Source organism: Arachis stenosperma, chromosome 10, assembly GCF_014773155.1.
Source record: "Arachis stenosperma cultivar V10309 chromosome 10, arast.V10309.gnm1.PFL2, whole genome shotgun sequence".
In the NCBI taxonomy this organism is placed as follows: domain Eukaryota; kingdom Viridiplantae; phylum Streptophyta; class Magnoliopsida; order Fabales; family Fabaceae; genus Arachis; species Arachis stenosperma.
The window spans coordinates 5502253-5574341 of record NC_080386.1 but is presented as its reverse complement, the minus strand read 5'-3'; the positions used below and the strand labels follow the sequence as shown (position 1 = coordinate 5574341).

Below are 72089 nucleotides of genomic sequence, written 5' to 3'. Positions count from 1 at the left end.
TATATAAATCATCTTTGTATTTATTTTTCTGTGCGTATATAATATTTAATTAACATATTAAGACATATATAAATATTTTATTAATACATATATAATATAAAGTAATTTACAAATTATTTTATTGAATATTATAAATTAGAGTGATTTATAAATTATTATTAATTCGTATATAATGTATAATTAAATTTAATGAATTTAATTAGAATAACCAATAAATTATTTATTTTATTTCAGATTTTATAAATGAATAAATTAATTAACTAATATAAAAAATTATAATTAATGTAGTAAAATTAATTAAGTAATATATATTATAATAAATTATATTAATATTTAAATATCTAATCAAATCAATTAGCTGATATAATTAAGTCATGGTAATAAATTATATTGAATGAATTAAAATAATTAAATCGAAAAACACTCTTCGGAGCATGCCACGTCAGCTCTATCATTAAGTGCAGATATCCGATTTTTATATAATAGAATAGATAGAATAGATATTATTTAATTAATTTAAATATCTATTTTTATGTATTAATTATTTAAAACATTAAACAAATTATTTTTTTATTTTTTTTAAATTAAATAACAAATAATATATAAAAAATATTTAATTGCACTGCTCTAATATTAAGTTTAAGTGGTCATAATTGCTTAGAACTAGTATGCCTTTTTTGATTTAAAATAAAAATTATTATTTATACGACAAAATTAATCGTTATATATTTATATATAAATATATATTATTTAATTTATTTTTAATTATATTTATATTTTAATATATATTTTATATTAATAATTAAAAATATATATAATTAATTTTAATATATAACTAATATAATTAATTTAAAATATAATATTATAATTCGCCAACTAATAAACATAAATAGGCTTAACACAATTCTAAAGGTTAACTCTACACTTTGAAATTAAAAATTAAGACAACCTCTTTATGTTCGAACATTAAAAATTAATATAATTAATTTAAATTAGTTGAATAATCAGTTTATTATGTTTAAATAAATATCAAAATTTAAATCATATATTGCATATGCAGCAACCACTCTAATTTTTTAAATAAAATTTAAATTAGATTAATCTTTTTATGATAGTTATATTTTTTAATACTAATTCGATATATTTAATCTTTTAAAGATTATATAAATGCACTCTTAATCTTTCATAAACTATTTTTACTATTAAATTAATAAAATAAACTAACGTTAAGAAAACAAAAAAAAAACCGTTAGAATTTATTTTGTTTAGTAATTATTAATTATTGTAACAATTAATAAATATTAAATAACATAAATTATAGCTATTTTTAACCGATTTTCTTTTGTTATCAAATATTTTCAAAAAATGAAGTAAAGTAAAGAATACAGTTATCACAAGAGGAAGGATCAATCACAGTGAAAAATGCAAATCCAACCGTCCGTCAAGTAGTGAATTGAGATCGGATAATCTGTATGCACTACAAGTCTACAACAAATTCTGATCGCTGGAGGTCTCGTCGGAGATATCGCTGCTCAGCTTGGCACTAACGTCTCCCTTGCTCTTCGTCGCCGTCAGTTTAGGTAGGTATCGTCCTCCCTCTCAGCCTTTTACTGTATTTCCGTGAAGTGTGAAACTGTGAATAAGTATTTGATGAGTTTGGAAAACTCAAATTAAATTGATGATGATCAAACATTATTAATATTTTAATTTCAAAATTATTAATTTGAGCTTTAATTTCATATTTGCTAATTAATAATTTTGATTATTTGCAGATTTTGTTTTAGGGCCAAAAAGAAAAAAAAAATTAGCAAGCCCAATGTAAATATAATATTTAGCCTTGGTCTAAAATTGTTTAAGGTGTTATGGCTGAATTGTCATTATACTTGTTGGGCCAAATTTAAATATTAGCCCAGATTATTTTTAAAGAAGAGATCCACTAGCTTGGTTCAAATTGAAAAATGAGAAAGAGAAAAACTTGCATGCTTAGTTCGGTCACTCTCTTCCTCTCATCATAAGATGGATTTCAAATTAAATTCAATTCACATTAATTGCATTGGAATCATGAGAGAGAAATAGCAATTGATTTGATTGCCATCATTAATGATACACGCTACTCAGCAAAGGGAAGAAACAAACTCAATTAATTTCATTGTCTTTCCTAATTCAAAGTCTTTCAATTTCTCTCTCTTCTCTCTCTACTCTCTCTTCACTTTCGGTCACTTCACAGGAAATATGGAAGCTTTTGCAAAATATCAGAGTGAAGAAGAAGAAGCTAGAAGCAAGCTAGAAGCCATTGTGATGATGGCATCAAGAAAAAGAAAATCTGAAGTATGTTGGGGCTAAGATCTTTACCACAAAAGGCAAGATGTGGTGAAGTAATCTTAAGCTCTCCATACCCTAAAATGGAAGAAGATCATTTCGGTCAGAGGAAGAAGATCCTTGGAGGCATGGCTCGTCTCTGCTTTTGATCAACCACCACAGGAGGTAGCTACAGTAGCTACGTGATGGAGGAGGCAGAAGTTAGAGCAGATGGAGCTGTCATAGTCAAGAACTCATTAAAGGCTAGGAATCCTTCTTGGAGTGTAAGTCAAGATGGATGGCTCGGATTGGTGAAGCTTGGTGTGAAGGGAAGACACAGAGGTAATTGCATGTCGGGTTTTACATTCGGTTATCTCTCCTCTCTCTCTCTGGCCGAACTGGTTTTTGCATGAAGAAGAAGAAGTTTTGCTTGGTTCAAGAGTTTCAACCTTGGAGGCTTCCCTTTCTATAAATAAGGGAGAACAGATAGGGCTTGAAGTAAGGAAAAGAGTAAAAGTACAGTGTTCCTATAGCTACTCCAGCTAATAGAAGTTATTCTCCTTCAATGTTCTTTATTTTGTATTTTTCTGTTTAATTTTGTCTGTATTGAGTCTCATGTAAAAAGGCAAACAGTGAGGTTTGTAAGAAAAAGCCATAGAGCGAAAAAAGGCAGAGTGCACAAAATTAAAAGAAAAAGCCATAGATGTCCTTAGAGGTCCTTTGTACATCTGTGTTGTATTTCATGATTCTGTGAGAATCCCCTTGACTAAGTCAAGTTCAAGATTGGGGTTAGATTCTAGACTTGTTCCGGATAGAAAGGGTAGTTCCTAGGGAGAATTGGTGTATGTAATTATGATGATTATAGTGAAATTCCATCATTGTTGTGATGGAGACTGGATGTAGGCTGCATTGCACTTAGCAGCTGAACCAGGATACATCTTGGTGTGATTTTCTCTCTCTTCTACTCCATTTTCTATTTTTGTTGTATAGGAGACAAAACTGAAAATATCTCTTGACTGGTTACGAGACAAAAAGAAAAAGTCTCTTGACTAGGCACGAGACAAAAACAAGAAATATCTCCTCAAGTTTCCTAAAAGGACAGCAAGTGTTATTAAGTGAAAAAGGGGCTAAGATTCAATCCTCCCTTCTCTTAGCCACTGATAAACCATCAATTGGTATCAAAGCCTGGTCTCAAAGAGATTAAGCTTTGCAGCTTGGAGAAAAGATCTAGATGGCAGAGAACAATGGCTCAAATCTGGTGTCCTACAATCTGACAAAAGGACAGTCAAGCAACAGACCTCCTCTTTTCAATGGAAAAAACTACACCTATTGGAAGGAGAGAATGAAGATTTTTGTGCAAGCAGTAGATTACAGACTTTGGAAGATCATCCTAGAGGGTCCTCAATTTCCAACAACCACAAGTGCAGAAGGAGTAGTCTCTCTTAAAGCTGAAGCCAGTTGGACTGAAGAAGACAGAAAGAAGGTGGAGCTCAATGCCAAGGCTATCAACTTGCTCAACTGTGCAATCAGTTTTGAGGAATACCGACGGGTATCACGATGCACAACGGCAAAGGAAATCTGGGACAAACTTCAAGTCACTCATGAAGGAACCACCATAGTGAAGAAGACCAGGATAGACATGTTGAACAGAGAATATGAAATATTCTCAATAAAGGAAGGAGAATCAATAGATGAAATGTTTGAAAGATTCAACATCATCATTGTTGGCTTGGATGCTATGGGAATAAAGTATCCTGAATCTGTGCTTGTGAGGAGAGTGTTGAGATGTCTCACAAAAGAGTCAAAAACTAAGGCATTAATCATATCTGAGAGTAGTGGTCTTGATTCCATGACATATGCTGACTTGAGAGGAAATTTACTTGCTTTTGAAAACATTTATTTGAAAAAAGATTCAAAAAAGAAAGGAATAACTTTTACATCTGTTACTAACCCCCTGGATGATGAATCCAGTGATAATTCCTCTGAAAATGAATTTGTGTTGTTTGTCAAAAAATTCAGAAAAATGGTGAAGCTCAAAAGCAAGGGAAGCAGCTCAAGAAAATAAAAGAAAAATTTCAGCAAGGTAACATGTTACAATTGCAAGGAGACTGGGCATTTCAAATCTGATTGCCCTAAGTTAAAGAAGGAAGAGAAGCCAAAAAAGGGAAAGAAAAAGGGATTGATGGCTTCTTGGGAGGACTTGGAAAATGATTCAGAAGATGATGAAGAATCAAAAACCAAGTCTCAACCATGTCTCATGACAGATCACATTGAATAGGTAGTCTTTCATAATCCTGACACTGAAGATCTTCATCTTATGATAGACCACCTTTCTAAAAAAATTAGATGTTTCTTGCTTGATAACCAAGATCTTGAATCACAAATCACTATTTTTAAAGATGAAAATGGTTTTCTCAAAGATAAACTAAGGGAGGCTGAAACTGCTGTTGAACTTGTTGAAGAAAACAAGCAGTTAAAAGCTCAACTTAGAATCTGTGAAAGCAATCATTCTGTGATGGCATATGTAAACTGTTTTAAAGAAAATAAAGAGTTGCTTAAAAAGGTCAAAAGCCTTGAAGATGACTTAGCCAAGTTCACTCAAAGTTTTGAAAATTTAAATCAAATTTTGGCTAGTCAAAGACCTCTTTATGATAAAGCTAGTTTAGATTTTTATAAAACTTTGAAATCTGTTGAGAAACCTTCTTTTGTAAATATAGCCTCATCTTCTAATGACACAAGGTTTTAAAGCCCAACAAGCTTTAACAAAACAGCAACTCCAAAGTTTTGTAGATTATGCATCCGGAATGGTCACTTTCCTATTCAATGTTTTTTGTTAAAAGAATGATTGGAAACAAAGTGTGTACATTTGTTTGTGATTACAATGGCTTGGGACAAAGGAGATCGTTTAACGTTAAAGGATAAAAAAATATTTGGATACCTAAGGTCACTTGAACTCATTTTGTAGGTATGCCTAGCATCCAAGCGAAAAGACAATATGTGGTACATGGATAGCGGATGCTCTAGGCATCTGACCGGAAAGGCAATCTTCTTCATTAAGCTTGATGAATATGATGGATGGTTTGTCACTTTCGGTGATGATGGTAAAGGAAAAATAGTGGCCATTGAAAAAATTGGTAAAAGTTTTTCTTCTCTTAAAAATGATGTTCTTCTTGTTGATGGTTTGAAACACAATTTATTAAGTGTTAGCCAATTATGTGATCTTGGATATGAAGTTGTTTTTAGAAAATTGATGTGCTTAGTTATTTGTGAAAAATCTGGGGATATTTTGTTTGAGGCTAAAAGGTGCAATAATGTGTATGGATTGACTCTTGAGGATTTGAAAGATAAAAAAGTGACATGGTTTACCTCTCTTGAATATAAAAAATGGCTTTGGCATAAGAAATTGGGTCATGCTAGCATGTACCAAATTTCTAAGCTAGCCAAGAAAAACTTGGTTAGAGGAATTCCAAATATTAAATTTGATAAGGATCTTACTTGTAATGCTTGCCAATTAGGCAAACAAGTAAAATCCTCTTTTAAACCAAAAGATGAAATTTCGACCAAGAGGCCATTAGAGATGTTACACATTGATCTTTTTGGTCCAACAAAAACTCAAAGTTTAGGAGGTAAACACTATGGTTTGGTGGTGGTGGATGATTATTCTAGATTCGGTTGGGTACTTTTTCTTGCTCATAAAAATGATGCTTTTCATGCTTTTTCAACCCTTTGCAAAATAATTCAAAATGAAAAAGATTTAAAAATTACCCATTTGAGAAGTGATCACGGAAAGGAATTTGAAAACCAAGACTTTGAAAAATTTTGTGATGACTTTGAAATTGCTCATAACTTTTCATGCCCTAGAACCCGTCAACAAAATGGGATTGTTGAAAGAAGGAATAGAAGCCTTCAAGAGATGACCAGGGCTATGCTATGTGAAAATGAGATTCCTATGGGCTGAAGCTGTAAATACAGCTTGTTACATTTTGGATAGGACCATCATTAGAAAAGAGTTAAAGAAAACTCCTTATGAACTATAGAAAGGAACCCCTCCTAATCTTAAGTATTTCCATGTTTTTGGATGCAAATGCTTTGTACTTAACAACAAAAAAAATCTTGGTAAATTTGATCCAAAATCCTATGAGGGGATGTTTGTTGGATATTCCATCACTAGCAAGGCTTATAGAATTTACCTCAAAGAACATAGAACCATAGAGGAATCCATACATGTATATTTTTGTGATTCTAACTCAATTCCCAGTGCTGTGATAGAAGATGATATAGATTGTGAAAATGCTGTCAACAAGAAAGCCAGTGAAGAAAGTCCCAAGTCTGTTCAAAATGAAGAATCTGTCCGTCCAGTTTTGTCTCATCAAGATGGAGAGACATTTCTGTTTTGTCTCTTCAGCTAGCAAGAGAATCTGGAACAGAACAACCCACTGAAACTCATCAAAGCTCAACATCACTCCGGAAACCAAGAGAATGGAAGTCCATGAGGGGTTATCCTTATGACTTTATCATTGGTGATCCCTCACAAGGTGTAACAACAAGATCCTCAACCAAAAATCAATCCGAACCAAGAAATCTTGCTTTTTTGTCACAAATGGAGCCTAATAATGTGAAGCAAGCTCTTGAAGATCCTTCTTGAGTCAAAGCCATGCAAGAAGAGCTAGTTCAATTTGACAAGAATGAGGTTTGGACATTAGTACTTTATCCGAATGGTAAGAAGGTAACGGATACTAAGTGGGTTTTCAAAAATAAATTGGAAGAGGATGGTAAAGTTGTTCGTAACAAGGCTAGATTAGTGGCCCAAGGTTACGATCAAGAAGAGGGTATAGATTTTGATGAGTCTTTTGCTCCGGTAGCAAGAATGGAAGCAATTGGTTGCTTTTTGTCTATGCTGCCCATAAGGGTTTTAAAATATTGCAAATGGATGTCAAATGTGCTTTCCTTAATGAATTTATTGATAGAGAAGTGTTTGTGGCACAACCCCCCGGTTTTGAAGATAAAGAATTTCTAAACCATGTCTTTAAACTTTCAAAGGCCCTTTATTGTCTTAGGCAAGCTCTAAGAGCTTGGTATGAAAGGCTTAGTACCTTCTTGTTGGAAAATCAATTTCAAAGGGGTACCACCGATATTACTTTATTTATTAAAGCATCTAATGATGATATTCTCCTAGTTCAAGTTTATGTGGATGACATTGTGTTTGGGTTGGCCAATGAATCCTTGTGTGAAAGGTTTGGAAAACTCATGACTAGTGAGTTTGAAATGAGCTTAATGGGAAAGTTAACATTCTTTCTTGGCCTCCAAATTAAACAAACTCCTAGTGGCACTTTTATTCACCAAGGAAAGTATGCTAAAGAATTAATAAAGAAATTTGGCCTAGAAAATTCAAAACCAATGGAAACACCAATGTATCCAAACACTAAACTTGAAAAGGATGATGATGGCAAAGATGTGGATGAAACACGGTATAGAGGAATGATCGGTTCGCCTTCCTCTAGACCGGATATTGTTCAAGATTTTAATCTCACCCAAAAGAATCCTATTTTTTGGCCGTTAAACGCATCATTAGATACATTAAGGGAACTAGTGATTATGATTTATGGATCCAAAATCTGATGATTTTTGTGCAGTGGGGTATTGTGATGCAGATTATGCGGGAGATAGGGTGGATAAAAGGAGCACATCCGACATGTGTTGCCTCCTTGGAAGCTCACTCAACATGTGATCAAGCAAAAAACAAGCTACAGTGACTCTATCCACAGTTGAAGCTGAATATATTTCTGCATCTGCATGTTGTTCACAATTAATTTAGTTGAAAACTCAGTTGGAATATTACAAATTAAAAATCAATAGTATACCCTTATTTTGTGACAATATGAGTGCTATAAACATTTCTAAGAACTCTGTTCTGCACTCAAGAACCAAGCACATTGAAATCAAATATCATTTTATTAGAGAGCATGTGCAAAAGGGTACTATTGATATTCAATTTGTAAAATCTGAAGAACAACTTGATGACATTTTTACAAAACCCCAGTGTGAAGATAGATTCTGCTCTTTGAGAAATAGTTTGGGAATGATAGAATTAAATTCTGTTGATAATTTGTGAATTTTTTGATTCTGTTTGGTTTTGTCTCGTAGGAAAGCAGGAGACAAATTTCAGGTTATGATGAACGGGCCATGATACAAGGGGAGACTGAACCGAAGTTAATTATCCTAGGCCCCACCAAATCTCTTTGACCTTACTTTGACCCATTTTTGAGTTTCTCATTTTTTAATCATACTTTTGGGTAGCTGTCATATCAAATCTTGTAGGAAGGAGTTGTTGTAAAATCAAATCTTTATCCTTTCCTCATCCCTTGATTCTAAGAGCTAAACTTTCAGTTTTAATTTTAAAATCTTTTCTTTGTTAATAACTGTGCCCCTTAATGGGTAATAACTCCCTCAATCCTCTCTCCACTCAGCATTAAATGCTTCCATAACCTCCTTCCTCTCATCACTTTCTTCGGCGCCCTTTTCATCTTCCCTCTCCATTCACCATTTTTCATATTATGAAAAAGAAAGTTGCTCCAAGAAAAAGTGACCGAATCCTCCTCACCAAAAAATCTCCATTTTCTTTCACCCCTCAAACTCATACTCATATTCACATTCACTCTATATCTTCCTCATCCCCTTCCTCCCAATCCACCGAAACCATGAGAAGAAAGGTTATTGCCCAAAGAACTTCATCTCGAAAGAAAGGAAAGGACAAGCAACCAATAATGGAAGAAGAAGAGTTGTCACAATCCTCCATTCCCCATTCACCACCAAAGAAGGCAACCCCACATGCATCGGGTCGAAGCTCTCAGCATGCCAAAGGTTACGTGTTACGTAATACAAGGGAACCACCGAACCTGGAATCATTGGATTTCAAGAATAAACACAACAAAGGTCATTCACATGCACTTTGACCCTGCAAGGTTTAACTCTTGCGTGTCCTTTGAGTTTCACAATGAAGTCTTGAAGAAACGTCATCTATGTACTTCCCAAATAGTACACTTGGAAACCCTGGCTGCAAAAGGCGTTAACTTTGTCACACTCTTTGACAACATGAAATGGACTCCACTATTCAATATTCAGAAACCAGTGTATCCTGCCTTAGTTCGCAAATTCTATGTGAATATGAGGCTTATTGATGGTGCAATTCATTCCTATGTCAAGCGAGTGCACATGACTTTAAGCAGAGAAACAATAAGCAGTGTCCTGGGATATGTTGACGAGGGAGCAGCCGCTTACATGACAGAAAAATGGAATTCACAAGTTGGGATCACCTACCAGACTGCTTTGATTCAAACCTGTGAGAACCTTTCTGTCTGGATGGCATGGTTCCAACCCACATGGCTCTTGGCCCTGAAAGAGCTATCCTTCACAGAATCATCACTCACATCCTGATGCCACTGATAAACCCCATTTTTAGGGTTTATCTTGTATTGAATTTAGAGTATTTTGATAACCTTTTCTCGCATTTAACCTATGAATTGGCATGGTTTTGTAATCTCTCCCGTATTTGTGCTTAAGTGTAAAAACATGCTTTCTAAGCCTTATTTTGATGAATTCTAATTCATCCTTAATTCCATAAGATGCCTTGATGTGTTTGCTAGTAATCTCAGGTTGAAATAGGCTAGGCATGGATCAATGGAGCAAGGAAGGAAGCATGCAAGTGGAGAGAAGCACAAAAAGCCAAAGAATTAATCTCGGCCAAGCACGCGCACGCGCACAAGGCGCTCGCGCGCACATTGCGGAATAAGCCAGGGACGCGCACGCGTACCGTGCGCGCACGCGTCGTAGTCTGCACGTGATTTTGTTATTGCAACACGTGCCGGGCGATTTTGGAAGGTTTCAGCAACCAACTTTGGCGCCAAATTGCATATAAGAACCAAGGATTGAAGGGGATTAACACACATTCACATCCATAGACTCATTTTTACATCTTTTTGTAGATATTTTTAGTTAGTTACATTTGTAGAGAGAGAGACTCCAACCTCTCTCTAGGATTCATCTTCATTTTCTCACTTCTCAACCATTCCTTGTGAGATCTATTACAAACACTCAATTTACTTTGTTCATGTTGTAGATCCTCTTCTCTAATCTCATAGTGTTTGTAATTGTTCAATTCTCATAGACCTTAGGTTTAACTTTGTTGTTTTGGATTCTATTAATTCATTGAAGATCTCATTTTCATTGTTGTTCATTGTTGATTGTTGTTAATCTCTTGTGTTGAATTACTTTGATTCTAAACCTTTTCTCAATTTTACTATGTCCTTCATTCTTGCTCTCCAAATGTTTGAGAAAATGCCAACTTTAGATATGGAGTAGCATTCCCTCACTTGGCCTAGTGGTTGAGTCTTTGGAGACACTTGAATAATGGATGTCAATTGTTGGTTAATAATTGAGAATTGCTAATTGACCTAGAGTGCACTCAAGCTAGACTTCCCTAGGGTAAGACTAGGACTTGTGACTCAAGTTAGTTACTTTTACTTGACTTCCTCTATGATTAGGGGTTAACTAAGTGAAGCAACACTCCTTTGTTATCACGCTTGAAGGAAGTTATAGTGATGGAACTTCCAATGTTCAACCTTGGCCAAGGCTTTTGATATTGATTGATTGTTGTTTTCTTTTATTAGCACTTTTATGCCACACTCTTCAAGCCACGAAAGATCACTTAACCAATAGCATGCATCCTTGTAGCATTCCTAGGGAAGAACGACTCGGGACTAATACTCTCGGTTATAAATTGTAGAATTGTTTGATTATGGATTTTGTGTCGGTTTAGACTATACTACGATTGACTACTTGATAATTTCTATACCGGCAAAAAATTCATTTATCAAAATGGCGCCGTTGCCGGGGAATGCACATGAGTGCCATGTTTTTTGTTAATGTAAATATGTGAATATTGTGAATATGCTTGTCTTTTGTTTGTTTGTTAGTTTTCATTAGTTTTAGATCTCTATTAGTTTTGTTCCTATTTGCCACTATGAATTCTCATCCTTGTGGTTTTAGATATGACTATGACTATGTTGTAGGCGATGAAAACTTGAATGATGGCTCACATTATGGGAGAGATGAATTCTTAGGAAAGGAGCCATATCCATATGAGCAATCATCATGGCAACCTTCCCCTTCAAGTTACTATGATGGTAATCCTTCCTATAATGCATATCATTCCTATGGATATGATGATTCTTATCATGGTTATACCACTCAACCACCATCATTCTATACACCATATTCTCAACCCACATCTTATTTCCACCAATTGCCTACATATGATCCAAATCTATATTCCCCCTATGCATACCCTTGTGACGATTATGAACAAGCAACCCTTGGATCACCACCACTCCAACGTCTTCACCCTTCAAACCAAGTTCCCATGGATGATACACTTGGTATCATTCTTCAAGAGCAAGAAGAGCTCCAAACCGCACTCACTTGTTTCACCTCTACTCTCCAAGAATTTATGTCCCGTATAATCCCACCTTCTACCAACAACCAAGATTCCCTCCCACCGCCAAGCTTTGATGAACCTCCTTTCCAACCATATCATGATTTTTCCTTTCCGCCACAAACCTCCACGGAAAAAAATCCATGTCCATCAATCCAAGAGCCATATGATCCTACTTATGTTAGTGAAGAGGAACAAGAGTCAAAGGATCCTCTCAAGGAAGAAATGGATCGGCTTCAAGCAACCATCCGTCAAAAGATGGATTTTTGGGATTCATATCACAAGCAAAATGAGCTCACGGATGATTGTGAAAAAGCAACCAAAGAGGGTGGTATGAGGGAGACTTTAGAGTCTCAAGTTGAGCACAAGGAAATGGAGTGTGTGTTGCAACAAGTGGAGGAAATGAAGATTGTTGAAGATAAAGAAGTGGAAGAAGACCTAGAGGAGGTTGAACAAGAAGGAAGTTCCATCAACGAAAATAACTCTACATCAAGTGACAATGGTGATCTTGTTGAAGCTTCTCCCATCGAATGTGAAACCAATGTTGAGGAGGGTGCGCAACCTCCAACACATGACTTGAATCAATGATAAAGGTTTGGAGGAAGTTAGCAAAACAAGAAGAATTTAAAGAAAGTTATCAAAAGATGGAAATCATCATGGAGGAGCCAAAGGAAGTGGAACCTACAATGTCAAGACCATTGGATATTTTCCTTGCTAAGTCGCCATCCCAATTACAAATTGAGTGGGTAATCATCTCATCCTTTAATTTTCTTGGCCCATATCAATATGCGTTGTTAGAAACGGATGGTCAACTTAGAACTCTTTGTGGGCTAGAGAGTAAGAACGGATTAGATGTTGGTAGACAATTTAAATCAAGGTGCATAAAGGATGGAAGATCAAACTTAGAGTTTCAAAGGTGGAGTGAAGCCAAATTCAATGGAACTAGGATGATGAGTATGAGTTACAAAGAGAATTCAATAAGTTTGTCACCCTATTGGAAGCATGAAGATCAAGAAAAAAAGGGGTTGACAAATAAAGTATGGGATCCCGGAAATACATAGACCACTATCAACTTAGGGGCCTTGTTACGTGCTTAGGCCCCTTGAAGGCCTTGTACGTTTAAATTGGGATCCGGAGGCTATTGGAAGTGCAAACACTGGGGGGATTCGAAGAAGAGTTCAAGCATAAGCCTCCCTAGCAAGGACTCCATCAAAATGTCCAACTTAAGGACTTAAACTAAAAGTGCTAGGTGGGGAGACACCCCACCATGGTACACTCTTTCCACTCTCCTTCAATTCTGTTTAATAAGTGATTTGAGTTACCATTGTAGGTAGGTCTTCATTTCATAATTAGTTGTTTGTGTACATTAATTGCTAGCATATTAACATGTATGTGTGCTTAGTAGAAATGGAAAATCTCAAAACAACATGCATTTTAGAAAGTGTGTGGTTTTTGACTAAATAAGGAGTTGTAGGCACCATGGGGAATATTTTGGGCAATTTAGAGCTTTTAGGCAATCTCCTGTTCAAAAAAAAAAAAAAAAACCGCGCGCGCACGTTGTACGCGCACGCGTCCATGAGCGGATGCATCATCACCCATATTCCAGAGAGTTGGGCCTCTCCTAGGCCAGCGTTGTGCCTCAAGCCCAATTCATTCTACGCTGACGCGCACTGCGTGCGTGCGCGTCCATACAGCTATAGGGAAATGCACGCGTACGCACACCTGCTGCGTACGCGTCGAGCTGCTGCTGCAACTTCTGGGCCAATACCCAAAGAGTCGCGCTGGATCTGGGCCAACTTCAAGCCCCCAGCCCAACTCAACTCGCGCGGACGCGTACATGCCGCGTGCGCGTCCATGTGCCAAGAGAAGGAAAGGACGCGAGCGCACATATCGCGCTTGCGCGCCGTATGATAAGCTGCCAATGCACGCGGACGCGCACATGCCGCGTGCGCGCAGGTCTAGTAGCACAACCTCCAGGCCATTTCCCAGAGAGTTAGGCCTGATATGGGCCAACCTTAAGCCTCCAGCCCAACTCTTCGCACGCGTGCGCGCACGGTAAGCACACGCGTCTTTGCCTATTTTCATCATCCATGCCTTAGCGCACGATACGCACACGCGTCGGCTCCTGGATACGCCAATGCGCGCGCCCGCGCAACGTGCGCGTCCGCGTCGACATGAATACATGAAACCCTTAGACGCGAGGGACGCTGCGCAGTCGCGCACCCCCAACCTCTTCTCACCCCCATCCTCTCCTTCCTTCAATTCTGCCCACCATCCTCATCACCGCCGGCGGCTGCGCTGCCGTCACCACCCACCCCCTACCTTTCCCTCTCACCCCTCCTCTTCTCTCTGTCACCACCTCCCCCATCTCAGATTCCCCTCTCACTCTTCCCTCCGCCGCTGACAGCGACTGCCGGCCACCACCATCACACTGCCGGTCTTTCCCTCTCTCACCATCCACTCCCATTCGCCCTCTCTCTCTCTCTCATCCACTCGCCGCCACTCACTCTCTCCCTCTGCTCTCTTGCAAAACCGCAGCTGCCGCCATCTTCACCGCCACCGTCCACGGCGGCGCCTCTTATTGATTCTGCTGCCCCTGCCCCAATCCTAATTCCCCTTTCCATTCTCGGTTCTTCCCCGCTCCCAGGTTCCTGCTCTAATTTCTGTTCTCTTTAATTGTTCATTTCTGTTAGTTACTGTAATTTTCTGTTAGTTAGTCTGAATTCAAATGTTGTATGTTAGGATTAGTTAGAAATAATTGCGGTTAGGTAGCTAGGACTGGATAGAGGATTCTAGGCCTGATAAGTGCTCTGTTTGTGTTTATTTTCTGTTTGTTTGCTTGTCTGATAAGTGCCACTTTTGAGTTGCTCTGTGTGCAATCTGTGTTGCCTGGATGCTATCTTATTGATGCTGTGATTAATTGACATCGTAATCATGCTGTTTGCACTATTTTGCTATCCGGGAATGTCCACTTTTAAGCCGAGATGCTGCCAATTTTCAAGAAAATTAATTTCATTTTGGTCTTTATTATAATTTTGGGCTAATTCTCGTTACTTTCGACTTCCGGGATTTGCATTAAACATTTTGAACTTGATTTCTATGACTAGCCACAACCCCTCTCTTATTGAGCCTAAATATCATCATACCACTAATTCACTTTTCTAACTTACTAATTTCTTTAACCATTTAACTGCCACTCACATTTAACCCTCTTTAACCATTCTTTCAAAAGTATGATGATAGTATTGCTTAATGAATTAGAGCTGTGACTTTATTGGACATTGCATTCTTCGTTTACTTGTTCGCTTATGCTTACTTGTTTACCAATTTACCTTTCAAGTTCAGTTCACATCATGATTGTTTATTGGCCAAGTGATATCCTGAACATGCTTTCTTTGCTCCGTGCTAAATGCTTAATTGCCCATATTCTATTCTATTTTTTTCAGGATGTCGGATAAAGGGAAAGGAAAAGCATCATCTTCCAAAAAGAGGAAGAAAACACCAAACCCCACTTTTGCTTCACTGCTTGCCTATGCTCAAAACCCTCTAAATGACATAGATAAAGCAAACCAATTACTACCGGCTCAGGATACGGTCAAATTTCCCAATCTACTGTGAACTCAGATTCCCAAGCTACAATTCAAAGAATCTGAATACTGAGAAGAAGCTGGTTATTCCATCAGATTTGACCGACATCATCCACCAGCGTATTGACCGGATGGGTTTGGCTTTTCTGGATAGGGAACTGAGCCGGGTGAACCGATCTTGGGTGCAGGAGTTCTACTGCAATTTCTTCCGCCATACCCTTGATTCGGTACTTGTTAGGGGGATTGAGGTACCCATCACAGAGCAGGCCATAGAGGATGCCCTTACTTGCCGGCCTAAGACCAGTGACACTGATGCATTCACGCAGGCCGAGATAGACCTTCATTGCATGACCTTTGATTTTGAGGCATTGAGAGCAGTGGTAGCCACTCCGGATGCTCCTTGGGTTATGGATGCCGATAACACGGCACCCAAGGGGATGCACTTTAGTTATCTGAGCCGAGAGGCCAAGACTTGGCAGCAGATCTTTGCTCATTACGTCATGCCTACGACTCACTTCACAGAGATCCCAGTTGCTATGTTGATCTTGATCAGCTGTGTGATGGAGGTGGCCCGGGCCTTGAGCTGCCCCCTCTACCAGAGTCTTCCGGTTCCGATGAGGAGACCCATGAGGAGGAGCATGCAGATTTATAGACTGGGTATTCATGCGGATGAGCCAGCACATATGGAGGCACCACCTCAACACAGGAGTCTCAGCCGGTACCACAGCCACAGCCAGAGCTATCGGTGTACCTATCCCTGATCCTCAGGATTAGCATCGAGGACGATGCTTGATCTTAAGTGTGGGGAGGTAGCCGGTGGCATCATTAGATACCGGTGAACATTTTGGCCACTTTTCTAGCTATCTTACTTTGCATACCCTTTGTATATTGATGTATTTTGAGTTTATTTTGGATACTTTTACTGCTTATTTTGGATTTTAGATACTTTGATGCTTATGGATATCCTTAGATGTTTTAGATGATAGATTTCATACTTTTAGTTGGATTTTTCTTTATACATTTTGCATATCTTTCTTTTAAGTTTGTGGTGTGATTAGAAATCATACTTTGAATTGCAAAAACTTAGTCACTTTTTGCATAAGAAATTGGTTTTAAGTAAAAGGAAAGGGTAAACTAAGGAAATTTTTGGATTTTTTTTAATCACAATAATGCTTAGTCAAATATTGAGATTTTTCAAGAAATTTAATTATAGGGCATTAACCCAATTGATTGAAAGAAAATTTTTGGTGAAACTTGCTTGAATTTATACTTTGTGAAGCATGTATTGAATTGAGAACACAAGCTTGTGAGACTTGAGCCTATTGATGTGGTTACATTTTATAACCACTTATTTTCTATTCTTGTGTGAAATTGCTCTCTTTCTATGATTGTGATCCTTGATTTGCTTGATTCTATATGTCAATTTATTTCTTGTATTCATGCATTTGTATGATTGAGGCCATTATTTCATTAGCCACTTACCCAACTAGCCTACCTTTTACTCTCCATTGTTAGCCAATTTTGAGCCTATGCTTAACCAACTTATTCTCATTTTAGCACATACAAGCCCAAGGCGAAAAACCAATGAAAAGTCCTTGTTTGGATCTTTGATTAACCTAGGCTAGTGAGAGTGTTTATTATTCAAAGTTGGTGAGGCTTGGGAACATTGGATGGGATAAAAAGGGTAGTACACTTTCATGTTTAGGAATTGGGTACATACTCATGTATTGATTAAATGTATAGACCTTATGCATTGATGTTCTTGCATATAGTTTGAAAGAAAAAAAAGAAAAAAAAAAGAAAAAAAAAGAAAAGAAATGAAAAAAATGTATATAGAAAAAGAAAGAAAAATGAAAAGGAAAGAAAAATAATAAAAGGGGACAAAATGCCCCAAAGTGAAGTCAATAAAAAAAAGGGAATCAATGCATAGGTGTTATGAATCAATTAAGAATGCATGAGTATGTAAGAAAAAGTGAAGAATGGGTAGTTAGAATAGTTTGAACTTGTATAGGTCATTATATAGTTAGGTGGGGAAGTCTATGCTAATCAAAGATTCAAATCCTAGTCCACTTAACCATAAATGATCCTACCTTGACCCTAACCCCATTACAACCTAAATGAAAGACCTCATGATGAATGAATGCATGCATTGAATAAGTGTTAATTGTTAGAAGAAAATCAAATTTTGGAAAGTATGATTAGAAGAGAATTGAGTGAATTAACCCTTAAACACTTGAGTGAATAGAGCGGATACACATCCGGTGAGGGTTCAAAAGTTCAATTACATGGGTTCACTCATATTATTTATATTCTTGCAAGTTTGAACTCTTTTTAATAATTCAATACAATTGTGGTTTAGACTTAATTCCTATTGCCTAGCTCTTGTGCTTACACATGCTCTCTTGGGAATTGAATTGTTTGAACTAAGCATTTCCATTTGCTTTAGATAATTGCATTTAGATAAGTTCATATAGTTTAGTGCATTCAAATAAATGTCATAACCCTTAGTTCCTTCTTATTTTAGCATGAGGACATGCTAAGGCTTAAGTGTGGGGAGGTTGATAAACCCCATTTTTAGGGTTTATCTTGTATTAAATTTAGAGTATTTTGGTAACCTTTTCTCGTATTTAACCTATGAATTGGCATGGTTTTGTAATCTCTCCCGTATTTGTGCTTAAGTGTAAAAACATGCTTTCTAAGCCTTATTTTGATGAATTCTAATTCATCCTTGATTCCATAAGATGCCTTGATGTGTTTGCTAGTAATCTCAGGTTGAAATAGGCTAGGCATGAATCAAAGGAGCAAGGAAGGAAGCATGCAAGTGGAGAGAAGCACAAAAAGCCAAAGAATTAATCTCAGCCAAGCACGCGCACGCGCACAAGGCGCTCGCACGCACATTGCGGAATAAGCTAGGGACGCGCACGCGTACCGTGCGCGCACGCGTCGTAGTCCGCACGTGATTTTGTTATTGCAACACGTGCCGGGCGATTTTGGAAGGTTTCAGCAACCAACTTTGGCGCCAAATTGCATATAAGAACCAAGGATTGAAGGGGATTAACACACATTCACATCCATAGACTCATTTTTACATCTTTTTGTAGATATTTTTAGTTAGTTACATTTGTAGAGAGAGAGACTCCAACCTCTCTCTAGGATTCATCTTCATTTTCTCACTTCTCAACCATTCCTTGGTGAGATCTATTACAACACTCAATTTACTTTGTTCATGTTGTAGATCCTCTTCTCTAATCTCAATTAGTATTTGTAATTGTTCAATTCTCATAGACCTTAGGTTTAACTTTGTTGTTTTGGATTCTATTAATTCATTGAAGATCTCATTTTCATTGTTGTTCATTGTTGATTGTTGTTAATCTCTTGTGTTGAATTACTTTGATTCTAAACCTTTTCTCAATTTTACTATGTCCTTCATTCTTGCTCTCCAAATGTTTGAGAAAATGCCAACTTTAGATATGGAGTAGCATTCCCTCACTTGGCCTAGTGGTTGAGTCTTTGGAGACACTTGAATAATGGATGTCAATTGTTGGTTAATAATTGAGAATTGCTAATTGATCTAGAGTGCACTCAAGCTAGACTTCCCTAGGGTAAGACTAGGACTTGTGACTCAAGTTAGTTACTTTTACTTGACTTTCCTCTATGATTAGGGGTTAACTAAGTGAAGCAACACTCCTTTGTTATCACGCTTGAAGGAAGTTATAGTGATGGAACTTCCAATGTTCAACCTTGGCCAAGGCTTTTGATATTGATTGATTGTTGTTTTCTTTTATTAGCACTTTTATGCCACACTCTTCAAGCCACGAAAGATCACTTAACCAATAGCATGCATCCTTGTAGCATTTGTAGAACCTATGCACAATTACTCAAGAGGGGGGGTGAATTGAGTATTGCAATAACAATGAATCTTTTTCCGAAAGTTAAAGACAATATACAAAAGTGTTATTGTACTAGTATTTTTCCAAGAGCTTAACTCAATTGCTAAGCATTTATAAGGAGCTTTTACTTTCCAATAGACACCAACTCAAATAAATTGATCAAGCTTTTCACCAATCGGACTTAAGCCACTCCTTAAGTACTTACGAAGCTACTTTTCGATCACAATTTATTTGCTCAAAGGTAAAAGACAATAATGTTGAAGAGATGAGTTTGGAGAAATGCAAACGCTATTTAGAGTGGTTCGGCACAATCCTTGTCCTACGTCCACTTTCTTTCTCAATCGCAATTGAGAAGTTCCACTATAGCCAAGCTTCAAGGTGCTCGCGCAAAACCTTTACAATTCGAGTCCTTAGTTTCTAACACCTCACGGTATATGATCACCACTCGTATACTAACCCACTCCACTTAGAGATACCTTCTCTAAGATTTGCCTTGAGTACTTAGTATACCTCTTTGGTATCCTCACCGACTATAGTGTTTATAACTCTTGACTCAACCTTGGAGATCACACTCCAATTTACAAGGTGTACAAGAAAACAATTCTCAAAGAATTGTTGAGATGAAATGGGTACTCTCTAGAAGAGTGTATGATTACAAGTTTAGCACTATTGAACCAATTGATATTGCTCTCTCAAATTGTGTATTATAACACCTTAAAAATGTGTAGAATGAAAGAATATGAACAAGATGGTTTGCAAATGCTCAAAGATGTGAAATAAGGCTTCAATCCATCCATTTATAGATTCCCCAAACCTTAGAAACGTTAGGGAATTAATGAGATGGAGCCTTTATGTCAAAACTAGCCGTTTTTTATGTTTTTGAATTATTTGCATCGATGCATAACACTTTGCATCGATGCAAATGTGTCTTTGACGCTGAAATTTGAATTTTCAGCTAGGTTGCATCGATGCAAACATCTTTGCATCGATGCAACAAGTCGTTGCATGCTTTGTATCGATGCAAGACGAGTGTGCATCGATGCAAACCTTAAAGAATGGCTTAAAATCACTTCAAAATGCTTAGGATTGATCTCAAACTTGTTGGAGTCAATTCCTATGCTTTTGTACCTTTGAAAACAAGTTTTTAAACCATTTGGCTAGCATCGAATTGCAAGATGTGCATCAAAACATTTTGTGAGTGTGTGTTGAGAGATTTAGCAATTGGTTCTTAACAAGAAGTTACCTAAGTCCTAAGACACTATACTTGTCTTCAAATGTTGTGGACTTGAGTTTCTTGTTGTTGTTGTGTTGCTTTCAACTCTTCATTCCTCAACGTTGAATGTTGGTTGATCTTTCAACATGCTTGTTCATTCAAGTTGTTTGTTGGTTTGTCTTTCATGTCGTTTGTTGGTTTGTCATTCATCAAAACCTATGAATACAAACTTCACATACAAGCAACATGATTTACAATTTCCCCCTTTTTGATAATGACAAACTAATTTTGAGGATATGTATTTATAAATGATTTTGAAAGCAACAATAATGCACTTTGTTTTATAGAAAGCTTTGGAGAAGACTTCACAAAAGAAAAATTTGCAGAAGTTCCCCCTAAATATGTGCATTTGTTCCCTTAAAGGGCGTTTATCAAGGAAAACGATTTAACTATCAAAGTTTTTTGCTTAGCGAAAGTCTTTTTGAAATCATTGTTTCGCAAACTTTTTTTCTTCTTTTCAAATCCTCAAAAAAAAGTTCAAAACTTCAAATATCCTCAAACTTTTCTTCCCCCTTTTGACATTATCAAAAAGAAAGGAGTTTGAAATGTGTTATAGAAGCATGCATAAAACAATGAATTTTTAAGTTCAATTTCTCTATTAATCTCAAGAATGAGATATTCCCCCTTTCAAAAAGAATTTGATTTCCTCTTTTTATATTTAACAAGCATGCATAATTCCCCCTAAAGAAGTGAAATATATCAAAGCATGCACATTAACTTAAAATAGGGGTACCAAGCCTATTTTGAGTTATTCACTAAATAAGCATACAAGCATTAATCATTAAACAGATATCAAAGTATTTAAACCATAATAGAAATCCTTAGCTTACTAGGAGCTAGTTTAACAATTTATATGATCAAATAAACATAAAGCAATAAAAAGTGACTTGATGAAGAGGAGACAATCAATCTTGGTCTTCATTATCATCACTATCCTCTTCATACGGTAGGTGGATGCCGAAATGCTCATATAAGTCATCAATATGAGTTGTGAGGTTGAAGATGATGAAAAAGTGGGGCTTTGTTGCTCAAAAATGCCAAATTCACGTGTTTTTGTGCAATTTGGTCGTGTTTGCATCGATGCAATAGGTTTTGCATCGATGCACATAGCACGTCGTGTGCTTTGCATCGATGCAAAGCTTGGTTGCATCGATGCAAAATGCACCATTTTGCCCAAAATCACCAAATTTTCATCCTTTGGTGGTTCTTTCTTCAATCCTTTGAGTTCCATCATGTATATACTCACTTAAACCATTATAAACTTCAATTTGTTGATCCTCCATTGTTTATAATCTTCAAATTCTTCAGTCTACCTCAAGATTAATCACTCATTCATCAACTCATAAACCTACAAAACAATGGCTAATTGGATATCTCCAATGCTTAAGTTAGTAAGAGATACAAAAATAGCAATATAAATACAATGAATTCAAACAAATCATATTAGATTAGAATCCAAGATACCAAGTTCATTTCGGATGTTAAAAAAACTTCTTTACATAAAGGTTTAGTGAAGATGTCCGCTAGTTGTTTACTAGTTTCGACAAATTCAATAACCACATCACCCTTTTCAACATGGTCTCTTATGAAGTGATGTCTAATCTCAATATGCTTGGTTCTTGAATGTTGAACCGGATTCTTGGTTAAATTTATTGCACTAGTATTATCACATTTGATAGGAATGTGATCAAGCATGAGTCCATAGTCCATAAGTTGTTGTTTCATCCATAAAATTTGGGCGCAACAACTACCGGCGGCTACATACTCGGCTTCGGCGGTAGACAAGGCTACACTTACTTGTTTCTTACTATGCCATGAAACAAGAGAGTTTCCTAGCAAGTGACAAGTGCCGCTAGTGCTTTTCCTATCCAATTTGCAACCGGCAAAATCGGAATCGGAATAACCAATCAAATCACAAGTGGATCCTTTCGGATACCACAATCCAACATTTAATGTTCCTATGAGATACTTCATAATCCTTTTTACCGCACTTAAGTGAGATTCCTTAGGATTAGCTTGGTATCTCGCACACATGCATACACTAAACATGATATCTGGCCTACTTGCCGTTAGATAAAGTAATGATCCTATCATGCCTCTATACTTCTTTATATCTATGCTTTTACCTTGTTCATCTTTATCAAGGTAGCAAGTAGTGCTCATTGGTGTGTCCATTGCCTTAGCATTGTCCATTCCAAATCTTTTGAGCAGTTCCTTGCAATATTTGGTTTGGCTAACGAAAGTTCCTTCTTTTCCTTGTTTGATTTGCAAACCAAGGAAGAAGTTGAGTTCGCCCATCATGGACATTTCAAATTCACTTTGCATGAGGTTTGAGAAAAACTTGCAAAGTGATTCGTTAGTTGAACCAAATATTATGTCATCGACATAAACTTGTATCAAAAGGATATTTTTGTTTTCTATCAAGATAAATAAAGTTGTATCAACCTTCCCTCTTCTAAAACCCTTTTCTATTAAAAACTTGCTCAAACGTTCATACCAAGCTCTTGGAGCTTGTTTAAGACCATAAAGAGCTTTCTTGAGTTTAAAAACATGATTAGGATTTTCATAATCCTCAAAACCGGGAGGTTGTTCAACATATACTTCTTCTTTAATGAAACCATTAAGAAAGGCACTCTTAACATCCATTTGATAAAGTTTGAAGTTATAAGAGGATGCAAAAGCAAGTAACATTCTAATTGCTTCTAATCTAGCTACGGGAGCATAAGTTTCGTCATAATCAATGCCTTCCTCTTGATTATAACCTTTAGCTACTAATCTAGCTTTGTTTCTAACAATTGTACCATTTTCATCAAGTTTATTTCTAAAAACCCATTTGTTCCTACAATTGTTTGATTACTTGGTTTAGGCACCAATTCCCAAACGTCATTTCGTTTGAATTGGTTAAGCTCCTCTTGCATTGCCATAGCCCAATGTTCATCATCAATTGCGGACTCAATGGTAGATGGTTCAATTTGAGAAACAAAAGCACTATATGCAAATAATTTCTAAAAGTGGATCGAGTTGTTACCCCTTTCGAAACATCACCAATGACGTTGTCTAGAGGATGATCCTTTGAAGTACGCCAATCCTTTGGAAGTGCATTTATTTGTGCTTGTGATGGTTCAATTTCTTCAACTTGAACACTATCCTTTGTTGAGCTTGTAGAGGCTTCATTTAAACTTTTTTCTTTGTCTTCACCATTCAAATTTAGTGAATCAAAGTTTTCTACATTTTCATCAAAATCTTTTCTAGCACAATAACGGTTAGTTTCATCAAAAGCGACATGAATACTTTCTTCCATAGTCATGATGCGTTTATTATATACTCTAAAAGCTTTGCTAGTTAAAGAATAGCCTAAGAAGATTCCTTCATCAGCCTTAGCATCAAATTTGCCTAAGTTATCTTTTTCATTATTTAGAATAAAGCATTTACAACCAAAGACGTGAAGGTGGGAAATATTTGGCTTTCTTCCTTTGTACAATTCGTACGGTGTTTTCTTAAGAATAGGTCGAATGATAATCCTATTCATAACATAACACGCGGTACTAACCGCATCCGCCCAAAAGTACTTAGGAATATTAGCCTCATTGAGCATAGTTCTCGCCATTTCTTCTAAATGACGATTTTTCCTTTCAACCACACCATTTTGTTGTGGTGTTCTAGGAGAGGAAAAATTATGCTCAATGCCATTTTCTTCACAAAAAGTTTCAAAAAGATTGTTTTCAAATTCTCCACCATGATCACTTCTAATAGATGATATATGCAAATTCTTTTCATTTTGAATAACTTTGGCTAATCTTTTGAATGCTCGAAATGCATCACTCTTGTTTGCTAGGAACAAGGTCCATGTAAATCGAGAGTAATCATCAACAATAACTAAAGCATAGTAATTGGCACCAAAGCTCATAGTCCTAGAAGGACCAAATAAATCCATGTGCAAAAGTTGTAATGGCCTTGTTGTTGAAACAATGTTTTTGGATTTAAAAGAGGCCTTTACTTGTTTTCCCTTTTGACATGCGTCGCAAAGGACGTCTTTTTCAAAACGTAGCTTTGGTAAGCCAATTACTAACTCTTTAGAGACCAACTTGTTAAGATGGTCCATGTTAGCATGAGCTACTCTACGATGCCATAACCAAGTTTCATCATTTTTACTAACAAGGCATTTCACATCATTTGAGGAGACTTCATTTAGATTAATCATGTATACATTGTCAACACGGTGCCCAATTAGCACAATTTCATTAGTGTCTTGCCTTTTATCAAACAACATTTTGAATCAAAGGTGACTAAGTTTCCTTTGTCACAAAGTTGGCTAACACTAATGAGATTATGTTTGAGACCTTTGACAAGTATAACATTATCTATGGAGGTAGAAGGATTTTTACCAACTTTTCCAACGCCGATTACTTTGCCGGTGTTGTTGTCTCCATAGATCACGTTTCCTCCGTTTGTAGGCTCTATTGCGGTGAATTTTGATTCATCGCCGGTCATGTGTTTGGAGCATCCACTATCAACATACCAATTTGTATCCTTAGCTCCAACACGTACCTACAAAATAATTAAAATTGGGATTTAGGTACCCAAGTGAATTTGGGTCCTTGATGGTTAGTATGAGCATAATGCCCATAAGGTGCCCATCTCGTATCTTGACTATGAAAGTTTATATGTTTAATTCTAGTAAAGCATACGGGTGCTATATGACCTACTTTATTACAATAATGACATATGACATTTGGATTATGCATCCTATGCATGTTTCTAAATGGTTGCCTAGGTTGTTTCCTAAATGCAACATCTTTTGATCTATATGCATTGTGATTATAATTTCTAAATGAAGCATGTTGAGGAGGATGTTTAAAGGCTTCATTCCTTTTAGGCATGCTTACCTTTTGGGCTTGCGGTTGCCTAATAGGAGTTTTAGCATTTTTAAATTTTCCTTTTTCAAAACCCAAACCTTCCTTATTATGAACATGCTTTTGGTTTTTCAACATTTTATCTAAGTTCTTTGAAGATTCATTGAACTTAGCTAAAGTGTTCTTAAGATTTGTAATTTCATTTTCATGCATTTTACAAGATTTGTATGGATCACTACTTGTGCTACACTTATCTTTTCCAAGATTGATATTCTCGTTTTTCAACATCTCATTTTGTTTTAAAAGTTCCATATTCTTTTTCTTTAGGAGAGAATAATCTTGGGTAAGTTTTGTGTACACCTCAAGTAAGGCATCATATTCATCTTGTAAATTAAAAGAAGTGGAGTTGTCATCACTAACCTTTTCTTCGCTTGCCATTAAGCAAGATTTGCAACCTCGTCGTCATCGGAGTCGGATTCATCCTCGTTCTCCCATGATATGTATGCTTTCTCCTTCTTCTTAAATTTCTTGTTTTTGTCCTCCTTTTGAAGTTTTGGACAATTGGGTTTGATGTGTCCAACTTCTCCACACTCATAGCATTTTGGTACCTTTGTTTTGCTCTTGAAATTTTTCTTCATTGCAAACTTATTGAATCTTTTTAATAAGAGTGCAAATTCTTCATCTCCTTCTTCTTCATTATCATCACTCTCTTCTTGCAGTGATGTTGTTTTAAGGGCGAGACTTTTCTTCTTGCTTTCTTCACCTTTTTGTCTATTTAGCATAGTCATTTCATAGGTGAGTAGATTACCTCGTAGTTGATCAAATGTAAGTTGATCATAGAGCCTTCCTTCCACAATGGCGTTTACTTTGGAGTTCCATTTTGGTGTAAGGCTTGTAAGCACCTTGGTCACAATTTGTTTATCATTGTACTTTGTGCCAAGCATGCTTAGATTGTTGAAGATCTTGGAGAGTCTTTCAAGAGCTTCTTCAATGCTTTCTTCGTCTTTCATTTTAAAATTTTCCCATTCATGAACCAACATAAATACCTTTGATTCTTAACGTGGTCGGTTCCTTCGTAAGTGATTTGGAGTTTATCCCAAATCTCTTTAGTGGTTTCACATGTAGAGATCTTCATATAATCATGCTCGTTAAGTGCACAATGAATGAAGTTGATGGCTTTATCATTCATTGCCACTTTCTTCCAATCATCGTCACTATATTCATCTTCTCCTTTCGGTACTTGCTTTAAGACGGAGGCTTCTCCTTCTTTAGCGCTTGTTGTCTTTGTTGGAATGTGATTTCCATTCTCAATCACTTTCCAAATTCTCACATCTTGAGAACGGATCCAAATTCTCATCTTATTTTTCCAATAAGAGTAATTTGTTCCGCTAAAAAGAGGAGGTCTAGCGGTTGAGTTACCTTCGCTAGTGTTGTTGTTGTTAAAGCCTGTGCTTGCCATGATCTTTTCCCTTAAACGGTTAAGTCTTTCAAAGGGTTAAGCTCTGATACCACTTGTAGAACCTATGCACAATTACTCAAGAGGGGGGGTGAATTGAGTATTGCAATAACAATGAATCTTTTTCCGAAAGTTAAAGACAATATACAAAAGTGTTATTGTACTAGTATTTTTCCAAGAGCTTAACTCAATTGCTAAGCATTTATAAGGAGCTTTTACTTTCCAATAGACACCAACTCAAATAAATTGATCAAGCTTTTCACCAATCGGACTTAAGCCACTCCTTAAGTACTTACGAAGCTACTTTTCGATCACAATTTATTTGCTCAAAGGTAAAAGACAATAATGTTGAAGAGATGAGTTTGGAGAAATGCAAACGCTATTTAGAGTGGTTCGGCACAATCCTTGTCCTACGTCCACTTTCTTTCTCAATCGCAATTGAGAAGTTCCACTATAGCCAAGCTTCAAGGTGCTCGCGCAAAACCTTTTACAATCCGAGTCCTTAGTTTCTAACACCTCACGGTATATGATCACCACTCGTATACTAACCCACTCCACTTAGAGATACCTTCTCTAAGATTTGCCTTGAGTACTTAGTATACCTCTTTGGTATCCTCACCGACTATAGTGTTTATAACTCTTGACTCAACCTTGGAGATCACACTCCAATTTACAAGGTGTACAAGAAAACAATTCTCAAAGAATTGTTGAGATGAAATGGGTACTCTCTAGAAGAGTGTATGATTACAAGTTTAGCACTATTGAACCAATTGATATTGCTCTCTCAAATTGTGTATTATAACACCTTAAAAATATGTAGAATGAAAGAATATGAACAAGATGGTTTGCAAATGCTCAAAGATGTGAAATAAGGCTTCAATCCATCCATTTATAGATTCCCCAAACCTTAGAAACGTTAGGGAATTAATGGGATGGAGCCTTTATGTCAAAACTAGCCGTTTTTTATGTTTTTGAATTATTTGCATCGATGCATAACACTTTGCATCGATGCAAATGTGTCTTTGACGCTGAAATTTGAATTTTCAGCTAGGTTGCATCGATGCAAACATCTTTGCATCGATGCAACAAGTCGTTGCATGCTTTGCATCGATGCAAGACGAGTGTGCATCGATGCAAACCTTAAAGAATGGCTTAAAATAACTTCAAAATGCTTAGGATTGATCTCAAATTTGTTGGAGTCAATTCCTATGCTTTTGTACCTTTGAAAACAAGTTTTTAAACCATTTGGCTAGCATCGAATTGCAAGATGTGCATCAAAACATTTTGTGAGTGTGTGTTGAGAGATTTAGCAATTGGTTCTTAACAAGAAGTTACCTAAGTCCTAAGACACTATACTTGTCTTCAAATGTTGTGGACTTGAGTTTCTTGTTGTTGTTGTGTTGCTTTCAACTCTTCATTCCTCAACGTTGAATGTTGGTTGATCTTTCAACATGCTTGTTCATTCAAGTTGTTTGTTGGTTTGTCTTTCATGTCGTTTGTTGGTTTGTCATTCATCAAAACCTATGAATACAAACTTCACATACAAGCAACATGATTTACAGCATTCCTAGGGAAGAACGACTCGGGACTAATACTCTTGGTTATAGATTGTAGAATTGTTTGATGATGGATTTTGCGTCGGTTTAGACTATACTACGATTGACTACTTGATAATTTCTATACCGGCAAAAAATTCATTTATCAGCCACAGAGTGGTTCATACCATAGAGTAACCGTTTCTGATACCTTAGTCCTTTTTGCTGTTATTACTTCATCTTCTATTTCTTTTGCATATCTCATGATAAGATACATGTGAGAGTGTGTTAGAAGTACCAAAAAGGCTAATCTTTTCTATGGCATATTTCTTACATGCATCTTTGAATACTTTAATGTTGATCTACTTAATGAGGCTGTAGAGAATAAGGTTTCAACAATCAAAGAAGGAGGAGTTGCGGGATTTATGAAAGGCAAAGGAAAACGCTCTGTGCCAAATACAGGTTCTGACAGTGATCTCGAAAGTCGCCCAGCTGAGCCAGCCAAGGTGGCAGAATCCATCAAGGAAGTCTTCATGGAGTTCTCCAACATGTCAAAATTAATGGTGCAATCCTACAAGGCTGCTCGAAAACAGGCATATGAGAATGAAAAGGCATGGAACAAATGCACAGAAAGAGTGAATCTGATGATTCAGAACTTAGAACAAGAAACAGGTGCTGCAAATGAGGATGATGCATCTGGCTCTGAGTACAATCTGTCTGATGATTGATCTTATTGAACTTTGATTATGTTATATTTTGATATACTGTATGCTGTTGGATACTATGGACCACTATCATTTTGTTAAAACTCTTGAATATTCTGGTTCTGGTTATATCTGTTTGCATACCATTTGATTTCTTGCAGGTTCCCCTTTGATGACTAAAGGGGGAGAAAAGGTTGAAAAATTGAAAATAAACAGGGGCTGAAATCCTTCTGGATTCATGATCACCCATGCGCATAAACTCTAGGTTCCATTATTTTGTTGAAATGTTTGCTGTATTTGGAACTTAGTTGTGTTTTTTGTGCTCTGATGTGTAGAAAATTGTTGTGTTGTGACATCTTGGATAAATTTTTGTTTGTATGCTCTGATATGATTATGTTTGATTAAAAATGTTTTTCTTGCTTTAACTGATAACTTTTGGTCTGATATGATGGCTGAAAAATGTTGTTTATTTAATCAAATAATTAGGCAACGATTTTTGTTTTCGGGTGCTATGTACTCAGTACTTAAGTATTTTGTTTGTCATTGAGCAGAAAATCATTTACATGATAACAAATTAGTTTTGTTTATCATTTCACTTCTACTCATAAATCAAGTCATTCAACATTTCAAATTACCATATGTTGAAGACATTATGGCTTTAGGCTTGATAAAAATTGTTACAGGTAATACTTCTCTTGGTAAAATGGCTCATATTTAGGGGAAGCTATGTGACAATAGGAAAGGGGGAGGAATCCTAATCTTCAAAGGGAGTACTCTAATCTTTAATTTCTTTCCATTTCAATTTTTAATAATGTTTGTCATCAAGGGGGAGATTGATGAGTTTGAAAAACTCCAAATTAAATTGATGATGATCAAACATTATTAATATAATTAATTACAAAATTATTAATTTAAACTTTAATTTCATATTTGCTAATTAATAATTTTTATTATTTGTAGATTTTGTTTTAGGGCCAAAAAGGAAAGAAAAATTAGCAAGCCCAATGTAAATATAATATTCAGCCTTGGTCCAAAATTGTTTAAGGTGTTATGGCTGAATTGTCATTATACTTGTTGGGCCAAATTTAAATATTAGCCCAGATCATTTTTGAAGAAGAGATCCACTAGCTTGGTCCAAATTGAAAAATGAGAAAGAGAGAAACTTGCATGCTTAGTTCGGTCACTCTCTTCCTCTCATCATAAGATGGATTTCAAATTAAATTCAATTCACATTAATTGCATTGGAATCATGAGAGAGAAATAGCAATTGATTTTATTGCCATTATTAATGATACACGCTACTCAGCAAAAGGGAAGAAACAAACTCAATTAATTTCATTCTCTTTCCTAATTCAAAGTCTTTCAATTTCTTTCTCTTCTCTCTATACTCTCTCTTCACTTTCAGTCACTTCACAGGAAATATGGAAGCTTTTGCAAGATATCAGAGTGAAGAAGAAGAAGCTAGAAGCTATTATGATGATGGCATCAAGAAAAAGAAAATTTGAAGTATGTTGTGGCTAAGATCTTTACCACAAAGGCAAGATGTGTTGAAGTAATCTTAAGCTCTCCATACCCTAAAATGGAAGAAGATCATTTCGGTCAGAAGAAGAAGATCCTTGGAGGCATAACTCGTCTCTACTTTTGATCAACCACCACAGGAAGTAGCTACAGTAGCTACGTGATGGAGGAGGCAAAAGTTAGAGCAGATGGAGCGAGCTGTCATAATCAAGAACTCATCAAGGGCTAAGAATCCTTCTTGGAGTGTAAGTCAAGATGGATGGCTCAAATTGGTGAAGTTTGGTGTGAAGGAAAGACACAGAGGTAATTGCATGTTGGATTTTATATTTGGTTATCTCTCCTCTCTCTCTCTGGCCGAACCGGTTTTTGCATGAAGAAGAAGAAGTTTAGCTCGGTTTAAGAGTTTCAACCTTGGAGGCTTCCCTTTCTATAAATAAGGGATAACAGTCAGGGCTTGGAGTAAGGAAAAGAGTAAAAGCATAGTATTCCTATAGCTACCCCAACTAACAGAAGTTCTTCTCCTTCAATGTTCTTTATTTTGTATTTTTCTGTTTAATTTTGTCTATCTTGAGTCTCATGGAAAAAGACAAACAGTGAGGTTTGTAAGTAAAAACTATAAAGCAGAAAAAGGCAGAGTGCACAAAATTAAAAGAAAAAGCCATAGATGTCCTTAGAGGTCCTTTGTACATCTGTGTTGTGTTTCATGATTCTGTGGGAATCCCCTTGCAAGTTGGGTTAGCACTTAGCAGTTGAAAGCTTGGTAGGTGACCAAGTAAAGTTCAGGATTGGGGTTAGATTCTGGACTTGTTCCGGATAGGAAGGGTAGTTCCTAGGGAGAATTGGTGTATGTAATCATGATGATTATAGTGAAATTCCATCATTGTTATGATGGAGACTGGATGTAGGCTGCATTGCACTTAGCAGCTGAACCAGGATACATTTTGGTGTGATTTTCTCTCTCTTCTACTCCATTTCTGTTTCTGCTGCATAAGAGACAAAACTGAAAATATCTCTTGGCTAGTTACGAGACAAAAAGAAAAAGTCTCTTGACTAGGCACGAGACAAAAACAAGAAATATCTCCTCAAGTTTCCTATAAGGACAGCAAGTATTATTAAGTAAAAAATGGGCTAAGATTCAACCACTCCTTCTTTTAGCCACTGATAAACCATAAGTATTTTTTACTTTCAAAATGTTAAACGATAATTAATTTGCGACTAATTTTCTATTTGTGTTCTATACATATTTGCTCCATTTCTTGAGGTTATTGTGAAATTATATATTATATGTTGCATTTCTTGGAGGAAACACAATGGTCATTGTTCCATTGTGTTGTGAAATTCTGTTGTACCATTTTGATGATCATAAAATCACTTATTTCAAAAGTTTAAAATAATAGGAGAGAAAACTCTCCCTCAAAACAAAAATTTCTTTTAAATTTGTTTGACTTTTGTATAGACATTCTTTTTTCATTTATTTGTTTATGCTATTTTTTACTTTTGGGTGAACTCTAAACCTCACAGACAAAGAATTTTCATGAAACTATTCATCCAAAAAATTTAAATTGATATAAGAAGACAACAGTAATTGTTATATTTCTAACATGGCTTCTGTTGCTATTTGAGAATTTCAATAAGTTCTATTTTTTTAAGCTTGCTTGTTGCTTCTGTGTTGTTTTGCTTTTGGTGCTTCTGAAACTGGTATGCTATATGGATGTTTACATTTAAACATACTTATCATAATTTTTGTTTCCTCTTCTATTCATGAAAATTTGAATGGTGCTGCTATTGTAAATTTCTGCACTTCCAGTTCCGGGTACATGGGTTGGAGGTTCATAGTGACATATATTGTGGATCCACCAACTTCCCCAGATATGTTCTACACAATCATTTTAATGCTCTAGAGAGGTATGTGCAGATTGTCATTATCTCATCTCTATTTTGAGTAATTGATGTGAACCTCCAAAAAGGGTGTATTGTATTCAACAATGGACTCCAAAATATTTGTTTCAGACATCTACTACTAAGAGAAGTAATTAAAAATAGCTACCATTTTTCTACCGTGTTGTTATAAAGCATAAGAGAAGAATAAAGATACATAGTCTTGTTTTATGGCTCTTTTATGCTAAGTTGCTAACCTTATCTATAAAATGTTTTACACAGTTCTGCAATCACATCTGTTCTTTTAGATGATTATTCATGTGGTCAATGTGAAAAGTAATTATTTTTGCTATGTGGCATTACGTAATTAGATGTACAATTAAAACTACTTTACACTAACAATGCATTAAAATTAAATTCAAATATTTTATGTAGAATATGATATAAATTCTTATATTCTTACTTTGGGCCTTTGGGGTGCATAAAGTGATTCATTACTGTTAATATTTTTGCAGATATCTCATGTTTAGAGATTTATCTGCTAAGGCAGCTCACATGATATCACTTACTAAGGTATTTCAAGCTATTTTACATGTCTATAAGGTTTCAGATTTCCTTACAAGGCAAATGAAATGAACAGGTACTTGCTAATCTGTTTGCAGCTATGAACCCCAAAGTTATGGAACAAGAACTTGCATTTGCTGATTCTTTGTTCTTTATCATGAGAAGTGAGAACTATTAGCAAGCTACATTACCCGAACACTACAAGAAACAAGACTTGTATGTGCTGGTCTTAGCTAGTACATACTTTATTGTGGGAATGGGTCGTTTTGTTCTCAACAGAAATAGTCCCCTGTTTTGGTTCTTATTACATGCCTAATACCTCTTTCTCTTTTTTTGCATATTTTTTATTAGAGTTGTCCTCATGTATTGTATCTGGTAATAAAGTTTCCAGCAACTTTAAGATGTTCAAGTTCAATTTTCTTTTTCTTTTTCAAATAGAGGTTTGATTTCAAGTTTCAGTGGACTTATAAAATGAGATTGATATAATTCTCAAACTACCTGTTTAATTTTGATGGTTGGAGGATTTCGTATGCATTTGTATTTTCCTGTTGCATATAAAATGTAAAGAAAGTTGATAATTCTTTTAAACAAACTATCATGCTTATGCAGCCTTGGTCCCCTAAGAAACTCAGGATGTAAAGGATAGAATAACAGGGAAGACAAAGCTGATATGTATCCTTTAAACTGGATAGCAGCTTGTCTAAATCAAAAGTAATTATATGATATACACATGAACATGTTTTCATACTTTCTTTGTTCTTTGAACAATTTGAATTTCAAGTATTGTCTGGAGTGCAGAACAACCTTCTGTTTGCTTCTTCCACCTATGTTAGCTCAGAGGAATCAGTGGAAACAATGGCAAAGGAAGAGAAAAAGGGTATGCAAGGGAATCTACGGGTTTCATTGACTAGTCTATTGTAGATTATTGATTATGGCTTTGGTTGTAATCTAGTTATTTGAGGGGTTTAAAAGCGCTCTCTATTCGAGCACTTTATGAGCGTTATTGATTATTTATCCAATTTTCTATTTTTAGGTTATTGTATATAATGATCTTTTAAAAATTTAAATGTGATATTTAATTTTATTGTCTGTTACTTTTCTTTTTGATGAATATATAATTTGGGATTTTATCCTGTATTTTTTGGTATATTTAGAATTTTCTTAATACCTATAAGTATAAATAAATAAATTAGAGAATTAATTTGGAAATATATATTTTAAAAACATAATCTATTTATGTCTCTAAAATTTTATATCGCTAAAAATATAAATTTTGATATTGAAAAGCGACGTCTTTGATAATTAATATAATATGCTCTCATTTCGTAAGTAATCTCGGTTAAAACCTCTCGATAATTAAATAAGCATAATTTTTAGTAAAATCGTCACTTCTAGACTTGTAGTCACACTTTTTATTGAAGAATAAATTTGTTGTAGTGATGGAAGAATTTTCATATGCTGAATCTCGTGTGGTGCTAGAAGGTGCCAGCAAAGCAGCCCAGAAAAGGAAAGTAAAGATAAAAAATAAAAAATTCAAGAGTTTCCAAAAATAAAAAAATAAAAAAATAATGGAAAATGGTCATTAGTACGAACAGCTTATTTGTGCGTCCCTCGCTCCCTCACCCTTACGGGCTTACCACTACCCTCACTCACTGCTCCAATGTTACGCATGGTTTGGATTAGTAATGTCCGTACCTGATTTCATCAGTGTTAAGCAAAGTTCCCTTTTTCCTTCACTTGTGACTTGTGCTGCACTCTTACCTCGCTTTTAAATTTTTTTTTATCCCTTTTTGGTCGAAGAAAAAAATAAGAAAAAGAAAAAAAAGGAACTCCTGTACCTATCTCCTTCTCTAAATAGTAAATAACCAAAAACGTCTGTGTTTTAAGTTTTTCTGTGATTCCTGAGGACGATGTTCATCTCCGATCCTTCTCTCAGACGAAGCAGCCGCTACTCCCTCTCTCAGATCTGGCTCGCGGGATCGGAGTCTCACTTTACTAACTTCTGCAAGGTTACGTTTCTATTATCTCTTTCAGCTAAAAATAATTACTTATTATTTTCTGATCTGCACTCCTGATTTGGATCTGAGGTTTCAATACATATTTGTGCATAAGTTCGATCTTCTTCTTTTCACTGTCTTCCCTCTGAGTGTAACTCCAGTTTTGATTTATCCCTAATTACCGCTCTTAGATTTGTATATTTGTTTATTTTTTGTTAAGGTAAATGAGGAAGAAAGATATACAGACTTCAACCGTGGATCTACTGCGCTGTATATGGTATATACAACTTGCTACTCTTCTTATTTCACCTCCAATCCGCAAAACTACAGTAGCTGTATGTGTCTTCAGATATTTGGTGTATCTCAAGGTGCCTCTATATATTCCTTTCCCTTTGTACTGTGATGTCTACCTGTATCATTATTATATGTTTAGACTCAAGAGTTTTACAAAAGTCACCATCTATGCTCTCTTTTTTTCCTATATTCATCATGTTCTTTTGTGTTTCTAACTCATCACTAGCTAAAGATCTTATAGTTTAAGAGATAACAGCAACTAACTTAGTGCCTAGATGAGTATAAACAATTTTTTATTCTACAGAAAATTTTTTATATACAAAGAAAAACATAACATACGATGATATGGTAGAGCAATTAAAGGATATACATGATATATATTCACATATATCATGACTTAATGTTCGGTTTGCCTTGTGGGAGTGATATATGAACATAAAGGATATTATTTATAAGGTGCATAGTGAAATTGAGACTATTTTAATTTGCAAAGTTGGTGTTGACTTCTTCTAGTTTTGTTAAATACCTTGATATATTACAAATCCTTTAATATATCCATTAGTTTTAGACTTTGTTCATATATATTATCATATAACAAAAACAACTCAACATCATAGGAATAGAGCTCTTACCTGTGTGCTCAACATGTACTCAAAAATATTGTTGACTTAGTTATAGTTTTCTTCCTTATTTTTCCTTTAAAATTTTTTCCTTCCCCTCTTATCTTTATGGCAAGATAATTAACAAGCTAGCATGTTTTTTTCATTGTCTTTCCTTTTTGCTAAATTGTATATTTAATAAGATTTTAATATTATAAAATAGAAAATATAGAGCAATATAGTTGGCAAAAATAAAGAAGTTCACATATCTTTATCTTCAAATATCATATTAATTACTTGAATTAATTAGATGGTGGCTATGTAGTAATATATCAAGTACTGCTGATAATGTTTTTTAACATAGAAATCATAACTAATATGAAAAACTAAAGGAATTATAAATACTTGGAAAGCATATGTATTTTGTGTCATTTGATAGTTGCTATAATTATATTTATTATTATAGGTAGAGACTCATTGTATTTATTTTTGTGTAAAGTTACTAGTTAAGAATTGATAAATAATTTGATACATTTAACTAAATTATAATCTAACAAAGACAACTGTATGTGAGTTTCCATCATTGTTAAAATACTTTTTTCTTTGCCTTTTAATAAACAATTGTTCATGATAACTAATTTGTGCATTTCTTTTGTTTAAAATGATACGAATATATTTATCTGTTAAATAATTTAAAGTTTTAACATAAATTTGATATTGAGATCAATCTTTACATAATATTAATATATTAGTATCTCCTAGTATTTAAATTTTGAAATAATCATCATTAATTAGTACGTGAGTTTTAAGTTATATTCCTTCTTTTTGTTTGCATACATAATGTTTTTTTTTATTAAAAAATATTAATAACATAAAATAAAACAAATATATAATTATGATAGATGTATATTAAAATTAATTATTAATTAAAATATTTATTAAAGTATAAAATATATATTATAAATTAATTAAATTATTTATATATAAATATATTACATCTGATTTTAATCATTCATTTTAATATAAACATAACATTATTACTCGTGTTTCATTGAAAAAATAGTATTAAATTATTAATTAATATTAAAATTTAAAATTTTAAAAATAAATTGACTGCAAAATTTAAGTGAAGATATGGTGTTAGAAAAATTTATTTTAAGTTTAACTATAATCTTTAAAATATTTTTATTCTAAATATTTTACAAAAAAAATTCATGATTTCTTTGTCAAAGACAACAATATTCAGGCTAATAATTAGCTTTTGGAAATTATGAGTCAAACAACCGAGTTAGTTTTACTTTTATATATATAAAACATGATGGATAATGGATATATATTGAACTTGGTGGGTTATTAAAGGTATCTATGTAAAAAATATTTTCATGATGTCTTTGTCAGAGACAACACAATCAGGCTAAGAGTTGGCCTTTGGAAATTATATGAGTCAAACTACCGACTTAGTCTTTTATTTATATATATATGTAACATGATGGATAATGGATATTATTAAAGGTATCCGTCTATGTTGCCATATACTGTGCAGAATAAAGATAGGTATATTTTTTACTCATTAAAAATTTTATAGTGCTCTGTAAAAATTCCTATGACTAATATGAGCTGATCATGGCATGTGAAAAGTTGATAGAGAAATAATTGAGTATAAATGCTAGAACATCTGTTCTGTATTCAACCTAGAAAAGAATATTTATCCAAAACTCACTTAAAAATAGAAAAAAAAAAAAAGACAGGTTCCAATGTCCTTATAATACAAGATTTTGTAGATTCAATTTGCGTGATAGAATATATTTACTCAAGTTATTATGAGTTAATATTGTATTTTTATATATCTTGTATTGATTCAGTGAAGATTCAGTTTTAATATTGTTATAAAATTACTTTTTTAAATTTAAATTAATAAAATAAAACACATAAATAATAATTAATTTTTAATATTTTTTTATGTAAATATATATTTTGATTTTGTATGATATATTATAAAATTATTTTTTCAAAAAAAGTTTAAACATGAAAAGATAAAATAATTCTATTTTTAATAAATATTATTTTTTATGTAATTATGATTAATTCTTTTTAATATATATATATATATATAGTCACTCCACATTTTATAGTATAAATCATTAAAATATATAGTTTATCATGCATTATTTTAACCCGCTATTAGGGCTGTTTTGAAATTTTATTTTTTTATTCTTTTTGCAAAACTCATCCAATTTTTGTTTGGTTTTCATCTTTTTACTTCAATGCTTTCTGATGATGACTTGTAAAATCTCGTAATGGATTATGGTGTATTTGTTTTGCAATCTTTTATAGCATTATCAGTTGTCATTTTTAGCATCCATTTCCACAACTAAAATTTGTTAGGAAAAGTATACAGAAACAACTAATAATCAGTCAAGAATAGAACAACATAATTAATTATAATTAGTTTTATTAATTTATAATTTAATTTGTTTTTTAAATTATTGTTGACCATATTCAAAACATGAGGGAAGATACGCTAGTGATAGTAGAGAATCACGGAATAGATACTTTGATCATTCATTAGTTGGTTCCATATAATTAATTATGTTTTATTAATGCGTAACACATGAAACATAGAAATCATATCCAAAACTATCCAATTTACAAGAAAAAGAAACATCCGTATGCCTATCAGTAGCAACATCCGGTTAAAGTTATTGGTGCCTCTGGTTTACCAGTTGGCTGATTCTTGACTTATATAGAGTTAATTCCCGCATTGTTGAATTTGTTACATATGTCATCTGACTACATCTGGTATTAAATAAGCTGCAACTCAAATGGAAGTAAGATCTGCATTTGTATCAATTAAATTTAAAGTTATGGTACAGTTCAATATATTTTGATTTATTTTAGCTGTGTTTTTTTTCGTATGAAGAAGTTTTAGTGTTAAAAAATTTTTATAGGTGAATTCTACTGTATTTATAATTTAATGTCTAACTTTTTCTTAACTTATTTTTTATAGTAAATTTTAAATATTTAATAATTATTTATTTTTATACTTTTAAAATTAAATATTAATTTTTATTTTTTTTAGTACGTTAGACAAACATTTTTAGATACCATAACAATTATCTTCTTGATATAGGCAGGAATGATATTCATCACAAGTTTTGGACTACAGGTAAAGCTTCTTAATTATTTTTTACTTAAAAAAACAGTTTTCATATTACAAGGATAACATAACAATATGATAGATCCTTGTTTGACATAGTTATGAGTATACTTTATTTATTTAAAGCATCATGTTTTCATAATAATATGTATGGGTGCTATACATACTGGACATTATTAGATTGTGTAAACAAACTTGTGTAAATTATTGTTAATAATCAAATCTATGACTATAATGCATTTAGATAGTCAAAAATCACACATTATAATGATGAAGTACAAGTATAATATAAATATAATTATGAGTTGAGATTAAATCAAATTAGTATAATTTTAATAATTATGTTATCATTAAATTATTTTTTATTATAATAAAATTTTTGTAATGATCAAATTAGAATATATATATATATATATATATATATATATATATATATATATATACTAACTAAAAAATATAAAAATTAAAGTACTCAAATAAAAATGTACTCACACATCAAGACATTCAATTCTTTATTTTTATATTATCTCTATCAAATTTATTAAAATTATTTTTAAAATAATTTTATTTTTTATATTATAATTTTGTTTGATGTTTAATTCTTTATTATAAAATAATACAAATAATCTTTATAATAAATAATTGATATTTAATGTTAGAGATAGAAGTTAATTTTTTAAGAGAAATAAGAGTGTTGTAACCTTGTCTAAAGTATATTATTTAATATTCGGTTTAGAATTATGTACTATATGGCTATATCTTTTACTAATTTAAACATAATATACTATTTTTGTTGTTTAGATAGGAAAACTCAAGTTAGATGAAAAGAGAATTATTGAACACGTGACAATAAGTATTTAGGTTGTATTTTTTTTACTGTTTATTACTCACCTTGGATGTTGTATGGCAGAACTCTTACAAAAAAAAATGTGCACGGGATAACATTGCTTTTTGTATTGACAACTATCTTATGTTTGGATAATCTTAGAAAAATGTCCATGAGGATTTTGATAAGTATACAAATGCAAATGCTCAACTAAAATTTTTATTCATTTAAAAACTTTTGACATGTGAAAAATCAAGTGATTTCAAAATGTACTTCACACCATACATTTATGTAGTTTTTTTACTCTTAACATTGTTTATTTGTTCATTCTAAATTGGATATTTTATAATGGATTCTGTACCTATTATTATATTCATGATGTTCTTCTCTCTTTTTGATGTATAGGAGATGAAAATATATAGTGTTAAGATAGAAGTAATATATCTTATGAGATGAGATGTGTGGGAGATGGATGCTTTAAATTCCTCGTAATAACTAAATTAGTTTTGGTTTGGTATGTGGAATGATCTCTAGTTTTTTATCTTCAATTGTTTTTTAATTAACTAGTGAATTTTTTTTTATATAAAAACTCTTAACAAGCAAAAATCACATGAATAGTATTGATAAAAATTGTTTTTAAAATTCAAAATAATTATAAAATAACTTGTGTATTTTCAAAAGAATTTTCCACAAATAATTAATCGAGTATAATTACATCAGTAAAAATAATTTTTAAATACATGATTTAAAAAGTCATCTAAATGTATGATCTAAATTTGATGTTTGCATAAATGTTTTTATATTATTATTGTATCAAAATTAAATTTATTATAATATAATATTTGAAAATAAAATAAAATTTAAAGATAACTATTTCATACACTCATTTGATTTTGTGATATTTTTCTAAAAATATTATTTTTTATGGTATATTTTCAATAGAAGAATAAATTATAAGTAAAAATTATTTCAAAAAACCATCCACTTCAATTTATGATTTTTTAATATGAATTAGTAATTATGTGAAATTTTTATCCTTAAATAGAAAAAATAATTTCACCCAAGTATGTGATGTGAGATATAATGCTAAACAATTTCAAATCTTTTTCTAAGATGATTGTATAGAATAAGTTTTGTAATCAAGCTTTTAAAGTAATTTAAAATAAAAAATTCTTTCAAATTCTTGTACCATTTAATAGGTCTAACTTAATTTCATATACTCAAAAGTAGAGAGATTTGTAAAGGTTATCCTTCAGGTTGCATTAAATTCTTGGATTAATGTTGTCTGCAAATGACTAAATTAGATTAGTTTAGTAGATAAACTAATATATAATAAAGTTTATTTTGTATATATAATAATTTATTAACTAGTTGCAACTTTAAAAAAAACTGTTAATAATTAATAAAATCTACAGAAAATTGTATTTATTTTTGTGAGAAATATGGTATTGTAAACTTGTATTTGTTCTGTAAGATTGTATTTGTTTATAAAGATGAAATATTAATATAAAAATATAGAAATATAAAATTATTTTTAGTAGATAAGATATAAATAAAAACATCATATCTAGAGATATTAAATTAGTATATTTTATATTTATTTTAATAGAAAGAATACAAAATATTAAAAAAAGACAAAATTTATTTTTTATTTTATTATTAAATAAAATATAAAAATATTAAATTTTATGTTTTTATTTTTTATATTTTATTTTTATTGTTTTATACGTACTTCTGAAAGAACATACCAAGGGACCAATACCTCTTGTCATCTCTATCCCGATTTCCCACTAAACTCATCTCAATTGGGGATTCAAGGGACCTTATGACAAGATCGTCATGGATGCCGATATGTTCTTTCTTTCCAATACTGGAACTTCTCATGGATCGGATCAGTTTCATTTCTGATAGGCAGGATCCTCAAGAATGAGGCAAGCCTAGAGCATACGTGAAACTAGTAAGCAAAGATAAGCATATTGAAGACTCAAGATTTCAGAGAGAGAGAGATTTAGAGAGTATTCATGGTGAATATCTTACAATGGTTATATTGAAAGATTAACTTCTAGTTTGTTACAATGGGAGAGTCCTCTATATATAGAGGCTCTTGGGTAGTGGAGGATAAGAAAGAATCTTATCCATCATTACAACGAGACAAACAACTTTAAACAAGCTACTTGAATACAGACACGTGGACCGCACTACTAAGGGATAAGAAGGAATCTTATCCTTGGTTACATTATGACAGCTTTATCTCACATCACTCCTCTTTATGATTATAAAAGGACAAACTTACTTTATGTCACACCGTATTTTACATGATTATAAAAGACAAAATATCATAATTACTTCTGGACATTATGCTTATTGCTGGGTCCCATTTTTCACGGACTGTATTTCGTAATGGGCTCATGTTCATCAATGTCATCCTCAAGGTCATGTGGTCCTTGTGTGCATTGATCCTCAGTATCATCATCTTCAATCCCAGCATCCACATATGTTGGACTTGGCGGTACTGGATAGACTCTTGATCCTGGTTCTTCGTCTTCAATGTGTCCATAGCCATAGATGGCTTGATCTTCAAGAGGAGAATTCCATGGGTGTTCATTCTGGGAGAGTGGTGGTGTAGGATAAGTTACAGATGAAGCAAGGAAGTTGGCTTGGAATTCTCTTAATTCTTCCTGTACAGTCCTGGAGGAGGAAGCTTCCTCTTCTGCTGAAAGTGATAGTCCTTCAATGGCTTCTGTGAGTACATCAACGTTAGGATTGTTGTGGAAGGTGAGATGTTTGGCCAGATTGTTGAGACAGTGTTTCTCATCTGTGGGCCATATCTTTGAATAACCAACAATGTTGATGTTGTTTCTGGTGTAGAGGATCCCTTGACGGTAAGCAAATAGTCTTCTCAAGACAAAGGCATAATAAAACCTGTGTCTCAGCTTATCAGGGATATTCCAAACGTCATGGTCTGTTAGTGCACTGAAGAGTTTTCCTCTCCAAAATGGAATAGGTGCAAACATCTTGAGAAGTTTCTCAAGATTTGTTCCTGAGAAGCTTTTGTCACAGAGAAATCTGTACATAGCAATTCCAGGAACTATGATGGCACAATCATACTGAACAGAAAGTGCCCACATGAACCACAGCATTTCTTCAGGAATTTCACCTTTAATGGTGGGTATAATATGATAAGGTGTTTTCGGGTGAAAGTGTTGAGGTTTTGCTGTGATTTGGGTAACAAGGAGGAGCCTGTGTAACCAGTAAAACAGGCATTCTTCAGCTAGGGTCTTGACCTCAGCAGCAGTCCTAGGTCGAAGGGAAAAAGGAAACGGTCCAGGTTCTCTTCTATAGAACTTATGGTCTTGAGGGCAGTCTGGAAGAGGGAAGGTTGGTGGTGAAGCTCTATTCATGGCTAGGATGTGAAGAACTTTTGGTGGAAGTTCTTTGGTTGGTCTGGAAAGGTAGTCAGCTATGGTGTTGTGGTTTCCTTTGATGTGTTTTACTGTGAATTTATAGCGTGAGAACCAATCTTTCCATCTTAGAAGTTGTGAGTTTGGTAGTATCTTTCCTTTGGTGTCCAGCATGGATGGAAAGGACGTATTGTCCATTTCCACAATGAAATGATACGCACTCAAGTGAAAACTGAACTTCTCGATTCCTCTTTTGACTGCGAGGACCTCCTTGTATGTAGCATGGTAATGTCTTTCTGACTCCTTGAACTGTCCACTAGCATGCGCACAGTAATGTCTTGTTCCATCAATCTCTTCAAGGAGAACAGCTCCCCAGTAGTTATCACTAGCATCAGTTTGCAGGATGCGTTGTCCATTGCTAGGAATTTTCAATGGTGGGGGTCTCTGTGCTACTTCTCTCAGGTACTTGACAGCTGTCGTCTGTTTAGGACCCCAAGGTGGGGGTTTCTTTGTTAGTAACTTTGACAACTGGCTTGTGTGTCTCGTGACATCCGGAAGAAAGTCACGGATGTAATTGATGATGCCTAAGAACTGTTGGACCTGTTTTGTTGTCAGGTGGTTATCAGGAAAGTTTAATAGTTCCTTTGAGATGTGCTCTCCAGGCTGGAAGAAACCATTATTGAAAGTCATTCCCAAGAAATCAATTTGGGTCTGACCAATAAGGCTTTTTTTTTTCAGATAGCATTATTCCATATTTTTCCACGATTTCAGTGAACTGGATCAGAAGGGCCTGATGAGTTGGGCCGTCCTTTGAGAACAGTAGGATGTCATCTATGTAAATGAGGGCTGAGTGGAGTATGGGCTCAAAGATTCTGATCATAGTTTTTTGGAATAATGATGGAGCTACCTTTAGTCCAAATGGCATGACAGTCCATTGGTATTGGGCATCAGGTATGCAAAAACCCGTTTTATATCTATCTTTGGGGTGGATACCCAGTTGCCAAAATCCTGCTTTGAGGTCAAACTTACTGAAAAGTTTAGCTTCACTAAGCCGCGGAGTTATGGCGTCAATCCTTGGTAGTGGAAACTTGTCATCTTGTAAGAAGAGGTTTAAGGGCTTGTAATCAATCACCAGTCTCTTCTTTCCTCTGATTTGTTCAGACCTCTTTTCCACATAGAATGCTTGGCATGCCCAGTTAGAAGTTGTTGGTTCAATCAAACCTTGCTTCAGTAACGAAGCGCATTCTTCTCTTGCTAACTTCAGATCTTCAGGATTCATTCCTGAATGGGTTGCCTTGGTAGGATTGATGTCTTCATTCTTTTTGAAGGGCAATTGAATGAAGAATTCTTGATTCTTCCATAAAGGAAAAGGGTGATCAAACTTGTCATGGCTGTCACAACAAGTTTTCAATAACCTGTTCTGGATAGCTTCATAGTCTGAAGGAGCCTTGCTAATTTCATAGATGCCTCTGTTTTCAAGAAATGGCAAGAATTTCCTTTTGAATTTCAATCCTTCTGGCCATATTGACATTCCCTGCGTTTGGTAGTATGCATCGAAACCAAACAGTACATCCTTCTCAGGGAGGTAGCTTCCCAGAACTTTCAGCCAAATCACCATTTCAGGAAATATTTGTATTCCAATTTTTCCTCTGGAAATACGATCAATAATAAATCTTTCCTGGCTGGCTGTTGTGTAGGTCTTGTCATGAGGAGCCCAAATTTCATCAGGTAACAAATTGGGCCTGACAACGGTTGCACAAGATCCTGTATCAAGTAGTGCTACGGCCTTTTTTGGCACATCATACTTGGACGCCAAAAGTTTGACTTTAAAATGGGGTTGTTGGATCCCATCAATTCTTTTGGAACCTAAGCTTCCTAGGCATCCTTCTTCTGCCATCCACTGTTGAGGCGGAGCAGGTGCCATATAATGGATTGGCCTGTAGTCATCATCAGAAGGATCATCTTCAGGATCATGAAGCACATATTTTGTGTACTCATCTGCTTCTGACTGTTCTTCAAGGATAGATTCAAGATCTTCATCTTCTCGGGTTAAGACAGCTTCTTGTAGAGATTGAAGCATCTTTATTTCTCTTTTGCTTGTCTGCTTCTTATTGGGACATTTCTTGGCAAAGTGCCCAGTTTGTCCACAAAGAAAGCATTTGTTGGTTCGCTTGTCCTTGAAAGTCTTTTTTCTGAAGAACCGTTTCTTTCCTTTAAACTTTCTTCTTCTGCTAAAACGGCTTTGATCAAAATCTGACCGTCTGGTCCTTCTGTAGTGGTGCTTCTTTTTTGTATGGCAGTCACAAGAGTCTTTATCTTTGCATTTGATCTGCAGATAAGACTTGTTGCACGCTCCCTTTAGTTTGAGGGAATTCCTGGCTAGCTGTTTGATCAGGTCTTGCTGATTGCAGAGCTTATCAAGAGCTGCTAGAGCCAATTGATAGATTTCTCCGAAGGTTATTGTTGGAATATCCTTCTGGTAGATGGCCATTGTTCTTCTTATCTCTGGTAGGAGCTCTTTTGGGAGTGAAGCAAGATACACTTCTTTGAGCGTTGAGTTGCTCTGTCCCCCAAGAGGATAGTATTTGGCCTGCATTCTTTTGAAATGCTTTTCCAGATCTTTCTTATTGAGTGAACAGCATTTCATCTCATAGTATTCTTGGGAATTTCTCTGCTGGATAATCCCAATGTCTCCTAGGAATTCTCTATGCAATCTTCCTAGAAACTGAGCAGCACTTCCACCAGTAAGCTGCATTCGCTCATATTCACTTAATGTGTTTATCCATTCTCTAAGATTGCCGGTCATTCTGGTGACAAACTCAGAGAGTACTTGCTGGATATCTGCATTAGGGCTAGTCATCTTGGTATCAATCCAGGCTCTAAAATCATTCAACCTTTCTCTGTACTTGTGAGGAGGAAGGTTATCGAAAGTGAAATAATGGTTGCCTGCTTTTGTCTGAGTGGACTTGGTCTGTGGAGGAGGATTATCATCTTCTTCTTCTACAACTATTCCTTCTCCTTCTTCTTCTGAGGTTGGGTTGGCTTGATCAACCATTGCTATTGCAGAAAGATCTGCAATCTGATCTTCCTCAGATGATTCTTCAACCGAAAAATCTGATGAGTCAGACGTTACTTCTTCAAACGAATCACTTGAAGTGATGTCTGCATCAATCATTCCGATTGTCCTCTTTTCTGGTGCCTGTTCTTCTTTTCCTTTGGAAATTGCCTCAGTTTTTTCTCCAGAGATTTCTCCTCTGAGAAATTCTCTTTCTGACCATGGTGGATTATGCATCTTTTTTTGTGAAGGTCCTGTAGGTTGAACCGGGTGTGGTTTAGGCTTTGTGTGAAGTCTTCGGGCAAGGTGATAATGGGTCTTGAAGATGTGGTCATAATCAGGTTCATTTATGGTTGGCTGCTGTGGAGGAATGTAAGTGGGTGTGTACATGGGATACTGTGGTGGATATAAGGCTAATGGATCTGTGGCCAAAGCTTGTGGCTTGGGTTGTCTAGCTTGGTCTTGTTCGATCTGTCTGATCTGGGCTTTAATACGGGTAAGCTCTTGGTCTTTTTTTTGGAAATCTGGGCCAAAGTAATGGGTTTGGATGTAAGCCTTTAGGTCTTGGTCAAGTTTTTGGGCTTGTATGGTCAATCTATTTCTTAGCTCATCAACTTGAGTTTGAACTGAATACACTTGTGAGGACAAATTGTCTGTCTTCTCAACGAGTGTCTCCAAAGTATGATTGATTCTCAACAGGACTTTGTTTTGGCTAACAGCATTCTCCGTTTGTCAATTCAGTACCTCATCTTGAGGTGAAGTTGACTGAATTCCCTGTGGAGTTACTCCTTTTGGGGCTATGTATGGCCGTCGAGTAATCCTTTGACTGTCAGTGGAAACCTGTAGAGGAGGAAACTCCTGCTCATAAGGCTTGAGGGTTGCTATACATGGTACAGCAATAGGATCTGAGAATTGAGGCCTAAGGATTTTCTTTTTCTTCTTCCTTAAATAAAACCTTGGTGGTTCTCCAGGTTCATCTGGTGGATAGAACTTTGGAGGAGCAGTACAGCTCTGCTTCCTGTTCTTCTTGGACTTCTTCTTTTTGTAGTAGTCTTCATCTTCTGATTCTCCCCAAGCAACGCAGTCGCAATCTGAGTCACACATACTATGGTCAACATCCCATATGAAATGGCCTTTGACGTGTGAGACATAGACTGGCTTTCCTTCTTCATAATAGTGAATTGGGGGGTCATCTTGATCACTGGTATGTTGAACAGTGAGAGGAGAGATCATATAGATTCTCCTGGAAGATGACTGTCTAGAAAAAGATGGTCGTCCTTCTGTTCCTGGTCTTTGAAAAACCGTTCTGACTGTTCCATCAGTCTCTCGTGTGACCACTGGTGGTGCTGTTGTTTGGACATCAGGAGTGCTTTGTGGAAAAGCTCTCTCATAGTTAGTGATCCATTCTAGTGGTACTATGACGGCAAGCTCTTCTGGAGGAATCATCCTCGGAATGTTAACTATGGTCGGACCATGGTTCTTGTCTGTGAACATCAAAAGAGCATCATGGGTGGTGTTTGGAAGGTTCAGATCCAAAGCGTGATCTTGGATTCTGTACAACACCTGGTGGTGGAGTGTTGCTTGTTCAGCACTGGCGTCTTGTGTAACACCAATCAACTGGATCTGTATCCGGATCCTTTGAGAAAGGGTCGGATCTGTAAGCCTGATAGTGAAATCTGGCGAGATTGTAAGAATCACACTCCCATTAGTGAGAGTGGATACAAGTGCTCCAATAAGCGCATGTTGGTATTCTTTGAAGGTGGTATCTAAAAGTGCGATCTTTGCAGTGACAGGCAGTCCTTTCCTGCCATGTAAGGTCAGAATCAATCTTATGGCTCCAAGGTGAAGGTGAGTATATCCTTGTGACAAGTATTCACGAATGAGTTCTTGAGGGATCTCAATCATAACGTACTGTTCTGCAGAAGTGGCTTGAAGACCACACTGTTGTAAACGGGAAGTTTGAATCACTTCCTTAACAGGAGGTGATGATTCCCTTCTTATAAGATGGCGAATACTAAACTGCTTTTTCCGGTGGTAGAAAGAGTATGGATTGATGAGAGGTTGTTGGGTAGCAGGGATCTTTGAGTCTTCTGGTACATGGGTGATTTCAACAAGGTTTTCTATTTTGTTGGATAGGGTTTTATGAACAGATGGTGGTAAATGATCAAGAGAAAGCTCTGTATTATGAAAAATAGGTTGGCTAGATTCAGGGTTTGACATGAATATTTCAAGTCTCTCTTACTCTCCTTTGTCTCCAATATACCTTCTCTTTGCTTTAGTTCATTAGGCTCTGATACCACGGGGTGCATCCAGACGTACTTCTGAAAGAACATACCAAGGGACCAATACCTCTTGTCATCTCTATCCCGATGATGCACCCCGTGGTATCAGAGCCTAATGAACTAAAGCAAAGAGAAGGTATATTGGAGACAAAGGAGAGTAAGAGAGACTTGAAATATTCATGTCAAACCCTGAATCTAGCCAACCTATTTTTCATAATACAGAGCTTTCTCTTGATCATTTACCACCATCTGTTCATAAAACCCTATCCAACAAAATAGAAAACCTTGTTGAAATCACCCATGTACCAGAAGACTCAAAGATCCCTGCTACCCAACAACCTCTCATCAATCCATACTCTTTCTACCACCGGAAAAAGCAGTTTAGTATTCGCCATCTTATAAGAAGGGAATCATCACCTCCTGTTAAGGAAGTAATTCAAACTTCCCGTTTACAACAGTGTGGTCTTCAAGCCACTTCTGCAGAACAGTACGTTACGATTGAGATCCCTCAAGAACTCATTCGTGAATACTTGTCACAAGGATATACTCACCTTCACCTTGGAGCCATAAGATTGATTCTGACCTTACATGGCAGGAAAGGACTGCCTGTCACTGCAAAGATCGCACTTTTAGATACCACCTTCAAAGAATACCAACATGCGCTTATTGGAGCACTTGTATCCACTCTCACTAATGGGAGTGTGATTCTTACAATCTCGCCAGATTTCACTATCAGGCTTACAGATCCGACCCTTTCTCAAAGGATCCGGATACAGATCCAGTTGATTGGTGTTACACAAGACGCCAGTGCTGAACAAGCAACACTCCACCACCAGGTGTTGTACAGAATCCAAGATCACGCTTTGGATCTGAACCTTCCAAACACCACCCATGATGCTCTTTTGATGTTCACAGACAAGAACCATGGTCCGACCATAGTTAACATTCCGAGGATGATTCCTCCAGAAGAGCTTGCCGTCATAGTACCACTAGAATGGATTACTAACTATGAGAGAGCTTTTCCACAAAGCACTCCTGATGTCCAAACAACAGCACCACCAGTGGTCACACGAGAGACTGATGGAACAGTCAGAACGGTTTTTCAAAGACCAGGAACAGAAGGACGACCATCTTTTTCTAGACAGTCATCTTCCTGGAGAATCTATATGATCTCTCCTCTCACTGTTCAACATACCAGTGATCAAGATGACCCCCCAATTCACTATTATGAAGAAGGAAAGCCAGTCTATGTCTCACACGTCAAAGTCCATTTCATATGGGATGTTGACCATAGTATGTGTGACTCAGATTGCGACTGCGATGCTTGGGAGAATCAGAAGATGAAGACTACTACAAAAAGAAGAAGTCCAAGAAGAACAGGAAGCAGAGCTGTACTGCTCCTCCAAAGTTCTATCCACCAGATGAACCTGGAGAACCACCAAGGTTTTATTTAAGGAAGAAGAAAAAGAAAATCCTTAGGCCTCAATTCTCAGATCCTATTGCTGTACCATGTATAGCAACCCTCAAGCCTTATGAGCAGGAGTTTCCTCCTCTACAGGTTTCCACTGACAGTCAAAGGATTACTCGACGGCCATACATAGCCCCAAAAGGAGTAACTCCACAGGGAATTCAGTCAACTTCACCTCAAGATGAGGTACTGAATTGGCAAACGGAGAATGCTGTTAGCCAAAACAAAGTCCTGTTGAGAATCGATCACACTTTGGAGACACTCGTTGAGAAGACAGACAATTTGTCCTCACAAGTGTATTCAGTTCAAACTCAAGTTGATGAGCTAAGAAATAGACTGACCATACAAGCCCAAAAACTTGACCAAGACCTAAAGGCTTACATCCAAACCCATTACTTTGGCCCAGATTTCCAAAAAAAGACCAAGAGCTTACCCGTATTAAAGCCCAGATCAGACAGATCGAACAAGACCAAGCTAGACAACCCAAGCCACAAGCTTTGGCCACAGATCCATTAGCCTTATATCCACCACAGTATCCCATGTACACACCCACTTACATTCCTCTACAGCAGCCAACCATAAATGAACCTGATTATGACCACATCTTCAAGACCCATTATCACCTTGCCCGAAGATTTCACACAAAGCCTAAACCACACCCGGTTCAACCTACATGACCTTCACAAAAAAAGATGCATAATCCACCATGGTCAGAAAGAGAATTTCTCAGAGGAGAAATCTCTGGAGAAAAAACTGAGGCAATTTCCAAAGGAAAAGAAGAACAGGCACCAGAAAAGAGGACAATCGGAATGATTGATGCAGACATCACTTCAAGTGATTCGTTTGAAGAAGTAACGTCTGACTCATCAGATTTTTTGGTTGAAGAATCATCTGAGGAAGATCAGATTGCAGATCTTTCTGCAATAGCAATGGTTGATCAAGCCAACCCAACCTCAGAAGAAGAAGGAGAAGGAATAGTTGTAGAAGAAGAAGATGATAATCCTCCTCCACAGACCAAGTCCACTCAGACAAAAGCAGGCAACCATTATTTCACTTTCGATAACCTTCCTCCTCACAAGTACAGAGAAAGGTTGAATGATTTTGGAGCCTGGATTGATACCAAGATGACTAGCCCTAATGCAGATATCCAGCAAGTACTCTCTGAGTTTGTCACCAGAATGACCGGCAATCTTAGAGAATGGATAAACACATTAAGTGAATATGAGCGAATGCAGCTTACTGGTGGAAGTGCTGCTCAGTTTCTAGGAAGATTGCATAGAGAATTCCTAGGAGACATTGGGATTATCCAGCAGAGAAATTCTCAAGAATACTATGAGATGAAATGCTGTTCACTCAATAAGAAAGATCTGGAAAAGCATTTCAAAAGAATGCAGGCCAAATACTATCCTCTTGGGGGACAGAGCAACTCAACGCTCAAAGAAGTGTATCTTGCTTCACTCCCAAAAGAGCTCCTACCAGAGATAAGAAGAACAATGGCCATCTACCAGAAGGATATTCCAACAATAACCTTCGGAGAAATCTATCAATTGGCTCTAGCAGCTCTTGATAAGCTCTGCAATCAGCAAGACCTGATCAAACAGCTAGCCAGGAATTCCCTCAAACTAAAGGGAGCGTGCAACAAGTCTTATCTGCAGATCAAATGCAAAGATAAAGACTCTTGTGACTGCCATACAAAAAAGAAGCACCACTACAGAAGGACCAGACGGTCAGATTTTGATCAAAGCCGTTTTAGCAGAAGAAGAAAGTTTAAAGGAAAGAAACGGTTCTTCAGAAAAAAGACTTTCAAGGACAAGCGAACCAACAAATGCTTTCTTTGTGGACAAACTGGGCACTTTGCCAAGAAATGTCCCAATAAGAAGCAGACAAGCAAAAGAGAAATAAAGATGCTTCAATCTCTACAAGAAGCTGTCTTAACCCGAGAAGATGAAGATCTTGAATCTATCCTTGAAGAACAGTCAGAAGCAGATGAGTACACAAAATATGTGCTTCATGATCCTGAAGATGATCCTTCTGATGATGACTACAGGCCAATCCATTATATGGCACCTGCTCCGCCTCAACAGTGGATGGCAGAAGAAGGATGCCTAGGAAGCTTAGGTTCCAAAAGAATTGATGGGATCCAACGACCCCATTTTAAAGTCAAACTTTTGGCGTCCAAGTATGATGTGCCAAAAAAGGCCGTAGCACTACTTGATACAGGATCTTGTGCAACCGTTGTCAGACCCAATTTGTTACCTGATGAAATTTGGGCTCCTCATGACAAGACCTACACAACAGCCAGCCAGGAAAGATTTATTATTGATCGTATTTCCAGAGGAAAAATTGGAATACAAATATTTCCTGAAATGGTGATTTGGCTGAAAGTTCTGGGAAGCTACCTCCCTGAGAAGGATGTACTGTTTGGTTTCGATGCATACTACCAAACGCAGGGAATGTCAATATGGCCAGAAGGATTGAAATTCAAAAGGAAATTCTTGCCATTTCTTGAAAACAGAGGCATCTATGAAATTAGCAAGGCTCCTTCAGACTATGAAGCTATCCAGAACAGGTTACTGAAAACTTGTTGTGACAGCCATGACAAGTTTGATCACCCTTTTCCTTTATGGAAGAATCAAGAATTCTTCATTCAATTGCCCTTCAAAAAGAATGAAGACATCAATCCTACCAAGGCAACCCATTCAGGAATGAATCCTGAAAATCTGAAGTTAGCAAGAGAAGAATGCGCTTCGTTACTGAAGCAAGGTTTGATTGAACCAACAACTTCTAACTGGGCATGCCAAGCATTCTATGTGGAAAAGAGGTCTGAACAAATCAGAGGAAAGAAGAGACTGGTGATTGATTACAAGCCCTTAAACCTCTTCTTACAAGATGACAAGTTTCCACTACCAAGGATTGACGCCATAACTCCGCGGCTTAGTGAAGCTAAACTTTTCAGTAAGTTTGACCTCAAAGCAGGATTTTGGCAACTGGGTATCCACCCCAAAGATAGATATAAAACGGGTTTTTGCATACCTGATGCCCAATACCAATGGACTGTCATGCCATTTGGACTAAAGGTAGCTCCATCATTATTCCAAAAAACTATGATCAGAATCTTTGAGCCCATACTCCACTCAGCCCTCATTTACATAGATGACATCCTACTGTTCTCAAAGGACGGCCCAACTCATCAGGCCCTTCTGATCCAGTTCACTGAAATCGTGGAAAAATATGGAATAATGCTATGTGAAAAAAAAAAAGCCTTATTGGTCAGACCCAAATTGATTTCTTGGGAATGACTTTCAATAATGGTTTCTTCCAGCCTGGAGAGCACATCTCAAAGGAACTGTTAAACTTTCCTGATAACCACCTGACAACAAAACAGGTCCAACAGTTCTTAGGCATCATTAATTACATCCGTGACTTTCTTCCGGATGTCACGAGACACACAAGCCAGTTGTCAAAGTTACTAACAAAGAAACCCCCACCTTGGGGTCCTAAACAGACGACAGCTGTCAAGTACCTGAGAGAAGTAGCACAGAGACCCCCACCATTGAAAATTCCTAGCAATGGACAACGCATCCTGCAAACTGATGCTAGTGATAACTACTGGGGAGCTGTTCTCCTTGAAGAGATTGATGGAACAAGACATTACTGTGCGCATGCTAGCGGACAGTTCAAGGAGTCAGAAAGACATTACCATGCTACATACAAGGAGGTCCTCGCAGTCAAAAGAGGAATCGAGAAGTTCAGTTTTCACTTGAGTGCGTATCATTTCATTGTGGAAATGGACAATACGTCCTTTCCATCCATGCTGGACACCACAATGGACAATACGTCCTTTCCATCCATGCTGGACACCAAAGGAAAGATACTACCAAACTCACAACTTCTAAGATGGAAAGATTGGTTCTCACGCTATAAATTCACAGTAAAACACATCAAAGGAAACCACAACACCATAGCTGACTACCTTTCCAGACCAACCAAAGAACTTCCACCAAAAGTTCTTCACATCCTAGCCATGAATAGAGCTTCACCACCAACCTTCCCTCTTCCAGACTGCCCTCAAGACCATAAGTTCTATAGAAGAGAACCTGGACCGTTTCCTTTTTCCCTTCGACCTAGGACTGCTGCTGAGGTCAAGACCCTAGCTGAAGAATGCCTGTTTTACTGGTTACACAGGCTCCTCCTTGTTACCCAAATCACAGCAAAACCTCAACACTTTCACCCGAAAACACCTTATCATATTATACCCACCATTAAAGGTGAAATTCCTGAAGAAATGCTGTGGTTCATGTGGGCACTTTCTGTTCAGTATGATTGTGCCATCATAGTTCCTGGAATTGCTATGTACAGATTTCTCTGTGACAAAAGCTTCTCAGGAACAAATCTTGAGAAACTTCTCAAGATGTTTGCACCTATTCCATTTTGGAGAGGAAAACTCTTCAGTGCACTAACAGACCATGACGTTTGGAATATCCCTGATAAGCTGAGACACAGGTTTTATTATGCCTTTGTCTTGAGAAGACTATTTGCTTACCGTCAAGGGATCCTCTACACCAGAAACAACATCAACATTGTTGGTTATTCAAAGATATGGCCCACAGATGAGAAACACTGTCTCAACAATCTGGCCAAACATCTCACCTTCCACAACAATCCTAACGTTGATGTACTCACAGAAGCCATTGAAGGACTATCACTTTCAGCAGAAGAGGAAGCTTCCTCCTCCAGGACTGTACAGGAAGAATTAAGAGAATTCCAAGCCAACTTCCTTGCTTCATCTGTAACTTATCCTACACCACCACTCTCCCAGAATGAACACCCATGGAATTCTCCTCTTGAAGATCAAGCCATCTATGGCTATGGACACATTGAAGACGAAGAACCAGGATCAAGAGTCTATCCAGTACCGCCAAGTCCAACATATGTGGATGCTGGGATTGAAGATGATGATACTGAGGATCAATGCACACAAGGACCACATGACCTTGAGGATGACATTGATGAACATGAGCCCATTACGAAATACAGTCCGTGAAAAATGGGACCCAGCAATAAGCATAATGTCCAGAAGTAATTATGATATTTTGTCTTTTATAATCATGTAAAATACGGTGTGACATAAAGTAAGTTTGTCCTTTTATAATCATAAAGAGGAGTGATGTGAGATAAAGCTGTCATAATGTAACCAAGGGTAAGATTCCTTCTTATCCCTTAGTAGTGCGGTCCACGTGTCTGTATTCAAGTAGCTTGTTTAAAGTTGTTTGTCTCGTTGTAATGATGGATAAGATTCTTTCTTATCCTCCACTACCCAAGAGCCTCTATATATAGAGGACTCTCCCATTGTAACAAACCAGAAGTTAATCTTTCAATATAACCATTATAAGATATTCACCATGAATACTCTCTAAATCTCTCTCTCTCTGAAATCTTGAGTCTTCAATATGCTTATCTTTGCTTACTAGTTTCACGTATGCTCTAGGCTTGCCTCATTCTTGAGGATCCTGCCTATCAGAAATGAAACTGATCCGATCCATGAGAAGTTCCAGTATTGGAAAGAAAGAACATATCGGCATCCATGACGATCTTGTCATAAGGTCCCTTGAATCCCCAATTGAGATGAGTTTAGTGGGAAATCGGGATAGAGATGACAAGAAGTATTGGTCCCTTGGTATGTTCTTTCAGAAGTACGTCTGGATGCACCCCGATTGATTGATTGTTGCACCCAAATGGGTGACACTTGTAAGAAGAGCATTCGGTTTATTTTTAACACGTGGTGGATCACGTGATAGGCTGATGCAGTGCGCCAGTGCCCCTCAGATATAAAAGCTGCAGGCTGCAGCGCTAACAAACTACCCAACCAAAGGTCCTTAACTCCTTAAATACGTTTTTTTTTTCCCAATAAAATTTATGAATTAAGTTGAGTTAATCTAGTAGTTAATTTACTAATTCATTTAAACAAATATTGAAAGTTTGTTGGCTTTTATAAAATTTATGAACTAAGTTGAGTTAATCTGGTCAGTAATTGTTGGCTTTTATAAAATTTCAAAAGTTTTTATTTTAATCATTATTATTGATTTATTTCATCAAATACGTAATAGATTAACCGTTTATGTGATAAGTCGAAACATGTCATTCAATATCTAACTTGTTACGTTAACATTTGGTGGAATTAATTAAGAATTTAATTTGATGTATTATTATGATAAAGTAGTTATATATATATATATATATATATATATATAAAATTATACATTATTATATCAACAAAATAATTTTTTTGATTATTATAAATAATTATTTAAAAAACAAATATATAATTAAAAATATTTTATATTATTAGTGTATCAAAATAAAATTTATAAATATTTCTCTCTCAAACATATTATAATCTTTATCAGCAGATCATAAATTGCATTGTGCAAAGTAATTTTGCATATGGACTTATGGAGTGTGTTATTAGTTATTACTTATTCTTACTGTATATATATCTCAAGGAGCAAAGAATCTCCAAGTGTTACAATTTTCAGCCATGCCAGTGTAGTACGTTCCATATTGAGTGGACTTGCATGCTGAAGCAATCTGATTACCAGAACAATAAGACTACAGGAGTTGCCTTCCAATTGAGGATAAAACTATTTTTTAAATCTACTTTTGATATTTCAATAAAATGATCAAATAAAATAAAATGATATGCTATTAAGTTAAAAATAGAAAATACAGATGTATTAAAACATGCTGCTCCTTAATTTTTTTTTGGAAAAGTATAGGTTATCAATATACTATCTGTCAATTTATTACTAATAATAATTAATTATTATATTTTAAACATATGTATAAGGAGACACATCTAAAAAATACATATATAAAGACATTTCTATTAGACACAGCCATAAAAAAGACATTTTTATTAGACACATCCACAAAGACACTTTCTTTAAACACAATTATAAACAAGAGTTGATAGATGTTGACAGAAATATTGTTGGTAACGTAGCGGAATTGGTTTTTTTTTTTTTTTCGTTTTATATAGTTAAATATGACTAATTCAAAAGGATGCTCCTTATAATTATCTCTCTCGAGACTAAATATTTTTTTTTTTAAATTCTCTCGTGTTATCATTGGTTATTTGTTTTTTTATTGTCTACTGTAATTTTTAATTTGATAGATTGAAGATTAATTTAAAATTTATTACGGATTTAAATTTTATTTAAAAGTATGTTACTAGTTAATAAATTATTGTATATACAATTTAAATTTCGACACTTATTTAAACAAATGAGTGAGTTAAGCACTCTACTAATTCAATTTGTTATCATTGTTTTTTTTTGTACCAAAATATCCATCGGGTCGAAAGTTCAATGACTATTTTTTCGGATATTACAGAGACACACAAAATGAGCGACAATAAACTAACTTCATTCCTATCCTCTAATAAATATCGAACCCAAAAAAAATAATTAAAAGACACATACTCTCATCTATCTATGTGAACTTAAGTTGGTGCTATCATTGGTTATTTGTTATCACTCATTACGGTAGCCGACAAGAATCAGCCCAAAAAGTTTTCACTTATACTCCGCTACTTTGGTGGCATCAGTTATCAGACCATAAAGGGAAAAATTAACCGACTTATGGACAAGGGATCATAAAATATACTTAAAAAAGAAAAAAAGAACTAAGTGATCTGAAGTACCAAAGGAGACTCCCATAAAATCAACCAATTAATAAAAAAAATTAGCAGAATGAGATGTGGCCAACTTATATCTTACGTAGAGAGGACAAAATGTGTTGCTTACAGATTTAATTCGTTTTTTAATTATGTATAATTATTTATTTAAAAATTTATAAAAAAACAGACGCACGTATATATAAAATATTAAATATTATAAAATCACTTAAGAAAAATCCTCCCATACGCATAGGCGTGTGTGATTGGTAAGGATTGGAGTTCAACCCCTGGTTTTTTTACTACCCCTTTCTTTCCATTTTATCAAACGGAATGGCTTAAATATTCTTGCTAAGAGGAGCCACCTTTATTTCTTTCTTTCTTTCTTTCTGTGCATATTCCAAATACGAAGAAATCTTATCTTTTATTCTTTTGGAAGATAATTCTTTTTCAATTTTTTTCCCCTCTCTCTCAACAGGCTTCCTTTTTAAGATTCTCGTTTCTTCCTAGTCATGCATATATATATTGACACCCTTTACAACGTGGTGTTCCGATCTTATAACCCATATCTTTCACCTTCAAGGTTTCTTCATAGCACGCTAGTTTCAATCAATTTTTTTGCATCATATTCTATCATATTATTATTATTATTATTATTATTATTATTATTATTATTATTATTATTATTATTATTTATATCTTGTTCTCTACATAGAAATTAAAACTAATAATTTTGTCCTTAATTAGTTATTAATTTGTGTGTCTGATGTGTTTGTAGAAATATGACGAAACATAAGATAGAAATAAAGAAGATAGAGAACATAGCAGCAAGGCAGGTGGCTTTTTCAAAGAGGAGAAGAAGTCTGTTCAAGAAGGCCGGGGAGCTTTCAACTCTGTGTGATGCAGAGGTGGCGCTCCTTGTCTTTTCTGCTACTGGCAAACTCTTCCAACACTCTAGTTCAAGGTTTCTCTCCTTTATCTTTTTTTTTTTCAATTTTTTTATATTAAAATATTTATAGAGAGTAAATGGTCAAATTATCCTAAAAAATTATTTGTTGTTTAAATAAATTTTTGAAAAAAATTTTAATCAAATTCATCTTTCACAAATTTTAAATTAGTACTGTTAGTCTTGTGTTACTTCCATTGCTAATAACATATATAGAATTTGTTGATATGACACGTTAAGTGATATCCAACACACATCCAACACACTTATTAATTCAAATGGGCAGTTAACATAATAAGTTTATGAAATTATATCAAATCAACTCTAAATTTAGAGATTTAGTGCCTCAAGTTCTCCTCTCAATTAAATTTTGATTTGATCTAATTTTGTAAACTTATTATGTTAACAGTTGTGGTGTCATTTGATGTACTATATTAGCAAATTTTGACACCATAAATAAAGAAAATGGCAGAAAAACTAATGTGATTAACTTAAAATTTTTAAAAAATAAATTTAATTAAAAAAATTTTAGGAACCAATTTGAAAAACGAATAATCTTTCAGGAACGAATTTGACCAATTATTTTATTTATAGAGCAATGCAAGTGACAAGCAAATATTATTATGTTGGATCAGCACTTAATCAATAATAATTTGCATGGTATTTATAAATATTTATATACAAAAAATATATAATTTACACTTATATTTATCAAAATTTTATATAAATGAACCAATATAATTTACATTTATATTTTTTAAAATTTGCACCTATAAATTAATAAAATTTATTTATTAGAGATAATTTAATATTTATACTAATGATTAAAATTACTAAAAATACTAAAATTTCTGATATTTATATATTAATATATTATACAACTTCTATAAAAGACCACACATAATCACAACAGCTGAACGTCATTATATACACACAGCCTATCAATAAATAATAATATGTGTATTAACTCACCTTTTATCTATTAAATATTTATGTATTAAATTAATCAAAATGTAAATACTTTTTATCCTAGAAAAAAACTTTAAATTTCAAATTTTAAAAGTAGAAAAAGAAGTTTTTTTTTAATAAATATATATTAAAATACATTTTAATAACAAAAAAATTGTACATCAAAATTATTTCAATTTCTATTATATATAGGACAGATATGGAAAAATTCGTTTTGTTTTTTTAATTTAATACTACTTAGATTGATAAAATTCAATGTCAAAAAAAGGGTTATTAGGTTGAGTAGTGTATAAATTTTATTTTTATGATATACTACTTATATGAGGATATTTTCAATTTTTCACACTGTTGTAGATTAAATTTGCATCTTGCTGAAAATTTTATAAGATTTTTTTTTTAGAATTAAATGATGAACCGATTATCTGCATATCATAAATTATAGTTACAAAATATCATATTAACCCAAATTATTTGATATATATAAATATATAATATAATATGATATAATATTTAAATCAATGTAACATATAACTTTTAAGTGTATATAAAAAAATATCTACATATACACAAAAAACTAATTACTAAATTAATTATTCGTATAAAATATTATTAAAATACATAATACATATTGAAAATAAATTTTAAAAAATATATTTATATACAAATATATAATAATGAATTTAGTAATTATTTTTTTGTATGTACATAGTTTTTTTTATAAAAAAAATTACCTGATCGTATTATTCCAATTCTCACACAAATAATTAACATTAATGATCATATATAGTTATAATGAAATGATTGAATTAGTAATATTTGAACGTATAAATGTAAAGCTACTAATAATTACATGTAATATGTATTATATTAAGTAAACTTATAAAATTAAAAGTTTCATTATCCCCAAATTTTTCACAATCATAAAAATTTATTTATTTTTGCATGTCCTATTTGTTAAATTTATGCATTTTAATATTTTTACTTGAAATAACTATTAATTGGGACTTTCATGAAATATTTTTTTTATAATATATTTTTTTAATTTGACAAACTAAAAATTAATTTATCTTAAATTTAAATTCTATTTAAAAGAAAAATAAATAAAATGAATAAATCAATTTTATCTGTTATATGTTCAGTGTGGAACAGGTAGTAGAAATGCACAAAGATATGCATTCAAGCATCGACAAATCATCATATCACCCTCCAATGGAATTGCAAGTAAGATGTACTCTTTCAATCAACAATTTATCACTAAAAAATTAAGATAATAAAAAGTATTATAGAGCATACAATATTTGATGGAATTTATATATCTTTGTGTATATGCTTCAAGATGCGCAATGAAGTGGCAGATAAGACTCATGAATTAAGGTACTATATATCCTCATTCTTAATTAACTATTCACTTTTAAACATAGTTTCAGAGTAAGAGAATATTTAAATGTATTAAATTATTAATATCATCATTAAAAAAATTTAAAATTTTACTCAATTATTTTTAGTACAAAAGAATGAGAAATTGATTGTTGACTCAAATATAAAATAAATATAATGAAAAATATTAGTTACTTGATATTTTTTAAAAAATAATTATTTTTTCTCATGTGTTAATTTATAATTATAATTTGAAAAATAGAATCAATATCACATTCACTTATTTAAAGGGAAAGTATTTATAATAAAAAAATAATTTAAAAATATTAAATTAGTACAAAAAGACTACATAATTGTTAATATATAATAATTTTAGGTGGATAATTAACGTAATTAATACAAAAATATATATAGGTGGATAATAGACATATCTAGTACTAACATTGGATTATATACAAATTTTATTATTGACTAATGAAAATTCTATTTATATTAGTACAATCAAATATATATTTAAACTATTAGTCTTTAAAATTTGAGTTAGATAATTTAGTATTTTTAATGATGATTTTTAAGATAAAATAAATTTTTATGATACTTATATAAAATTTTAAATTTAAAATATAAAAAAATTTATTTATTATATTTATGTTTATTATAAATTATTTATTTTAAAATATTATATAAAATTTTAAAGAATTTAAAAAAATAAATTATTTTTCGTTGTAAATATGTTTATTATAATTTTTTTAAGTTTTAAAAATTGTTTTACTAAATATAATTGTGGTGTTTTTACTTATTAAAAGTTATTTTTAATTTAATTTTATCAAATGAAGTGTTGCAGCTTTTAAAAATTTATCTTTTAAAAGATAATTTTTATAAACTACTTTAAAAAAAGTAAAAACTTTATCAAACCAACTTTTAGAAGAACGACGGATCATTCCATGATAGTAATCATTATTTTGTTGTTTTTTCAAAGACCTTGGGTGAAGCCAAATCAAAAACCTATCGTCCTTTATTGAATACTGATTTTTTAAAATAAAAATCTTTTTAACCTGAAAGATAAAGCAAATTTATCTTTAAGACATAAAAAATAGAAAATATTTTAAGTGCACCGGCGGTGCACCAATTATTTTAACCGTTGATTTTAATTAATATATTATATATATTTTTTATAATTCAGATCAACAGTTAAAATAATTAGTGCACTGGTACTTTTGGTATACTTAAATATTTCTTAAAAAATAATAGAATTAAGTACAGTTGAGAATTTGATATCTCAAACATAATTGTAAAGATACCAGTAATGTTTAATAAAATGGAAAGAGTTCCCAAAGACAATAAAATTGTAAAATAATTTTCAATCAATTAATAATTATTAAATTTTTTTATTTTTTTTATTATTTTTTTATAATTTTATTATCTTTAAGTACTCTTTACGTACTCTTTTTGTTTTATTAACGTTTTTTAACTTTGTCATCACCAAAAGATCCAAAAGTATTTATTGGTAAATTTTGGTATTGGTGGTATTGATCAATATTGTAGTATTTTCTGGATACCCAAATAAAAAATTGTTCTTTGAAATGAAAATTTTCTCCGTTCAACCTAAATAGATAAAAAGAGATATAAATATATGAAAAAAAAAGATTGAAATATAACAAGCTACCTGTCCATTTGATTTTGGTTGTACTTCGAAAATGAAGGTGATGCTAAAAATTGAATTTCTTAGAACTTCGTTTCTTGAGTAAACTGTAAAAGAGAGAGCAAGGAAGGAAAGGAGAGCGAAATTTTTTTCTTGTGGACCTTTATTCTTGAATGACATTCTGCTTCAATGTCGGCAAAGACGCTTCTTGCATTGAATAAGTCGTTCTGAGCTTTTTTTTTTTTTTCCTAGAAAGTCGGGCGGAGTTAGGTGGTAAGAAAGAAGGGTGATAGTCCTCCTCATTTTAATTTTTTACATATAAATTATATGTAAATTTTAGTTTAATTTTTATTAAAATTTTATTTTAATTTTAATTTATTGTGTAAATATTTTTAGCCTCTCTGAAAGAGAGCCAATGCTGGCTAAAAAATTTAGATATAGAAGTAAGATGAGTGTTATATTTTAATGTGATAATTTTTTGTGTTTAAGTATACAAATCGAACCCTCCGATTCGTGTTTAAAAAATTTTAAAAATTTAAAATACATAAATCAAATTCAATTATTGATATATATCAACCTATCATGAATCGTTATTATCAGACAGTTAGTATAATTAATTATCATTATCAGGCAGTTAAATGGAGAAGAGCTTCAAGAATTAAAATTTCAAGAACTAATGAAACTTGAAGAACGTCTACTCAAAGGTCTGACCCGCGTTTTAAAAGCTAAGGTAATTTTTAACTTTTATATATATTCATGTATTTTGTATTTTAATTAATATAAAAAATTAATTAAAATAATAAATATTTTATATTTTAATTAAATAATTTAAAATAAATTTTTATAAATAATCAAAAATATTTTTATAGATAAATATTATTAATAATAGTTATTTTAGTTAAAAATTATATACAAAAATATTTTTAATTTTTTAATATATCTAAATATATTATTTAATTTTTGCAACAATAATAATTATGTACATGTTCTTAGTATATAAAGAAATATTTTTTGTTTATTTCAGGATGAAAGAATGGCAAATGACATCACTGTCCTCGCAAAAAAGGTTTTAATAACTATTATTACTATCCATAAATGTATCTTTTAAGAAAAACAATTTATAACTTGTCTATTTACCATGCTAAGCATCATTCCATCAATAATGTTCATCCTCCGTACTCATGTAGGGAGTGGATCTAATGCAAGAGAATAAGAAATTGCTGCAGGTAAAAAGACTATAATTAATTTTTGGTTGTTCAAATTATTATTTATTGTTTAATTTCTATTTCTAATACTATCATTTTTATATTGTAGATTGCTGATGAAAAAGAACAAGCATGAGTTGAAATAGTTATCATCAATTTACAGGTTATACATTAATTGTCTTTCTACCGTGTATTCAAAATATATTTTATTTTTTAATGTGTTTATGCAGGATTTTTTTATAAATAAATAATTTAATTATTTTATTTATTAAAAATATAATTTATAGCGTATTTATTTATTTATTTTATATTAATTTATTTTATTTACTGTATAAATAAAATAATTATAAATATATCTCATTTACATATAAATGTATCTTATTTATATTGTGAATAAAATATATATAATATTATTAAAAAAATATAATTAAAATAATATTAATTTTTTTAAAAATTAACTCATTTAAATTAGTACTCAAATGAATAAAATTGATATTATTTTAATCGTAATTTTTTCGATAGTAATACACATGTATCATTCATAATGTAAACGATATAACTATAAATATATCTCGTTTACAAATACATTCATAATTATTTTATTTACACGGTACAACAACAACAACAACAACAAAGCCTTGTCCCACTAAGTGGGGTCGGCTACATGAATCAAACGACGCCATTGTGCTCTGTCATGTATCATGTCTACAGAGAGACCGTTTACATGTAGATCTCGTTTGACCACCTCACGGATGGTCTTCTTAGGTCTTCCTCTGCCTTTCGCTCTTTGTCCATCTTCCATCTCATCCACCCTCCTAACTGGATGTTCTATCGGTCTTCTTCCCACATGTCCAAACCACCTGAGACGCGATTCAACCATCTTTTCCACAATGGGTGCTACTCCAACTCTCTCCCTTATATCTTCATTTCTTATTTTATCCAATCGCGTATGACCACTCATCCATCTCAACATCTTCATCTCTGCCACACTCAGCTTATGTTCGTGCTCCCCTTTAGCCGTCCAACACTCCGTACCATACAGCATAGCCAGTCTTATAGCGGTGCGATAGAATTTACCTTTAAGTTTTAAAGGTACTTTTTTGTCGCATATAAAACCAGATGCACTCCGCCATTTTGACCAACCTGCTTGGATCCTATGATTTACATCCTGTTCAATCTCTCCATTATCCTATATGATGCACCCAAGATACTTAAAACTTTTAACTTTTCGTAGGATGTTTTCTCCAATCTTCACCTCTATATTGGAGTTTTCCCTTCTCAGACTGAACTTACATTCCATATATTCCGTCTTGTTACGGCTTATGCGCAGACCATACACTTCTAGAGCTTCTCTCCATAACTCCAACTTCTTATTTAGGTCTTCCCTTGACTCTCCCATAAGGACGATATCATCGGCAAAAAGCATGCACCATGGCACAGGCTCTTGGATGTGCTCTGTGAGTACTTCCAAGACTAATGTGAAAAGGTATGGACTTAAGGATGATCCCTGGTGTAATCCTATACCAATAGGGAATTCCTCTGTCACACCACCTTGAGTCTTCACACTAGTTGTGGCCCCATCATACATGTCTTTAATTGCCCGAATATATGCGATCCTTACTCTCCTCTTTTCTAAAACCTTCCATAAGACCTCCCTTGGTACCCTATCATACGCTTTTTCCAAATCAATAAACACCATGTGCAGATCCCTTTTATTACTACGATACCTCTCCATCATCCTTCTTAATAGGTATATCGCTTCAGTGGTAGATCTGTCTGGCATAAATCCAAATTGGTTCTCTGTTACTTGTGTCTCTTTTCTCAACCTCCGTTCTATCACCCTTTCCCATAACTTCATAGTATGACTCATAAGCTTAATCCCTCTATAGTTTCCGCAACTTTATATATCCCCCTTATTCTTGTAGATAGGTACCAAGGTGCTCTTTCTCCACTCATCAGGCATCTTCTTTGACCTTAAAATCTCATTAAAAAGCTTGGTTAACCAGTTGATGCCTTTTCCTCCAAGACCCTTCCAAACCTCAATCGGGATATTATCAGGTCCTACTGCCCTACCATTTTTCATCTGCTTTAAAGCCTCTTTTACCTCGAAGTCTCGAATCCTTCGATAGTAGTCAAAGTTTTGATCTTCTTCCCTTGTGCATAATCGACCAAGGCTCGGAAGAGTCTTCTGTCCCTCATTAAATAACTCGTAGAAGTAGTTCTTCCACCTTTCATTAATCTTCTCCTCTTGAGCCAACATGCCTTAACCTGATCCATCCTCGTTCTTCTTTCCCGACTCTTTGCGATCCTATATATACATTTTTCTCCTTCCTTCGTGCCCAAAGACTGGTAGAGACCCTCATATGCTCTTGTCCTTGCTTCACTTACAGCCGCTTTTGTCTCTTTCTTAGCCGCCTTATATTTTTTCCAGTTATCTGCATTGCGGCATAAAGACCACTCTTTAAAGCATTCCCTTTTTATCTTTATCTTTTCTTGTATACTCGCATTCCACCACCAGGATTCCTTGTCTCTTGGTCCTATTCCTTTAGATTCACCAAAACTTTCTTTTGCTGTTCTTCTAATAACTTCTGCCATCTCCCTCCACATCTCTTCCGCGCTTCCATTCCCATCCCACTTTGCCTCTTCTCCTACCCGTCTTAGGAAGTTTCTTTGTTCCTCACCTTTCATCTGCCACCACCTCGTCCTTGGGTTCTTCGTATGATGTCTTTTCCTCAACTTTTGCTCAACGCGAAAATCCATGACGAGCACCCTATGTTGTGTTGTCAAACTCTCTCCCGGGATAATTTTACAGTTAATGCAAAATTTTCGGTCGACTCTCCTAAACAAGAAGAAGTCGATTTGAGAGCTTGTCATGCCACTCTTATAGGTTATAAGATGTTCGTCTCTCTTTTTAAAACATGTATTTGCGATGAGAAGATCAAAAGTTGAGGAAAAGTCCAAAATAGTTTTACCCTCGGCATTGATCACCCCGAAACCATGGCCTCCGTGAATACTCTCATATCCAGTCACTTCTCTCCCAACATGGCCATTTAAATCTCCTCCTAAGAAAATCTTATCTCCCAAAGATATGCCTTGAACCAAACTCTCTAGATCCTCCCAAAACCTTATCTTGTGTTGTTCGTCCGAACCCACTTGCGGTGCATAGGCGCTAATCACATGGAAAGCACCTCCCTCCACCACAAGTTTGATAGAGATGATCCGATCTCCCACCCTCTTGACATCCACTACGTCCTTCTTCCACTGCTTATCCACAATTATTCCGACCCCATTCCTATTCTTCACCTTTCCTGTATACCAAAGTTTGAAACCAGAAGTATCCAACTCCCTAGCCTTTGCACCAACCCATTTCGTTTCTTGTAGGCACATAATGTTAATCTTTCTCCTTGTCATGGTGTCCACCACCTCCATGGACTTTCCTGTTAGAGTGCCTATGTTCCATGTCCCAAATCTCAACCTTCTGTCGCTTCGACCTTTACCTTTTCCTTTGTGAACTAGCTTATTTACCCTCGTCCGTTCACGAAAACGCGAGAAGCCTTGCTCATTTAACACTACATCCGGGCACCGATGCAGCGGCTCTTGCTTCGACACCGTACTCGAGCCATACGACGCGTTGCTTCCGGGCAACGACCTAGCTTTAGCGCAATAATGTCTTTGATTCATGTCATGGGGGTTCGGCTATATTTTTATGTTGGTTGCCGAAGACCTAACACAACCCTCCTCCTTTATCCGGGCTTGGGACTTGCTATGTACCGCAAGTGTAACATAGGCGGAGTTATTTTATTTACACGGTAAACAAGATAAATCAATATGTTAATAAATTAATAAATATATTATAAATTATATATTTTAATAAATAAAATAATTAAATTATTTATTTTTTTAAAAAAAAATTCGTTTATGCTCTCATTTGTGATCTTATTTTATGTTGCAGGAAATTGTCCATCTTTGTCTATAAATATAATGAAAAAGTGCTTGGGAGCTGTGTTTTGTCTTCCATGGCTTCTCCAATGACAAACTCAGCTGAACTTTAATAACATGTATTTTGTATTTTATATATTTTACTTTCAATAATTTGATCCAAATGAAATGGTGTCACTGACCATACTTGTCTATATTGTCTGTTTAATGTAATTATCTATGTCGATAAGATGTTAAACTATCTTTTTTTTTTCAATTAAATGTCTTAACAGATGGAGTGTGGCTTAATTTATTTATTTATTTGTTGCATGCATGATAGCTTAGCAAACTAATTTAAAATAAAACCATATACTTTTGTGAAAGTAAAATACCTACTTTATAGTTTATATTGACTTTTAAAATTATTTATTCACATAAACAATACTATTATATTTTTTATTTTTCAAATTTACTAAAACTCAAAACAATAATTTTTTTTTAAAATAAATACTAAACATTCTTTAGTTCATATAGAGATATTAAATATAAGAAATAGATGTACACCATCTATTATAGTTATATTTAGTGGTTCAAAATAAAACAATTTGTAATAAAGCTTAATAGTTAAACTTGGATATAAGGGCGGTAATTTATTGAAAATTGTAGAAGAAACTCAACTTGTCATATGTATTATTAAAAGTTATCCAGCTGTAAATCTTTGAATATATTTTACCATGATTCTTTGTAACTTTTTTAGTTGTTTCTCATAGTCATTGCAAATTTTACTTCCTTTAATTTTTGACCAAATTTTGACTAAACTTTTATATATAATAGTGGGGAATGATTTTTGCAAGTTAATTTAATTATTAACATTGTCTTCTTTAAATCAAGTTTGTAAAATTAATTATTTCAAGTATTTTCTTCAACTTATAAAAGGAATAAGATAGGAAAAAGATCCTCTCCAGTTTTTTTAACAATTGATAGAATCCAGTGTGATCTATCACCTTTAATTTTATGAGTGGGATCAGAAATAAATAAGAGAGAGAACGCAATGAATGGTTAGATTGAACACTGGATACCATCCAGTTTTTTTCACTGGAGAGGATCCACTCCCGAATAAGATAGAAACCAACATATTTTTATAATTTTTAGTCATCAATTAGTTATTAATGATACTTTTAATGGTGTGAGATTGTATCTAATAGTATAGAATCATTCAATTTCCTTTTGATAGTTAAGTGCGGGCCAGAATTTAACAAAAGTGCTAGTCCCTAACACTCCTCCTTATAAAATAATTCTGTTTTCAATAACTTTGTAAAGATATCTGCAATTTGATTTTTAATGGAAGTGGGACAGTACTCAATCAAAACTTCTTTTTCATTCACCAACTCTCTGATTTTGTGAAATCGAATATTAATATGCTTTCGATCTTTCATAGAACATAGGATTTTTGCAAAGTGCAATAGTTGATTTGTTGGAGCTCTTTGTTTTTCGTTCAATTTCTCAAAAATTCTTTTTAGTCAAACTGCTTGTGTTGCACAACTTGCTACTGCTATATATTCTGCTTCTGCTGTAGAAAGAGCAACTAGTGGTTGTTTCTTTAAAGATCATGAAATTGTACTAAAACCAAGATGAAGTGCAGACCCTGAAGTACTTTTTTTTGTTTCTATATCTCCAGTCCAGTCACTATCAGTGTAACCGACAAGATTCACTTCATTAGTATTTTCATAATAAATACCATCATTTAAAGTACTTTCGATATATCGAAAAATCTGTTTTGCCGCTTGCAAATAGTTGGTACAAGGCTCCTCCATAAATCTGCTAGGCAAACCAACTCCAAATACAATATCTAGTCTGGTTGCAGTTAAGTACCTCAACTTCCAATCAAGCTTTTGTAATATGTAGGATTTACTGCTCTTCCTTTATCTTCTCTCATCAACTTGAATTTCTCTTTGACCGAAGTAGGAACTGATTTTGAGTGCTCCATTTGAAATTTTTTCAAAATATCATTTGCATATTTTTCTATGAAATGAAGATTCTATCATCTTTTTGAGCTACTTCAATGCCAAAAAAGTAAAACATCAAATCCATATCCGTTATTTCAAAGTGCTTTATCATAGTCTCCCTAAATTCAACAATTATCTTCAAATTGTTACTAGTAAAGATTAAATCATCAACATAAAGACACACAATCAAGATATCTCCAGGTTCAATGAACTTGATATAAAGTGTATGCTCAAATGGACATCTTTTGAAACCATTCTGAGTGAAATAAGAATCAATCTTTTTGTACCACGTTCTTGGTGCTTGCTTTAACCCGTATAAAGCTTTCTTCTAATTGGTGTCTCTAGAGACTTCTTCAAAGTTTAATGGCTCACAATATAAAAATAGAGCAAAATTTATGATTTTTTCATTGAACGGATCGTTGTCATTGCCAACATAATAATCTGCTAATCTAGCAGGTAGTCTCCGCTCTCTTTGATGTATTCTAGATGATTTTGGTTGTTCAATTGCATCCGGTTGTCTTTCTTCTTCATCATCACATGTATTTGAAATTACAATCGGCTGTTTTTCTGTCTTTGTGTCCCAGTCTCACATATCTTTTTCGTCAAACATCGCGTCTCTGCTGATGATTACTTTCTTTGTTTCTGGATAGTACAGCTTGTATGCTTTTGAGTATGTGCTATAGCCGATAAAGATACACTTCTCGCCTTTGTTATCTAACTTCTTCCTAATTAATCTGGTACGTAGGCATAAGCGATACACCCAAAGACTCTAAAATGATGAATGGAAGGGCGCTTTCAACTCCAAGCTTCTTCTGGAGTTTTATCAAGAACACTTTTTGTTGGACACATGTTTAAAATATGAACTGCTGACTGCTTTTGCCCAAAATTTTTTAGGCATTTGTTTTGACTTGAGCATGTATCTGACCATATCCATGATGGTTTATTCTTTCTTTCAGCAATTCTATTTTATTAAGGAGTATATCTAGTTGTTAGTTGGTGTTGAATTCCGTGTTGCTTAAAATAATCCGAACACACAAGATATTCTGTTCCTCTGTCTGTTATTAGGATTTTGATTTTACAGCCACTTTATTTTTTGACAAACGCCTTGAATGTCTTGAAGGTATCACATGCTTTTAATTTTTACTTCAGAAAGTATACCCATGTATATCTACTAAAATCATCAATAAAAGTGATAAAATACCTGCAACCATTGTTGCTTGATTTTTCTATAGATATCTAAATGTACAATTTCAAGTTTTGGCTCTTATGACTTTCTTGTAGGGAGTGGATCTCTGTGCTTCTTTTTCAGTTGACAAATCTCATAAACATAATTGGAAATATGAACCCGTGATAGTCTGAAAACAAATCCTTTTCTTGACAGGTAGTTTAGACCAGAAAAATAAAAATGTCCAAACTGCATGTGCCACAACTAGTTATCATCAAGTATCACAGAACTCATGCAAGACGGATTAACATGTTGAATTTTAACGGAAACATTCTATTTGAAGTCATCTTTACTTTATCTATGAACCTTCTGTTGTTGTCAAACACAGTGCAATATCCACGATAAGTTATCATCTTATATCCCTTCTCAGATAATTGCCTCATACTTTGTAAATTGTAATCAAGTTCAAGAGTATAGAAAATATTAAAAAATATAACTCAGAAAACTATCCTTCAATCTAATTGGTATGTGCCTTTTTCCTTCAATAGATATCTTGTATTATTAATAAACTTCAATAATAGTTTAACTGAATCATTTAGTGAAAAAAATAACTCCTTTCTACCAGACATATGATTACTATAGGCATTATACAAGTACCATATATTTTCATCTTTAGCACATGGATTACTTGTAAAAAATAAAATTTGAGTACCCAAATTATCATCAGTATTTTGATGCTGATTTTTTGCAATGTGTGCTTAATTATTATTTATCATTTTGAATATGCAATCTATTACTTTGTATCCATAATTCCACAATGAAAGCAGTTAAAATTGATTCTTTCTTGATAAAAATTGTCTCGACCTCTTTCTCGATTGACTGGCCTGAAATTTGTTCCACCTCTTCCTTGATTAGGTGGTGTAAAATTATTATAACTTCCTTGGTTGTAATTGCCACGATCTCTACCTCTGAAACTTTCTCTACCTCTATTTTGAAAATTGAAACCACGACCTCGTCCTTCTTGTGTACGGCTTGATTCTACAACATTGTTTAAATTCACT

The 72089-nt window shown here is 34.2% G+C and overlaps 1 protein-coding gene across 4 annotated transcripts; it reads left to right on the top strand.

Moving 5' to 3' along the window:
- The first annotated feature begins 34564 nt into the window (after positions 1–34564).
- Positions 34565–67937, top strand: LOC130955677 (MADS-box protein SVP-like). Of its 4 annotated transcripts, XM_057882600.1 has the most exons (10): positions 34565–35055; positions 35264–35411; positions 39067–39102; positions 58579–58764; positions 60855–60936; positions 61052–61089; positions 63365–63464; positions 63759–63800; positions 63922–63960; positions 64049–64130. In XM_057882600.1, exons 4-10 carry the CDS (start codon positions 58583–58585, stop codon positions 64073–64075), a joined length of 510 nt encoding a protein of 169 aa, XP_057738583.1. In that variant the 5' UTR covers positions 34565–35055; positions 35264–35411; positions 39067–39102; positions 58579–58582; the 3' UTR covers positions 64076–64130. The 4 variants fall into 4 exon arrangements, with proteins under 4 accessions (XP_057738583.1, XP_057738581.1, XP_057738582.1 ...); XM_057882598.1 differs by having other exon boundaries at positions 34565–35411; XM_057882597.1 differs by lacking the exons at positions 34565–35055; positions 35264–35411; positions 39067–39102 and adding exons at positions 58029–58383; positions 67892–67937 and having other exon boundaries at positions 64049–64102.
- The last annotated feature ends 4152 nt before the right edge of the window (positions 67938–72089 follow it).

Coding starts and splice junctions, on each gene's coding strand:
- LOC130955677 (XM_057882597.1), top strand. CDS start 58,313: ATGCATATATATATTGACACCCTTTACAACGTGGTGTTCCGATCTTAT. Junction 63,801..63,921: donor TCACTGTCCTCGCAAAAAAG/GTTTTAATAACT, acceptor GTACTCATGTAG/GGAGTGGATCTAATGCAAGA. Junction 63,961..64,048: donor AGAATAAGAAATTGCTGCAG/GTAAAAAGACTA, acceptor TTTATATTGTAG/ATTGCTGATGAAAAAGAACA.